At 41.0% G+C, this 72,089-nt stretch overlaps 2 protein-coding genes across 13 annotated transcripts in view; both read left to right on the top strand.

Annotated features, from left to right (window-relative positions):
• PDE10A (phosphodiesterase 10A) overlaps window positions 1-20,343 on the top strand; it is a 333,920-nt gene extending 313,577 nt beyond the window's left edge. For 11 of the 12 annotated variants that reach the window (XM_023223598.2, XM_023223597.2, XM_023223602.1 and 8 more), the window contains 4 exons: window positions 4,454-4,565; window positions 8,744-8,824; window positions 11,576-11,664; window positions 14,523-20,343. In XM_023223598.2, the coding sequence (XP_023079366.1) occupies window positions 4,454-4,565; window positions 8,744-8,824; window positions 11,576-11,664; window positions 14,523-14,625 (385 nt within the window). In that variant the 3' untranslated portion in view covers window positions 14,626-20,343. The remainder of the gene's footprint in view (window positions 1-4,453; window positions 4,566-8,743; window positions 8,825-11,575; window positions 11,665-14,522) is intronic. The other variant, XM_023223608.1, reaches the window with a different exon arrangement.
• Window positions 20,344-37,731: 17,388 nt separating this feature from the next.
• On the top strand, window positions 37,732-64,671 carry C5H6orf118 (chromosome 5 C6orf118 homolog). The gene is made up of 10 exons (XM_023223635.2): window positions 37,732-37,785; window positions 39,837-40,522; window positions 41,581-41,703; window positions 42,841-42,900; window positions 44,205-44,329; window positions 49,076-49,134; window positions 52,475-52,656; window positions 62,636-62,689; window positions 62,794-62,849; window positions 64,224-64,671. Exons 1-10 carry the CDS (start codon window positions 37,761-37,763, stop codon window positions 64,315-64,317), a joined length of 1,464 nt encoding a protein of 487 aa, XP_023079403.2. The 5' UTR covers window positions 37,732-37,760; the 3' UTR covers window positions 64,318-64,671.
• Window positions 64,672-72,089: the final 7,418 nt, after the last annotated feature.

Genomic DNA, 72,089 nt, shown 5'->3' with positions numbered 1-72,089 from the left:
TGCACGTCAAAGAAAGGGTACAGTATTAAACACTTAAACAATTCTTTGTTAATTCTTCAAATAATTCAGAAATAAAACTTGAAAAGTTCTATATTTTTACATAGCTATTGCTGTGTGCTTTGAAGAACAAATGTGTCTATGTGATGTGTGATCTGTTTTATATATATATATGCTGTAATGTGATTTCTTTAGCATTTCCCAAATGCGGCAGCAGCCTCCAGCCTTTACCTGCTATAGGACTGTAAGTGCATAAAGGACTTCCTCTGTCAGGAATGTTTGATGTTTCAACTGAAGAACCTGAAATGTGGGGAAGCAAAGTTCTAAAGCAAGATCACTGATGTTCCCATTTGATTTAAAGTTACAAACGTATGGTACTCTGTGAGACCATGTAAAGGTTGTTAACTCTAGGAATCATACAAGAATTCTGGTGTTAACTTGAATAACAGCAGTTTCCTCTGTGGCAGTCATTTACCTAAGATTCATTTTCCATTCGTTTATAATTTCTTTCTCTCTCTGTAATGGAGAAAAATGTATTTTTAAAAGAAGCAACATATTTAGGGTTTTATTAAGATTTTAGAACTTAAATTTAAAGTATATTTTAGTGAGATAATTACTATATCATGTTTATACTTATGTGAAAGTTATTTATGACATTGGAAACAGTAAGATTCTAAAATGTTTTCTATGATTTTGAGTATGCAGCTGTTCAAATAATACTTTTAGAAAAACTGTATTATCCTTAGGCTAGCTTAATGTTTAATAAATTAGTCAAAATAGGTCACATTTTGATGAAAGTATAGTGGTTATTACAGATGTGATTTAAATTACTCAACCCAATGATTTAAAACCCCTTGAAAATGAGTTTGAAAGCAAGATAAAAAAAGCTTTAAGATGATCGTTTAGAGAAAAAAAGAATTGAACCTAGTTTCTTTTCAAATTCTATGTGTGACTTTCTTTTAAAGTAAAATAATTAAAATGAGGCTAGATGGCAGCTTCTAAACAAAACATCCACTGTACATCCCCCACATGTTTGCTGTCTAGTTAACCACCTGATAACACTTAACCACTCTTGACAGTTATAATTGAAACTACCTCAGAACAGAATTCTGGTCTTTGCTTATACATCAGTATACTTTTGAATACAGAAATTCAAAAGAAATTTCAAATAATCATTGTAAAATTAGAGAATGTGTGTTTTTTCTTCTTTTCCAACAAAATAGTATATCCTTGGCTGGCCAGGTTTACAGAGTGTGTGGCATGGGATTGGGGGCAGTGTGGGAGGGCTGGGCTTCCTTCTTGCCCATCGGTAACTCATCTGAAGTACTGCAGGCTATGTGGTCTATTTTGCCTTCCTTTGGTAAAGTTCTGTGATTCCATGATCTTCTGATGTGGGAAGAAAATCTTGAAATAGGATGATACTGAGAAGGCAAAACTGCACACTGGGGGGAGGTGCCCACCTCTTTCAGGTTGGAATATCTGCACACCTGTGATAGAGCCTGTGCTCTTTATCTACTCCACTTGATCTGGAATAATTAATATATGAGAGTCGGGGAGAAAGGGGGGAAAAGGAAAGGAAGATGGGAGAGAGAAATGCCTTGTCTTTATAACTCTTACAGGTGTTAATCATTTGCATTTGGCTCTGCCTCTACTGTCTGGATTCCTCCTACTCGCCCATCCCACTACTGTCACCATAATTCAAGCTGTCCTCACCTCTCATCTGAACTAGTGTAGTGTTCTCCTGAGTGATCACTCCGAACCTGCCCTTGCCCCTTCACAGGTCTGTAAGTCATCTCCACCCAGCAGACCTGAGTGATCCTCTTTAATACCTGTATCAGGCCACTCCTCTGGGAAAAGCTGCCAAGATTTTACTGTCAAACTTGGAATAAAAGTTAAACTCCTATCTTGTCTCCAGCCTGTTTCTCCAAACTTAACTACATTCCGTGTTTCATCTCACTCAGTGTGTCGCAGCTAGAATGGCATTTCTTTTTGTTCTTCAAACCGGCCTTGCTTGTTTCCACATTAGGACTTCACATGCACTTCTCTCTGCTGGACCTTCCAGATCTTCACGTGGTAGCCTTTCTTTATGTATTTATGTATTGATTTATTGATTGATTTTTTACCCAGCACTTGCTTTATGAAAGTTTTGACCTGTTGATTGTCTGCCTTGCCCTACTAGAACATTATTACTCTGAGAATAGGGTCTATTTGATTCTTTGCTGTAACTGCCTGATACATGCAGGCATTCAAAACTTTTGTGGATAAATGAATGTAGTTAAACCTTCTGATATTATGTGACTAAGAATCGTTTTATAGGAGTTGTGTTGGGCTCTTCCTTCATTGTTTTTAATGACTAGGTTATATGAACTCACACCAAGAGTAGGCTTAGCATGGACATGATCCCTTTCACAAATGGTTATTAAAGCACATTTGGAGTTAAGGATCTATCCCAGTTAGCAGTCAGTTCTACATTCCATTCATGCGTAGAAATAAAATGTTGATCCCAATGGCATTTCTGTACAGCCATGGCCATCTAACTGGTTTGGAATTGGGAGTAAAAAATGAGTAATTATATTTATTAAAGACGTTTGATGCCAAATTTCTAATCAGTTTTATTTTTTGTGCTTTGTCTAAGTAATTTTGACAGTGAAATCTAAATAACTATTTTATAATCCTTTCAATCCTTATGTTGGCAACCTTATGTTGGGAATAATTTCTAGCAAGAAAATTGCTTTCATGTATTTTATAATGCCCAGTTCTATTGACATTTCTTTTGTTTTACAGATTTATGGAAGTGTTTTTGAAATAAACCTTATTAGATTATTTACCATGATAAACTGATTATTTTGGCAAATATAAATTAATGAGATTGAATTATTTTAAATCTATGAAATACTTGTAAATGGTAGTTTTTCACATTCTATTTGTGTAAATGAATTTACCTGTTGAAAAAAAAGTCATATATTCATTACTTTAGAAGTGCAAATCCAAAAATATTCTTGAAGCCACAAAGTTCTTGGAAACTACCTCATTAAGAAAATCTTACAGTTCCCTGATCACTGTAAGGGATTTGAATCTTCACATGGCATCTGTTTGGGGTTACAGGAAGGGTATGCATAAATCTCACCAATGTTTGTAAAGTGATTTAGTCTAACCTGTAAGAGACCTGATACCCTCTTGAAATGTGCCCTTACAAAAAGTAAGGTGGTAAAGCTGATGATTACTTAAATGGGCTAAAGGAAGCGAGCTGATGGAAAATAAAGAACTCTGTGATTGATGGTATCGTAAGAATCAGGGTATTCCAGGTATCCAAACATCTTAGCTTGAGCTAAGATGTGCTAAGAGCACTACTAGAGCAGAGTCTCTGCCAAATTGACAGAGAGATGCTCCTAATGTGCTGTCTGCCTGGGTCAAGACAGGCTCTGGAGCTAGGGCAGGACTGTGCCTACAGATGGAGAATGTGGACCTAGAAGAGGTAAGGCAGTGGTTAACAGCAGGGGATTGCTTATACTCATTAGAATTGAGATAGGAGCTAGAAATAAGAGCATCATCTCACTCATTACACACTTTTATATCCTTGTTGATCATTTGTCTTTTAAAATTATGTAATTTGCTTTATAAAAGCTAAAGTTGTACATTACACTTTCTTAATTACTACACTTAATTATTCTGTCAAGTATAGACTTCACTTAGGGTAGCCACATGTCACTAGACCAAATCTATTCAAATTGTAGGGGATATGTCTTTGATTTTTTTAAAGGTGATTATTGTTCTTCAAGAGGAAAGATTAAACCAAGCCGTATTTGGAAAATAAAGTCAGACATGCAGTACATAGTTATGAATGCAAGCAGCTGAAAAGGGAAAAGTCATTTTGGTTGAAAGACTGGTGTTGAAAAGAAATATCTGCTAATGAGAAGCACAGTGTTTGGAGGCTGTACCCAGCTCACACACTCGCACGGGGAGAGCGAGGAACAAAGTTACACAGCTACCTCCTCCTCTGGCCTTGCCACAAATTCCTGTCCCTTTGGAAAAGTCATTTCATTTCTGTGCACCCTAGACTTTGCTAATATAAAATGAAAGGATTGGGATAGATTTTCTCTTAAGACATCTTCCCACTCTAAATTTCCAGAATTCAATGAGAATGAAAGCCTGGTCCATAGCCATAAAAGTGGGGATTTAGATGACAGCCTAGCCAAAGCCTGTACTGTATTTGATTTCTTCAGTAGCATTGAGGCAACAGGAACATATGGGACTTGTGATAGAAATGACTCCCGTTCTTACGATTAAAATGACACTAATTTTTCATTCCATTTTACTGTCCTGGCTGTCACTTCTATGTGCTGTTTAATGAAGTAATACGTACTTAAACTTCATTCCTGAAATACAGAAGTCTTTCTAGTCCTTATTATAAATGTGCAAATGCTATGCTGACCAGTCTTATATTGTTGTGTTCTAGAGACCGTGTAATTGGTTTGATGATGACTGCCTGTGACCTTTGTTCTGTGACAAAACTGTGGCCCGTTACAAAATTGACGGCAAATGATATATATGCAGAATTCTGGGCTGAGGTATGTTCTTGATTTTTATATTGACATAGATAGTGAGGATAAATTAAATGTATGGACAAATTGCTAAGAATACTGCAGTTGTTCATGTTGATGGTTATTTCAGAAGGTTCTGGTGAATCAGATACTGAAGGATCTAGCAGATACAAAGAGAGAATGATTGTTCTTTTACATATTACTTGCATATGTGTCTAATTCTCTGAGCTCAACTGAAAGAGTTTAGGAACTTATTCACTGAACAGTGGTATAGTATAACAGTATTATATAAGTCGTATTCTTAACAGTAAAGTACTTAACAGCTGATCTTTCCTTTATTCATTCAGTAACCATTACTGGCCATCTACTTTGGACAAAGTACTCAGAGGGTCCCATAATATGGGATACGTCCGCCTGCAGCTAAAAATTCAGGAGAATAATTGTTTTGCACCATAGACATTGAGAATATGTAAATATAATCAATAACTCAGCTGCAAATTATGTGTTCTGCAGAATGTGTGGAATGTTCACTCATAATACTCCTGAAACAACACAAAAATGGACTTTTATTAGCACCTTTTCTTGATTTATCTAATTTATCACTAATGTGCATTGTACTGCTCAATTTGCTCATGGAATTGTATGTAAGTAAGTAGAATATAATTCTCCGATCCAAATGAGTCACGAATACCTAGGCCTTTGCATATTCAAAAATTACTTTATGAAGAAAGCTATAAATCTTTTGAGTACCTCTTCTGGTTTGAAGAAATAAAAGTAAATTTGGAGGACAAAGCAGCTGATAATTCCATCGTATATCTCATTCATACCGAAGCATGTATGTAAAACATAAACAGCAAATCATTCAGCCACGAGTTTAGTGGGAAGAGTTTATCATGTTGAATTATTTCATAATAATAAAGCCAAAGTGTGTTTACTGTACGAGGATCACAGACCTTGAGTTGATTATACTCCTGACATGATTTCTCCAGAATGCCTTATACATCGCGTATGCGTGGTCTCGCGTGAGCTTTTTCTTTATTTTATTGTGTATGTGTCAGAACCTAGTTACCATCAGACTGAAGTAGGAAGATTGATTGTGATGCACAGTTGACCCTTGAACAACACGGGTTTGAACTGTGTGGATCCACTTATATGTAGATATCCACTTATATGTAAATATATTGGAAGATGTTTTGGAGATTTATGACAAAAATACAGAACAACCTACCCTAGAAATATTTTTAAAAATTTAATTTAGGTATGCCATAAGTGCATAAAATATATGTAGATACTAGTCAATTTTATCATTTACTACCATAAAATACACAAAAGTGTATGATAAGTTAAAGTTTATCAAAACTTATATACACACTTAGAGACTGTGGAGAGAAATGTAAACAGATGCCGTGTTAAATCATAACTGTAAAGTTAACTGTAGTGCATACATACGGCAGTACTGTAATAATTTTGCAGCAACCTCCTTTTGCTATTATGGTGAGCTCAAGTGTTACGAGTATCCACTTAAAATGCTGTGTTTAAAACACTCTGATGCTAATCATCTCTGAGGAGTTTGTCTCTCCAGTAAATTGTGTATCACAGTAAAAAGTGATCTCTGGTGGTTCTTGCATGTTTTTCTTTTTTTCCTTTTTTTTTTTTTCTTTTTGAAACGGAGTCTTGCTCAGTCGCCCAGGCTGGAGTGCAGTGGCACGATCTCGGCTCACTGCAGGCTCCGCCTCCCGGATTCACACCATTCTCCTGCCTCAGCCTCCCAAGTAGCTGGGACTACAGGCACCCGCCACCATGCCCGGCTGATTTTTTGTATTTTTAGTAGAGACGGGGTGCATGTTTTTCATTGTGTTTAGTGCAATACCGTAAGTCCTCCATAACATCATAGCACCTATACAGAGTTACACTAGGATGCTGGAAGTGCTCCCAAGAAGCAGAGAAAAGTCATGACATGACCAGAAAAAGTTGAGTCGCTTGATAGGTTCCCTAGATTGAAGTCTGCAGCTGTGGTTGCTGACGTTTTAACATAAATGAATCCCGTGTAAGGATCACTGCAAAAAAAGAAAAATTCATGAAGCCATCACTGCAACTATGCCAGCAGGAGCGAAAACCTTGCACTGTTTGTGGAATATCTTTTTATCTCATACTAAAAATGCACGTTTTGTGTAGGTACAGGATTGCTATGAGAAAGGCATAACCATAGACTGTAATGTGATTTCTGTATTCTAGATGAATGTAGAAAACGTGCAGTCATAAAATGACAACTTAAAGCAAAAGGAAGGTGCAAGATTAAAAGCTGGAGAATTTAATGCCAAAATGTGACCAATTTGTAATGGAGATGTTTTTCCTTTCTATTATTCCCTGGTTATTCAGTCCACAGATAATGATTCAGCTCTCTGCGTGCTCTTAGGTGCACGCAGGTTGAAGCCTTTCACCAACCTCACTAGTCCACAGGAAGAAGCAGGAATACATTCACCAAGTCCTGACAGTTGATCTCAGTATCTATAAAGTCCTGTCTCTTCTCTCCATCCTCACGATCATTCCCCTCTTCAGATCATCACCAACTCATGCCTTGAGTACTGCAACTTTCTAACTGAATTCCTTGCCATTACCTTTTAGAATTTGTGCAGAAATAATTAATAATGTGGTCTTTGGTGCCAGGTTGCTTGAGATTAAAATTCTGCTTTGGCACTTGGTATTTAAAACCTCAGGCCAGTTTATGAGATAGGGATGATGATAATTTGGATTCCATCCGTACCGTGCTTCTGATCCCCTTGTTGTAATACAGACCAAAATCATGACCTCCGTGTGGAGAGCCCCACGTGGCTGGCCCGCTACCCACTGCTGTGCAGGCATATTCCCTGTCTCAGCCCCTGGCTGCCATTTAGGTCTTTGTTCCCTGCAGTCTCTGCCTGGGGCACGCTCCTGCCCTCTGCATTCTGTGAAAGCCTCAGATTGGCTCCGCCCTCCATTACAGGCATGGTCCGTAGCACTGGGTTCTTTCCCTTTTTAGCATTTTTGTTTTGAGGACACATTCCAATCATTGTTTGTTTAAAAAGCTGTTTCCTTGTTGGACTTGTCAAGTCTTTGAGAGCAAGGGACTTAGTATGTCTCACTCACTTTGAATAGAGAAGCAAAAAGTTTGAGACCACTGATTTTAAACGTAAAGTGGTAACAATGGAACTGCAGCTATGTTTGAAGTGGCTTTGCTTTGTCAGGACACGTGCTTTGGTCCTGTACATAAAAATACTCAATTATGGTTATAGTAATTTGTTTGTAGACCCTATTTTAGCAAGTCTGGGAAGTTTCTAGGCTGTACTTCTGATTTCTAAAAACATGACTAACGTTACTAAAATAATAAAGAATATGAGGGAAGAGTGGGAAGTTAGGAAAAATATTAGGAAATCTTCAGAAAGAAGATTGTAACAAGTGTTAACTTTAACAAATAAATAAAAAGCAAGATAATTTCTAAAATCTTTAAAATGGGAACAATGTATCCTAGAGTACTTCATGAGGATTAAATGAAGTAATATTTATAAATTACTTAGCTCAGTGCCTGCATCATAGTGAATCTTTAGTAACTATTACCTGTAACTGTAAGTGAATCTTTAGTAACTAACATAGTGAATCTTTAGTAACTATTACCTGTAACTGTAAGTGAATCTTTAGTAACTAACATAGTGAATCTTTAGTAACTATTCCTATAATTGTAAATTAAATGAGATATGTAGTTTGTTGTACTGCGTCTTCACTAGCACATTTTAGCAGACTGTTGTTGTTTATTCTTCCTCTGTAAATATTCCTCTGGAAAGCCAAATGTCACTGAGTTCCATGCACTTGGAAGATCATTTGAAAGAGAGAAGGGCCTGGAGGTTATTACATATCTTGTTACTGTCATTTCTCCTCACTGTTTACTGTATCTCCTCTTATTATAACATTTATTTACTAACTTCTGCAAAATGAAACCAGTAATGATGCCTGGGGTTCTGGTAATTCAGTAGTGGAGAAAATCAAGATGAAGTACAAAATAATGATACATGAAGTTTTTCATTATTTGGATTGTTTTTTCTTGAGTTAACAACAACAAACATTATTTGTTTTGAAGAAAATTAATGAATAAAGGGAATATTTCAATAATATCAAAATTGTATAACAATTTGAAATTTGAGAAAGCATGATTTTCCCCCTATTCATCTTAGGGTGATGAAATGAAGAAATTGGGAATACAGCCTATTCCTATGATGGACAGAGACAAGAAGGATGAAGTCCCCCAAGGCCAGGTATGAATTATTAAAGTAAATTGTAATTGCTGAAGTCAAATAATTTAAGATGGGCATAAAATCATACATGAATGGAAAGCATATGTCATCGTGTAATATGTTAAGGGAATGGGTTATTGCAGGCAGATCTGGTGATTAATATGGAAACTTGAGAAATTTATCTTACAGGATTGAGAACTAGAAAAAGAACAGCTGTTTACACTGAATAATCACCTACTCAAATGAGCCTTCACTTCCTAAGACACTCAGGAAAGTAGATGCTAAAAGAGTTTATACTCTTAATCTGGGTTTGATGGCCAACTCCAACCACTGATTTTGGTCGCAAGGCTAAAAGCCACAGTGAGGAATCCTGAAGGCCTGGCTGCCTTGTGAACTGAAAAGACTTAGTGCTCCGGGGACAGAAGCCAGGACCACGTGAAACCTTCTCCATTTAGATGGAGTTTGGGGACAGTAAGACCAAGGTTAGGAAATCTCTGTGGATTGAAAGAATTCATACTACCTTTGCCATGACTCCTTTCTTCAGCTGCCATTGCTGTAAATAGGCTTTCTTTTCTGACTTGAAATAGAGGGGGTGGAAGATTTTGAATTGTTTTATTTTTAACAAGCAGAAAATATTTTGTCATTGGCTAAACAAATATATTTTTGGAGAGTTACATTATAGATTTTGATTCAGGTTCATTTTCTCTGACAAATAATGCTTAGTACTTTAGTGCATTTTGTGTTTTGTTTCAACATAAATTGACATGAATTATCCTCTTTTCAGGTCATACTACATAATTTATGTTTGTTTTCCAGTGTTTTGAGAGGTCTGTGCCTTGCTAGTTTTGCATGCATGTATGTGTAGTGTAATGTATTTCTGAGAGTATGGTTTTCGTTAAGTAATCTTCTAATGGCATAACAAGGAAGTTAGTTGTGGGCAAATAATTATGATACACATAAGTTTAGAAAATGTTTCAGAAAATCCACAGGATGGTGGTTTTTGATAACTTCTCAAATTTCCCTACTTTATTTAAAATTGATTTATATACAATTTAGGCAAGTCCACAGCTCACAGGGGGCACCAGCACGACAAAGAGGCTGAACGAATGGCCATCGCCTCCATTCATGCCCCTGGCTAGGTTTTCTGATGGCGTGGTCACTTTTCCCTCTGGATTTGAAACAGATCCTGAATACCTATCATGTTTGCTGCGGGTGTATTTTGCAGTTTTTGTCGCATTTTGCCACTGTTCATGGAATTTTCCCATATATGGAGTCACAGCTGTCAGTCATTCCTGTTCGGTGTCTGCTTTTCGTAATGTGTTTGAGAAGTTCTTTTCCACCTTGAGAGTAAATCTATTTGCCTATATTTTCTTTAGTTTCTTCTTTATTACTTTGCATTTGATTGATTAACTTGTTTGGAATGTGTCTTCTTGTATTATTTAAGATAGGGATCTAAAGGTTTTTCTTTCCCAGTAGTTAACTGTCATCCCAACAGAAGGCATGGCATAGCTTGGAATTTCTCATTCATGCTGTCAGCATATGGTTTTGCTGTTGTGTTTTTAATTAAGATAATAGTTTGTTTTAGAATAGTTTGATTTTCATTTACAGCCTAATAAAGGTTTAAAGAAAAAAGTTCTATGATCAATTAATATTCTACCAACCATATCGCTTCTAAATAGTTGATGACTGTGAAATTATTATTTGCCATAATAATGAAATACTCTAATTTCTGGTAATTAGTATCTTTTCTGGGACCTTCTGCCCCGTGACATCTGCTAAATATTAGAATAAGAAAGTCTCAGCATGAGCCATAAAGTTAAAAATGGAAATAACGCAGACGCTATTCTAGTAAGAGTACTATGACGATAGACTCTGTAACAGGAGAAAGCAAAAAGGAACCACATAAATTTGATCTTCCTGTATGCTTCAGTGCATATCACTGAAGCTCAGTACTTAGAGAAATTGGTAAGCTGTGATTTGGGGTCACCTCATCTAGAGAGCTATTTATCCTGTACATGATGCAGCCACTTGGCCGGTGACTTATGTCTGGACAAGCTGTGTTATCTGGCTAGTAGTCACATATCTTTTACATCTGGCCTTTAGTAGGCCAGTCTGACTTGCACAGTGACCCAGAATTCCTAATAAAATATTCTTTGTGTATTGTTTAAAGTACGACAGATTTTTAAACTTTGAAATGTGATCTATTGAAAGAACAGTAAATGGGAAGAGCTATGATAAAACCAATGACATTTATTTTAGTTTAAATAAGAGGGCTGGGAGGATGAGGAAAATATTGGGCCACCACACAGGGCACCAAAGCCAAGAGTAGCAGACAGGCAGAAAGTACTGCTGCAAACCTGAGCACGAGGCCGGGAAGAGCTGTATGTGTGGAAGAATCACAGGCTTTACGTTGAAGTGTCTGCAGGAAAGCGCTAAAGGTGACTGGAGATAACACCGTACTTGAATGATCAACTGACTGATCTATTAGCGGAATATCATTTAATGTACTTGGGTCTTAGATTTCAGTAGGTATTAACCTTTGTAATATGTTTTGAATCTTCATATGTTTTATTTCTAGAGTCCATTTTAATGCATTTTAAAATACAGTCTATAATAGTAGTCACGGAACCCAAATATCACATACAGCAAAACTAGAACATGTAATTTTATAATGAGGCCTCAGAAACAGAACATTCACTGAAGAAATATAAGTATCACTAGAATTGCTAATATGCACTTTTGTTTCTTGTCCGTGGTTTCGCACGGAGGCAGCTTGGGTTCTACAATGCCGTAGCCATTCCCTGCTACACAACCCTTACCCAGATCCTCCCTCCCACGGAGCCTCTCCTTAAAGCATGCAGGTATGTACTATGGTTCAAGCTGTAACAATATTGTTTCTAAAAACACTGAGATCTGTGTAGGATTTTTTTACTTGGCTCGTGTGTTGCGGTCTGTGCATCTGTCTAGGTATCGAGTCGTCGTGCTCAGGGGCTCGAGGCCTCCTTGCCTGGCTTCCCCAGGGGCGCCACTTCTCCCCTTTGGTTCAATTCTCCTGAAGGACGAGCCTCAGGCACCTTGGGTGTTCGGGCAGCTTCTTCTGGCCGCACACTGAAGAGAGGGACGGTGGGAACAGGCTGGGGGCTGGAGCCAGACAGTCAGGGCCCAGATGACCCAGTGACTGGGAGAGTCTCTGTCTCGGTGTGGGAGACCCTTCCTGCTTTCTTACGCCCACGTTCAGTCTGGGTGGGGTACCCGGTGTTTCTTTCAGAACAGGCGTGTGTGTGGTTCTTGCAGGACCAGCTTGGTTTCAAGCCTTATGAGAGCTGCATCTGTGCTGAGGGGACCTTGTCCCTGGGGGTCCTCAGGCCTGGGATAGAAAGCCCTTGACCAGGCTGCCTCATTCTGCTAAGTGACACGTGGAGTCGGTCCTGCAAGAGGGGCCCCTGGCTCTCATTACTCGTACAGCCACAATATGTCCCTAAGTAGTACGCTATGTATATGTGAAGAGAGTCTATTCATATCAAGTCCTTCATACACCAAAAAGGAGGAAGAAGTTTTTATTATTATTGTTACTTTGCAGAGGACCTGCCCAATGCTGTTTTTAAAAAAGACAAGGCAATGGTGTCTATTGAGGATGCCTGAGCAGGAAGAGACTGATGAGATCACACAGTTTGTTGTTTAAATGGAAGAAGGGGACCTTAAATTTTGGATAACCGCTTCGTCTTTAAGTCTTTTTCTCCTTCCAACAAGATATTTAAGCATCATTATCTCTTCTAGATTCATATTTCTCCCTATTCCTTTCTTATCCTTTTTAAAGAGTGAACTCAGTTAAGAACCTTGGGTATTTTTAAAGATTTTCATTTTACTTTATAAATTCCCTCTGAGGAAGTCAAAGGGTTATAGCCAGCAGCTGTGCGTGTGAGTCTTTTCACGGCTCTGGGCCATGTTTTAACTACTTAGCCATAGCTCTGCCTGGGGTGGGTTGAGTGGACGCCCTGTGGGAGGACGGAGGACAGACACAGGCCAGAGAGTTTTACACAAAACCAGAAACTTAATATACTCTTACCTTCTGCTGTTCAAATTTTTTTTCTACTTTTTTTCAAGGAAAACAAGACCAATAGGCAATATTTAAAAATTTGTATATATAGTGTTTAAGAGATGGTTTCTCCTTCCTCCCTGCTCCTGTGGAGACAAACGTAGCGTCCCACCTTGTTTTGCTGAGCCTTAATTGACCTTACTCCCTGGTTAGTTTATTAAAATCTTACCTTATTACAAAAGCCTGAGTCCTAACGGGCACTATGGAGTGTGAGGCCAGATCATTCTTGAGGGAATTAGGTTATAAAAGTTTATGCAAAATTAGAAAGTGGAATATCAATGTAAATTCAAAGCTGTTGTTTAAATAAATACTAAGCAATCTTCAAAAGTCCTTTCCTGTCCAGAAATCCTGTGTGTTTTATGCCAGGTACTTGGAAGCCAGGGCATGAGTGCTGACTGCGTGTGCCCAGCACTGTAGGGAGCTGTGGAGGTGCCTTCCTTGTGGAACTCTGAGAACACAGTGCCCACTGTGTGGGCAGCTCTGCCTCATTCATGCTTCAGTATACTTGGCTGGACCACATAACCTCTTAAAGGCCATTTTAATCTTATTAACGCTTAAAAAGTTTATGATGTATCCTCAGTGTTCAAGGAAACATACCAAAATTAGTTTATGGCTTTTTCCAATATATCGGAAGTCTCTAGGGTCTAGAAAAATAATACCTCATGATATGTTACAAAAGTTAAAAGGGCCACACTTTTCAGTTATATTTTAGGGTTTTGTCTGTCTGAATGTGTCTTAGAATGTTTGCTAAAAGAAATTGGAGAGAATCATAAAACTGTGTCTTGTAGGAGTTTTGTATTTCCCAATGCCAAGATTGCCGTGTGACTTTACACAGGAATGTGGCCAAGAGTTCTTCCGGGGTAGCCGTGTAGAGGAAGATGGTTTTGCAGCAGTTTGGCTAAGAGCTCTGCCGGGGTAACTGTGGGGAGTAAGATGATGGTTTTGCAGTGGTTGTGATCACACAGTGAGAGAAGATTACGATGCCTGTGACACTTGAATTACAGACACTGAGAGAGAAAGATTAGAGGACTCGAGAAATGAGACTGCCTCAGGTGAGGACTTACCAGAGCACTAACACGGTTTTACTACAACAAGAAAATTTCAGAAGTTTGTGCCAGGTGTAACTTAGGATGATTTTGTACATGTGACACACTGCTCAGAGTAAGAGCAAGTGCAAGATGGTGAGGTTTAGGCCTCCTGGGAGACGCTCTGTCGACACTTCTCAGTAGGAAGATCCCTGTTGTCACCGAGTGTTCCTACTGCTCTGGGACCTCCTCCTTTCCGTGATCCTGCATATTCCTCAGTAGTAAAACCTAGAGCTCTTTCCCTGTTCAAGTTAATCCTTTCTAAGAAAGGACGTATGCTGAGCCCTAGCATTTCTGCTGCGTTCGCGGTCCAGAGCGGGTGGACCAAGGTGCCCCGACCCTCTGGTGCCTCTGAATCTCTTTCCTGAGCAGCCATCACAGGAGCCTGCCTGGCCACGTCATGCTGGTAACCGTGTCGGAGGGCCCCACACAATGCCGTTGTGCAGAGCTATGCCACAGGACTGTTTGGTTAGTTTTCAAGACAAAGTCCAGAAATCCTTTATTCAGCTTCCCCTGAAACTGCATCTTTTATCCCTAGGGATAATCTCAATCAGTGGGAGAAGGTGATTCGAGGAGAGGAGACTGCAACCTGGATTTCATCCCCATCCGTGGCTCAGAAGGCAGCTGCATCTGAAGATTGAGCACTGGTCACCCCGACACGCTGTCCCACCTACAGATCCTCATCTTGCTTCTTTGACATTTTTTTCCTTTTTTGGGGGGTGGGGGCGAGGGGAATCTATACCTGGTAACTGGGGTGCAAACCTCTTCAGGAAGGTAACATCAAGTAAATAAGTCAAGCAGAGGACTTCCTGCCAGTCTCTTCTGTGAGGCATCGTAGACACTGAGTAACCAGGACCACCCCTGTGTTCAGAAATCAGCTGGCCAAGTGACTCCATTTGACTTGCAAACCAGCCTTTTCTAATAGGCTAATATTGCTGAGGCCTTAAAGGAAGTGGACAAAAATTCTTCAGAAGGGGTACTTTTCCATTGTATCTTTCTAATAAGGGTTTAACATGGTACTATTATGGTATTGTACTTGGGCTTTAACATCAATGTTGCTTTGATGTTGTTGGTTATAAATAGGAATTTTTACACATTACTATTGTGAATGGTGAATGTTCACGTACGACCTACTTGTAATTAACTTGAGTTGTAGTCCACAGCCTCAGGACAGATGTCATTGAGGTTACAGAGTAAGAAATGATGGCAAAAAGTCAGACTCTTATTTCAGAGCTTCATGAATTTAGTTAGACTAAACATAAGTCTTTAAGTTAAAACTAAAGGGCTGAGATGAATAAATTTAACACTGAAACACGTAGACTTCCTGTCCTTTTGAGAAGAGATGAGGTATACCTTACAATAAATCTCAGAACTTCAAGTAGCAATTCAGAAGATGTCAGTTTTTAAAATTGTTTTTGTTGTTGTCTTGGCAGTTTTACTGAACCCTTTGCGTAAAGAACAAAATAAAAGCAAGGCATCATGATTTTTTGAATGGACAAGTCTTATGGACATAAAGGGTGCATTTTTCATAATGATTCCTTTATAGTGTCACTTTGTGTCGTTGCAGAATTTTAGACTCATTCACAATGAAAGATTTATTCTAAACATTGTTTAATTAAAGTACCATACATTTCTCTTTTAAACATCAAACCATAAAATGTGTCCTTTGTAATTTTACTCTGACCTGCTGCAGTCACCTCTCATTTATCTCTTTCCACATGCTGCACGGTCATATTTCATGAGCTTTCTGTCCATAACACAGAAACAGAAGCAGAAAGTAGTACCATGATGTTGGACCTTCTTTCTGTTCTCTTTACTCGTCTCACAGATCAAATCACTCCATAGAAGCCTGTGGGTTTCAATGGTTTCTACTATACAGCATTTTGGTTGACTAGTATTACTATACAATGTAAGTGTTTTCAAAAATACAAAAGTAATACTCTGCACCTCTTCCTACAAAGATTGTAAAGCAGTCACTTCTGGTGCATATTAATACTTTAAAGATTTTCAGCACAATGGCACAGTAATCTCCAAACCTGAATTAGACAGATACTCACTCAGGAAGTGACAGGCCAATCATAACAACATATTCACTTTTCATGTGGCAGGAAACTGGAATATCAATTTTAATAAAATGGAAAAATATGCTTCTACATATTTAGTACCATAGGCATTTTGTTCATATGAGCCTGGTTTGTGCAAAATTAAATCAGAGGCTTCTACAACATGGTTTATTTATGTTGTGGCAGAGTTGGCTCTACATAAGCACTGTTCTTATTTTAAAATTAACACTATATGTTCAGTTTTCTTGTGGGCTTCTGAAAGTTGCCATCTTCCCTACGTGGAGCTCCATTTGCTATTTTCATTATACACTATGAGGTAAAAGGTAATAACGAAAGAGATAGAAATACCACTGTGGCTAGATATATACACACACACATATATATATGGATGGATGTAATATATGTAGAACACACATAGATGTATATAGGATGCACACTCATGTATGTAAACATACATATACATATGTGTATATATGATACATACACATACACGCACGAGAGACAGAAGGAAAGAGGAAGAGAGAAGCAAACATGTAGGAAAAAATATAAATCAACCCCATTCTCCCGTTCTTTAAGAACAATGATTTTTCTTGACGGAAAATGCATATTACTTGACAGTTGACCAGAAAGTGTCATTTTTGTGTTAGTGTATTCATATAACTGCATTTGAACAAGATACATATTTTTCTGCATACAAATTTATGAAGCTGGATTCTACCAAATACAACTTTAGTCACAAAAGTTAATTTAGTTATCTAATTTAACTTGGAGACTGAATTTCAGGAAGGGATATATTATGTAAGATTATTGTTTAATTACAAGAATTTTTTTAAAATGTATGAATTCTGTTTTTTAATATAGAAAATAATTATGGCAGTAGGAATCTCATGGCTACATTTACATTTTTAGGTTATTACAGAAATTTCTCTTAATTTATTATGGTCAAGTGTATTATGTAATCTCTATTTAGAACAGTTTCCCAAAGGAATGTGATTGGATTTACTGGTTAGTTAATTTCTTGTGAAATATTGTCATCATAGAAGCACAGCATGAACAAAAGACTGTATTCTGATATAAACTGTCAATACTGCTTTTACCATGTGTCAGATTTACTTAGTAATCACAGATTTACCTAAAATAAAAGGACTCGGGATGCAGTGATATTTAGTTAATAATTTGTTTTGGAAAACACGCAGTTAGGAGTATTTTTGTATTTTGTCAGATGTTTTAGGAGACAGACTTTTGGGTTCTGTTTCTTGTCTTTTTCCCAGACCTTTTCTTAAAAGAACAATGTGACACCAGAAGCCAAGAGATGGTTTTTACTAACAACAGCTTTGATGAGTTCCTATTAAGGTCGTGTTGTGTATTGTGCCAAATTTTCCATCCAGTATAAATTTAGTAACCAGCTGTGAGCATATGTAGGATATTCAATTTGCAGACACTTATATTGGTTATGTTGGTTTATAATAGACAAGTTTTATGGTCATATGCAATTATTCCATTATCTTTTTGGACACAGTGAATGTGTTTTTTAGTTAAAAGTGTCTTTGGCAACATAAATGCCTGCCAATACCATGAAATATTGAATTCAGGCAATGTGAATTAATTAGAAAAGGGTCAAAGGAAATACAATGGATGTGGAGACGAATTCTGAAAAATTGCCCTATTAATAGGGCAGAGACTCTAGTCCATTTCCCAGCTGTACTTCTCTCTAAGAGGTGTATGAAAAACACATCTTGCAAAAAACACCAAAATATTAGACACAATCGTTCCCATTCCTGACTCTTCAATGGAAAAGGAAGGTACAGATGTTTCTAGTGGTGCCCCAGGTGACTCGTTCTCACCGCAACAAAAACAACTAATTGGAAACTACATTTGTTCAATATAGGTTTCCTCTTTCTTGGCATGCTTTTTAGATTTTTTTCATTTTGTAAAATCTCAGTTAATTTTTCTTTATTGGTATGTTTGTGTATATGAGACATGTTTGTACAGGATATAAATAGATGCGTAAATCCTTAGATACCTGGGTTTTTTTAATAGGTTTAGGTTTGGGTATTGTGTTTCTTGTCTTTTAACTCAAAATTAAGGTTTGAGCTTTAATAGGACTAAATTATTCACCTGCCTTGGCCTGTGCCTTTATTTTAAATACTGCAATTTTACTTCTTCATTCATGTATTTATTATTTTGCTTTTCTTGCTTAACTATAATTGAAAATATTTACAGCAACTCACAGTTCATTTTATCAAGTTGAATGAATAGGATTATCCTCTCCTCATCAGATTTCTGTCCTTTATTTGACTTCATTGACATATACCCTGGTGACTATAAGCGAACTGTTCAGATTCAGTCTTTTCGGCAAGAACTTCAGAGAACTGTGACATTGGTTATGATATGATTTTTTGGGGTTTCAGGTACCTAAGCATGATTTTTAAAATCACTTCTGTCTTTACATATTTCAAACATATGTTTGCTTTTGACACTTTGCAGATTTTATTTAGGATTTAATTCTTTAAAGACTCTATTCATTTAGTCACTATAGTGATCTCTTCTATTGCAAGTATTGAGCTGATTTTTAAATGATGTAAAATGTAGATCAGCCAAGTATGTCATCTGTTACAGTTACCCCATGCTTTCAGCGCATGGCCGTGAGATCTTGACATGTGCATAAGTATTTAGCCAATACACATTTTGCTGGCTTCTTTAACCATTTATATTGTTTAAATTAGTAATATCCAACGCAGTGCACACTTTTTTGTCTTTTTTCCAACGGAATATTTTGGTTGTCTGAAGCATTGGATGCATTTTATATGATAAAAATAGCAAGAAAAGTTTAAAATGTGTCAACGGTGTGCTGGTTCTAAATTAAGAAGATAGAACAAAGAGAAAGATATTAATGCTACCCAAGAAATACATTTAACATCCAAAGAAGCAATGCTGTCCTCACTTGATGTTTCTCTTCTCAACCCAGCAATGGAGAGCAGGGCTTGCAAAGCCGTAGAGAGCCCACCTGCCCTTTCCTGCAAGTGGGAGAAAAGGAATCAGTGGCACGCAGAGCCAGGTGTGGCCCTGTGAGGCAAAGGATAGTGTCACCTCAGGACCAAGGTGGAAACTTACAGCTGAATCCAGGGCTTACTAAGTAGGGAAGTCAGTTTACACATTTCCGTTTTCCTCTGATGTCTTTGAGGTACTGTGTATTTGCAGAAGTTTAAGTAGAAGGGTTTTGTTTCGCTTGTAAGTTAAGCTCTAAAAGTGTATTTAATACTCTAGCCCAACTGAAATATTATATCATGGGCGTTATAGCCTTTGTCTTTTTCTTTATTCACCTTAATACCCAGTCCTATGCTGTATCTCCAATAGCCTATATAAGTGATATATAGGAATATTATTTTCCATATGATCTGTCGTATGGTGTATATGCTATGTGCTCATTTCGTGTGCAAGTTGAGAGTGTAATAGATTTACCCAGAAAAGGTGTTTCTATACAATGCCCCTACCTATTTGAAATTACATGCTTGCCCAACACACTGTGAAATAGTTACCAAAATTTGTACAAATGCAGCATCTTCATTCTTCCTGAGAAGACAAGATGGCTTTCTTTACATGAACATATGAACAAAAGAGATCCTAGATCCATATGTAGCTAAGGCATCTGAGAGTTTGCTGTTGATAATCTTGCTGACCAAAAACTACTGGAGAGTAATACAGGTTATATGCTGTCAAAATTACAATGCTCATAAAGAACTGACTTGTAGAGTCAATGAACCTGTGTCCAGAATTTTAATAGGCTCTCTATTGGAAGGAGAAAGAATTTCAAGTTAACGGTATCTAACTTTATCATAGTTGATAAGTTAGTAAATTTTAAAAAATGATTTTATATGTATGACAAAAATCTTTGTAAAATGCGCAAGTGCAATAATTTAAAGAGGTCTTAACTTTGCATTTATAAATTATAAATATTGTACATGTGTGTAATTTTTTCATGTATTCATTTGCAGTCTTTGTATTTAAAAAACACTGTTATGTTTGTATAATAGAACAGTAATCATTTATTATAATCTAGGCAAGTTGTAAATAAATTCATAATTCAAACAGCCAGTATATATGCATATATGGGTGTTATATTGCAAAATCTTTGTTTTACTTACATGGTTAAAACAGCAAGAATTCTTTTGTTGATATGTAATTATACACATAAAATATATATATATGTATGATACATGAAATATATTTAGAAATGTTCATAATTTTAATGGATATCATTTGGTGTGAATAATTGAATACAGAGTTTTTAAAATATCTTTCACGTATATCACTTGCTCTCATTTGTGGGGAAGATAATAGACATTTCACAAAAGGTCATTTGAAAACACTCCAGGCCTTGTTTGCCTAGAAAACACCAAATTTACATTGAATTAACGTGTGTTGTTTGCTTTACCCATTTTCCACCAGACAGCACAAGACAATATAAAATGTTAAGTGTTATGATTTACTAACTCGGAGTCCATTCTGTAATTTTAAAGTTTCAGATAGTGTGTAGGGAGCCCGTGGTGCTGCAGTGATGGCTTCAGGTTACTGAGCCAGGAGCCCTGAGTGCCAACCCGCAGGCTCCCCCAGGAGCTTCCCTGGCCCTCGGAGTCTTTGCGTCAACAACGCAAATGCACACTCACTAAAAGCACACCCTCCTGAAAAGAGAGGTGCTAGGCAAAATACAGTGGTGCGTATGTGTTTGTGTGTACGTGTTGGGATTCTTTCTGCTATAGGAAAACACATTCAGGGCTAAAACCTCACATACTGTGTACACAGTGATAAGTATATTCATGATCTTTAAAACTCTGGGTAAAGAAATTATGTTTTTATTTTGACTATCTCTGCTTGCCATCAAATGAGTAGGCAAATGATAAATATGTAAGACCAAAAAGTTAAATTTTATCCTCTGATCCTCCCTAACCTTAAACATATTAGAGCTAAATGTGAGAGGCTTAAACATATGAGTGTCCATAGCCTTGTAAATTAGAAGGAAAAGGAATTCTTCTCCAACACCAAACTCTTACTAATGGAATGCCCTACGGATGCATAGCACTATACATATAGTAGACAGGATTTTTGTTAAATATTCACTTCCCGTGAAACAAAATGCTGTGCTAAAAATAAATTTCATGAGCTAATATATCCATAAAGTTACTTAGTAATTCAAGTTGCAGATTGGCACTCTGTAAAGCTGATCTGAATTTGAATCCTCATCTTAACTGTGCATACCTTTGATTTTTCCATCAACTGTAATGCAACAGTGTTGAGGAGAGTAAAATTTCTCCATCACATGTATTTCCTAATGCAAGAAGAATCCTCAAAAGCAACACTTATCAAACAAATATTTATTCAACAAGCATTTTATTGGGCACTTAGTTTGTGGAAGGAAAGAATGGAAGGAGAAGAGATTAGAAGCAGAGGACAGGATGTCATGTTTCTGTAGGGTTGGCCCTCACACTTTTCATCTTGCCAAAGACAAAGTCACTTAGCCATGGATTCCTGTGCACTTGTGCCTTTCCGTAAGGACTGTTTTCATGATCGTAGTTACACATTTAAATACCTGAAGATCTCAGATATTTAATTACAATTTTTAATTTCAAAAACCCGCAATTGATTCAATTCTCGTAAGAGGAAGCTGAGCTTAATGAGACAGAAACCAAACAGAAGCATGCTCCTGCATGTCTACAGCTTTTTCCTCTCCCACACCCTTCGCCCACTATCAGAAATAAAAAGAGCCTTCCACGGCAGATCTAGATGTTTCCTCGACAATGAAGAGCAAAGGATAGTGACTAGAAGAATCAAATCAGGAATTTATTTGAAATATCAACTTCAAAATTCTTAGCTAGTAGTTGTATATATTCAGATAATGTCCAGCTTTTTTGATGTCTATGTCACTAATTAGAACTCCTGCTCAAAAGGATGACCTTAGAGCATGGTAAGTAGTCACTAAAAAGAAAACAGATTCAAACATTTTAACATACAGAATGACTAAGGTATACAAACATATTCATATGCATTAAGAAAGCGTTTACCTGCTTTACTTTGCATCACCTAAAAAAGCAAAGTATCAGACCACCCTGTTTCCTAAGTCTCCTGCATAACAGGATTATGCCTGTGAAATCACGAATGTTAGGGATTGGACTGAGAGGTCATGGGTACAATCTCCCATCAGCCAATGCAAAATCCCTTACTTGCCATTTCTGATGGATACTCATTCAACAAACCACTCCTGAGTTGGAAAACATTCTACCATGAGGCAGAACTGACCACTGGTTGACAGCTGTAGTTGCCAGGAAGTTCTGTCCAAAGTTGGACTGAATCCTGTTGCTTTATGATTTTTGTTCCAACATGCTAGTTCTGAGCTTGCAGCCACACAGAGAAGTCCACTTCCTTTGTACCTGACAATCTTCCAGTTCATTGAAGAAGGCTATCATGCCTCCTCATGCTGAACCTCATCTTTTTTAATTGCTTTAAAATAGAAGTTGGCTAAGGTGCCTGCAGTATTCTTGACATTCTCCCTTCAGAAAAGTGCCAGCAGCCTGCTACTGGGCCCTTCCTTACTACAGAATAGCACATTGCTGAAGTGCCTCAGCTGGCGCTCAGGTGACCTCCTACCTGCCATGACCTGTGGCTCAGTCCTGGGGAAGTCACACCATTCCTTGTGCATCCTATGTCCTTTAGAGAATGTCACATACAATTCTCTCTACTGGGGTGACTTTACTCTGATTTCTGTTGGTTCAATTCATTCTTGAAAACATAAATTTGAGAATCTCCTCAAGAGCCTGTTTCTGCCAGTCAGTGATGTGTCCCCAGAATGTACTCCCTTGACCCCCCTGCATGATGAAATGGGGCTGTGATGTGCACCCTGCCCAGGTGGAATAATAGAGGTTAACATCTATTCAGCACTTCCTATTTGCAGGCACTCTTGCGTCCTACTCATCCGAACTCAATCTCACAGCAATTCTATGAATTACGTGTAAGAGGGCCCCTCTTTTAAAAATCTGAAAAATAAAATGCAGAGCGGTTCAGTAGCTGGTAAATGAGGATGTAGGGTTACGTACCTGAGCCCACCAAGGCTCTGAGACTCCATCTGTAAGCTCCATGATGTCCTGAAATGCTCCTTGCTTCAGTGCCTGTTGGTAAAGGTTGCATCTTGACTAAAGTAAGGCACATAAAACATTCAAGTTATCAGTCAAGATCCTTGTCCCAAAGCATTGAGTTCTTCATGAGCAATGCTCCTTCCTCTTCACTCCTTGCCTGGATGGGTGCAAGAGTGTCCAAGAGAAAGAAACAAACCGCATTCCACTTTTCTTTCTCAAAATACAATTTGGAAATTCACAGTAGATGAAGTATTGGGAGAAGTTTTCGTATTTACAAGCTAACAATCTGGCTTAAACAAGATGGGTTTTCTGGAGCCCCCAACAATGAGGGTTACCTGAACTGAGGAAGGAAGGAATGTGAGAAAGAAGGCAATTCACAACAGGCTGCCTCCAAAAAGAGGCCCAGCCCTGCTCTCCCCCAAGGTGGGAACCGTGGGCATAGAAAGGGCAGAAAACCCCCAGAGCAGGTGCACAGACTCTTAACTCCGAAGGTCCTTGTGCCTGATTTTGTTGTAGAGCTCAGAGCCTGTGGTACATCCCAAAGTTCCATGAACAGTCCTACATGGCAGAGGACAGAAATGACCAAGAGCAGAGGTGACCAGGTGCACCAAGTCTGACGGTCAGCTCTGTGCAGGCAGTGGCCCCAAAGGGAATCAACTCATGGTTGTGACATGGGTTCCAGTTCTTCATGGCCACAATGCCATGGGTTTGAGGTCCAATGGGGTCACACGGCCTCAGTGAACACTGGCCCAGATAAGCATAGGCTGACACAGAGTACATCAGTGAGGACAGGTGGCAGAGGCCAGAGCCAGCAAGGGCCTCGCAATGGCAGTCATATGGGCAACACAGCAAGGCAAGGGCCCTTAACTTACTCCTGCTCCAGAGTCCACATTCAACCTCCAACTTCCCCAAACTCACACCTAAAACTCAGGCAGGAGAAGAATGTGGGAAAAGGCTTTTAAATGATTTAAAAACCTAAATGAATTTAAGAAGCAGTGAGTTTAGAGAATTTTCCTGAACATGATGACTGTATTAAGTTTCTTGCATTAGATAAATTAGGAATTCAAATCAAATTTAATAGAGAAATTAGGAATTCAAGGCAAATTAAATAGTTCTAGAAGAGTAGTTATTTTTTTTTTACACTTGCATTTGAGACCAGTGATGTCTATATTTGCTATACAGGTGTAGCCAATCCTGCCTCTCCCATTCTTGGTTGTAGTAGCTTAGAGATTTCTTTAACTTGAAGCTGGTGACAGGTGACTATGCAATGGGAATGACACAGAATTTTCTGTAGAGTTAATATGTAAGTACATGCATTACAGTATTGAGTCATAGCAAGGTGCTATTATTCATGTATTATCAGTGGCTAATTTTTCCACAGTAAAGGAATTGCTAATTTTTTTTGTAAGAGTTGCTTTTCCTTCAGAAGAAAAGTGCTACACCTATCCAATGATTCAACAGCCTAGTAAATTTGCGTTAGTTTGTTTTCACACTGCTAATAAAGCCATACCCAAGACTGAGTAATTTATACACGAAAAAGGTATAATGGACTCACAGTTCCACATGCCTGAGGAGGCCTCATAATCGTGGCAGAAGGCAAGGAGGAGCAAGTCATGTCTTACATGGATGGTAACAGGCAAAGAGAGAGCTTGTCCAGGGGACTCCCGTTTTTAAAACCATCAGATCTTGTGAGACTCATTCACTATCACTAGAACAGCGCAGGAAACACCCGCCCTTATAATGCAATCACCTGCCACTGGGTTCCTCCCATGACACATGGGAATTGTGGGAATTACAACTCAAGATGAGATTTGTGTGGGGACACAGCCAAACCATATCAACCTTCATGGTCCATTTGAATCTAACCAGGTGTATTAGCTTTCTCTTACCCTCTCTCTCTCTCTACACACACACACACACACACATATGTATATATAACATACATATGTGTGTGTGTGTGTGTGTGTGTGTGTGTGTGTGTGTGTGTCTGTGTGTATATATATATATAGTCTGGGATCTCTGGAGAGGGAAAGAGAGAGAGAAAGAGAGTGAGATGTATTATAAAGAATTGGCTCACACAATCACAGAGGCTGAGGAGTCTCATGATCTGCCATCCATGAACTGGAGCCCCAGGAAAGCTGCTGGGAGAAGTTCTAATCTGAGTCCAAAGGCCTAAGAGTCAGAGAACACAACAGTGTGATTTCCAGTCCAAAAGCCAGAAAGGAGTGATGTCTGAGCTGCAGCAGAGAGCAGATTGTCTCCCGTTCCTCCTTTTGTTCTATTAAGGGCTACCAACAGACTGACTGGGGCCACCACATGCGATGGCAACCTGCTTTACTTGTTCTACCTGTTAGGGTCTGAGTGTGACCCCTTTGAAAAAGATTCATGTGCTGAGCTATCATCCCCAATGCAATAGTATTTGGAGGAGAAGCATTAGGATGGTAATTATGTCATGATAATAGAGCTCATAAGACCAGGCCAGAGAGCTAGCTCACTCTATGTCTGTCATGTGAGGATACAGGGAGAGGTCAGATGTCTGCAGTCCAGAAGTGGACGCTCCCTGGCACTGGACCATGATGGCATGGTGGTATCCTGACCTCTGGCTTCCAGCCCATGGAGCCGTGAGAAATGTATTTCTGTAACTGATGAGCCACACTGTTTATGGTATTTTTGTTACAGCAGTCCGAGCTGATAAAGACATTACTCATTCAAACATTAATCTCATCAAGAGGCACCCTCACAGGCACACCCAGAATAATATTTAACCAAATATCTGGGCACCATGTAGTCCAGTCAAGTTGATGTGTGAAATTCACCACCACACCAGGGATGCTGCTCTCTTCTGCCAGGATACTTACTGTTATCTGTAAAATAATTTTCAATTCACAAAGTCTTCCTTGGACACATGGTCTTTAATAATGATGTCTGTTTTGTCTTTGGGGTTTTTTTATTATTATTATTATTATTATTATTGCTTCTTTTGCATTCCTCCAATGTGTTTAGCAGAAACCCAGCTGCCCAATTTCCTTGCTTCATAGGACATGGCATTTTGTGCTTCAGCTCTGCTAGTGGGCCAGTTGCCTTGTCTTTTGTCTGCCTATAAGTTCCTCAGCTGTAGGGAATATATAACAAGCCTCACTCTATTCCAGACACCAGGCATCCAGCCATGCACAACAGGAATTAAAACTCTGCTGTCAAAGAGTGTGTGTTCTTGAGTAGAATGACAGATGACGAACATGCAATAATTATGTAAAGTATCAGGTGATGGCAACAGCAATGAAAAAAAATAGGGCAAGGGAAGGGACAGAGGCTGATGGACAGTGGTAGACACCTCTGATGGATGAGATGGCATTTTAGCAGAAACCTGGCCCAAGTGACCGTGGGGTCTGCAACTACTTCTTAGCTATGACAACAATGTTACAAGCAACAAAAGAATAAATAAGACAGAGTTCACTAAAATTAAAATCCTTTGTGAGTTAAAGGAGCCTATCAAAAAGTAAAAAGCCAACTCATAGACAGGGAGGAAATATCTGCAAATCCTATATGTGATAAAGGACTCATATTCAAAATATATACAGAGCTCTCACGGACATATAACCCCATTAAAAAAAATGGACAAAGGGTTTGAATAGACCTTTCTCCAAAGAAGATACATTAATGGCCAGTACATTCATGAAAAGGTGTTCAACATCATTAGTTATTGGAAAAATGCAAATCAAAACCACAGTGACATACCACTTCACAGCCACTGGGATGGGTAAAATAAACAAGGTAGACAATAACAAATGTTGGTGAGGAAGTGAAGTAATTACAACCCTTATACATCGTGGGGTTGCAAAATGATGCAGTCACTTTGGAAAACAGTTTTTAAGCTTTCCATAAAATGTTAAAAATTGAGTTTCCACATAACCCAGCTATTCCACTCTGGGAATATACCAAAGATAAATAAAAACATATGTTCACACGTCCACACCAAAACATTACTCATGTAAAAAATGGAAAGAATCTAAGTGACCATCAGCTGAGTAAATGGACACTCAGAAGTGGCCTAGCCATACAGTTGAATGCGATTTAGTAAAAACTGAATAATGAATACATGCCACAATATGGATGAATGTTGAAAACATTCTGTTCAGTGAAAGAAACCAGTCATGAAAGGCCACATTTATGTAAAATGTCCAGAATAGGCAAATTCATAGAGACACACAAGTAGATGAATGGTTCCCAGGGCTGGGGCTGGGGGTGATTGCGCATGTGGAGGGGTTTTTTCTGGGGTGATGAGAATGTCCTAAAATTAGATAGTGGTGATGGCTACAAATCTCTGTGAATGGATCAGAAACTGCAAATTTTAAAAGGGTGAATTTACACACTTTTAAAAGGGTGAATTTTATGATATGTTGAATACATTCTCAACAAACCTATGAAGAAGAAGGACTGTGATTGTTTATATTACATTAAAAAAGAAAATTCATGTCTCTAATAATGTTCAAAATAAAAAGAAGGAATAAATTCATTAGGTGGTTTTAGAGGTGACTACTACACCAATTCCTTACTTCAAAAGCAGTAATTATAGAATAAAATATTCCCCAATTCAGGAGATTACGTACCAGATTGATGAAGAAAAACTGTTTTTCAGAATGACATTATGAGATCTCAACAATAGGGAAGAAATGATAACCACCAATGTGGAAGAAATGGACATTTACAAACTCCCTTGACTTAAGGATTCAGGCAAGGAGCATGAACAGAGGTAGCAGGTGCTCAGGGATCTGCGGAGTTTCGAGTCATGTGTCACCCTGCAGCATCCCTGCTAATTGCAAAGGGGAAAGCTTACTGTACCTGTAACAGGACGTGCTGGCCACCTACCCCCTCAGGGGTGAGCTGATTTAATTTTGCATCACTGATATGTTACCAGTGCCGAGTGTCCAGGTTCTTGCCTTCTTGAACAAAGAATTGATCAAAACGCACAAACAAAGCGAGGAAAGAATGAGGCAACAAAAGTAGAGATTTATTGAAAATGATAGAACTCTCCACAGGGTGGGATTGGGCCTGAGCACAGGGGCTCAGGAGCCCCGTTACAGAATTGTTTGGGGTTTACTTTCTAGAGGTTTCCATTGGTTACCTGGTATACACCTTATGTAAATGAAGAGGATGAGGTAAAGTTACAAAGTCATTTGTTTGGTATACCGCCTGTGGAGAGGGTATTTCCCGTCACAGTTAACCAGGGTGAACTGGCCTTGTGTTCCCTGCCTCCAGACCCCATTCTCCTGCCTCAACAGTGGGAATCACAGATCATCACCCGTGAAGTGTTAGCAAACTATTCAACTTAATTATAACCATTTAAACCTCAGACCAAACTTCCATTTTATTGATTTAGAATCAATCAATATAATTTGAACCACAACACAGAATGAAATAATCAGACAAATCCCAAAAGTAGACAGGGTATAAGACAACCAGCCTGGTCTTTTAAAAATGTCAATATAATTTTTTTTAAGAGTGACTGTTCTAGGTGAAAAGAGCAGGACTCTGTGACTATCGTGAAAACCAGTGCATCATGCAATGTAGATGGCTGGATTGTATGTATATAAAGAAAGTTGTTAAAAAGGGGATAGACTGGATAAAGAAAATGTGGCACATATACTTTGTGGAATACTACACAGCCATGAAAAAGAATGAAGTCATGTCCTTTGCAGGGACATGGTTGAAGCTGGAAACTATTGTTCTCAGCAAACTAACACAGGAACAGAAAACCAAACACTGCATGTTCCCGCTCATAAGTGGGAGCTGAACAATGAGAACACTTGGACACAGGGAGGGGAACATCACACACTGGGGCCTGTCGGGGGTTGGGGGAAAGGGGAGGGAGAGACTTAGGACAAATACCTAATGCATGTGGGGCTTAAAGCCTGGCTGACGGGTTGATGGGTGCAGCCAACCATCATGGCACATGTGTATCTATGTAACAAACCTGCATGTTCTGCACATGTATCCCAGAACTTAAAGTGAAATTTTAAAAAATAAATAAATAAATAAATAAATAAATAAAAGGGGGTCATAACCAAATATATGGATTCTTATTTGAAAACACAGCTCTAGAAGAAATTTTGTGGAAAAGGGGGAAATGTGAATACTTGCTAGGTGTCTGCAGACAGGAAGTCATGACTTGATTTTCTTAAGTAACCATGGCCTGTGGTTTTAAAAGAGAATGTCTTTATTTTAGTAGACATGCTGAATGCTGAATTATTTAGGGGAAAAGACTCATAACTTTCCTACCGACTCAAAGACATCAGCACAAAATGTGGTCGGAGGGACAGATAAGGAAGTCAGAGTACTAATTTTTGTCACCTCGGTGGCAGGCATACGGTCAGTCACTCTACCGCTCTTATTTGGAAGAATAGTACATGGGTGTGTAGTGGGCATCTGCAATACTCCACAGTCCAGGTGGAAGAAAAATGTCCAATTCATTTTCAGATCTCAAGTCTGATGACTCCCTTTTTGCTAGGTGGAGGGAATTTTTATCCCACTCCTCTCCAGGGACGTCCTTCGGTTCCTGGGAGACTCTCAGATTTGTTCCAAGCGCTCAAGGAAGGCCTCTCTGCATTCCTGAGAAGCTGCTCCTGGCCTGGGTCCTGATGACAGACCCCCCATGGAGGGCAGGCCAGGGCAGCACCATCGCGGGGGCAGGGGTCCCCGTCCACCGTCCACGCTGGTGTCCTCTTTCCAGGCTGGAATCCCCTCCCCTCCTCCCCTTATGGAAGGCCACCGTCTCTCCTTTTCCCTCAGCGTAAATCCTTCAATACAGTCAATGACATTCGGTTACCAAAACAAACACCAAGAATGAGAAAGGAGAATCATTCCAAATGCCTGCTTTCTGCCTGTGTCATAAACCCCTCTGGGATTCGGGAATGACAAGGGAAGCCCAGAGTGGACAAAGCAAAAATTACAATGGCTTTAAATTGTCCTGTGCCGGCCCCTTCCCCAAAAAACACCCAATGCGGGTGCCATTGTATTTGGGGGAAAAGAGGGTGGAGAGAATAAAAGCTAGTGTCTCCAGGCAAGCTGCCAACCAGTTCTGTGCCTCTGAGGGGGTGGGCTGAGGAGGAAGCTTGTGATTAGGTAAATGTGGGGAATGCTAGAAGGAATGAATTGACGGAACCCTCCAGGTGTTGAGTGCACTCTCCTCAGCACAGTGGTGGTGGCCAATGGAGGCTACTCTGGGTTGTGGTGCTGCTTTGAGAAGGGAGCAAAGGGCACAGAGAGATCAAGGAAACGCCCAAAGCCTCCCAGCGGCCACCCCTCCCCAGCCAGCCCCCAGGGTAGCCAGTAACCAGGACTTCAGGTCTCTGCCCTGACAGCTCACATTTCCTAACCTTAAGAATTTAAAAAGTCAGTCATGTTTGTTCTTATTTGGACAATTTCTGGCTTTATTTTTTATTAAAGTAGCGATGTTCCCCCACCCTGGGTTCTACACACAGAAAATCCTTCTGTCCGCCGTATTGCTGGGAAAACGCCTAGGGGAACCACAGGCCGTGGCCACCCATCTGCCCTGGAAGGGGAAGGTCTCCTATCAAGGGTGGGAACAACCCTCAGCCTCACTGGAAACGCTTGTGGAAGTGGGAAGGAGGCTCCAGTCATTCCTTTCTAGCCCTTGTATTCAGGAACCAATAGGCCTCCCATTATTTCATTTTTAGAAATGCGAGCAACTGCTTGTTACCAATGAAAATATCAGCAATATGAAACAAGGACCAGAAACAGTAAATAATCAGCAACTCCAAATATTTTGAAAAACAGTTGGTAGGAATCATGTCTTGTTTCTCCATAGATGCGGGTTTGATTGGAAAAGTACACAGACTCTGCAGCCAGACCATGCTGGGGTTCCCGCGTTTGCCCTGCGAGCTCGCAGACGTCTCCCTGTGTTTGCACTCGGCCAACTCCACTCCCTGGGGAAATTCAAAGGGCATAATATTAGGGCTTCTGGTTTCCACAAAGCCAGGCTGGAGAGGGCCGTGTGCCCCACATGCAGTGCCTCGACATCATGCCCCGGGAGCCACGTCAGTGTGCTTTCCTAAGAACTACATTAATATCGGGATGACTGGAAGACAGAACTGGATTACCCCACTTCTGGTTTGCTTTTCCCATCTCCAGCAACAGTGAATTTCTTTCCCCCTTGTCTATGGCAAGATTCCCTTGGAGCAGGTCACACACACCTTTTATTTATTTCTTTAGTTTTACATTTACTTATGTATGTATGTATATATGTATGTATGTATGTATGTATTGAGACAGGGTCTTGCTCTGTCACCCAGGCTGGAGTGAAGTGGTGTGATCTCAGCTCACTGCAACCTCTACCTCCCAGGCTCAAGCAATCTTCCTGCCTCAGCCTCCCAAGTAGTTGGGAACCACAGGCACACACCACCACACCTGGCTAATTTTTTTGTATTTTTGGTAGGGGCTTTGCCATGTTGCCCAGACTGGTTTTGAACTCCCAAGTTCAAGTGATCCGCCCGCCTTGGCCCCCCAAAATGCTGGGATTACAGGCGTGAGCCAAAGCACCCAGCCCAGACACACCTTTTAGGCATGTACCAAGTCATGAAATCAAATGTCCCCTGTTTCCCAGACTTTCAACATTTTTCAATCCATTGGCCCCGTTCCCTCAACATGGGATCCCTCAAATCTCTCTAATCGTAAACAAACCAGACCAATGAAACGCAAACAAAAAACAAACAGCGATTTGAACCATCTCCCCGATCCCTAGCCAATGCTCTACCTCCAGTGTCAGGCCACACACAAGTTTTGGAAAAGGGAGGTCAGGTCTGCACCACACTCTCTAGCTTGATGCCAAGAATTCTCTTCCTCTGGCTCTTTGTCACCTCATCTGAAGTCAAAGAGAGCCACACTCTAATCCCCAGAACTGGTGAAGATGTGAGGTCCCTGGGCAGAGAAGATACGGAGCTGCAGAGGGGATCAGGGCTGCTGAACGGCTGGGCTTAAAATAGGAAGATGAGCCTGCGCTACCTGGGCCAGTGCAGTGTCATCACAGGGCTCCTTTTACAGAGAACAGGCCAGGTGCAGTAGCTCATGCTTGTAATCCCAGCAGTTTGGGAGGCTGAGGCGGGCGGATCCCCCATGGTCAGGAGTTTGAGAGCAGCCTGGCCAACATGGCAAAAACCTAACTCCATTAAAAATATAAAAATTAGCCAGGCATGCTCATGGGTGCCTGTAATCCCAGCTACTTGGGAGCCTGAGGCAGGAGAACTGTTTGAACCTGGAAGGCAGAGGTTGCAGCAAGCCAAGATCATGCCACTGTACTCCAGCCTGGGTGACAGAGACTCCATCTCAAAAGAAAAGGAGAGAACAGAGAGGCAGGAGGGTGTCTGGGATGTGAGAAAGACTCTCCCAGCCTCGTCGGCTTTGCAGATGAAGGAAGGGCCCAGGAACCAGGAACCAGGTGGCCTCTAGATACTGAAAAAGGCAAGGAAGGGGACTCTCCCCAGTAGCCTCCAGGAGGAAGCAGCCCTGCCCACTGCCCACACCTGGATTTTAGCTAGTGAGAGTCATTTTAGACTTCAGACTTCCAGCAATGTGAGAAAATAAATCGATGTTTCTTTCAAGCTGCTAAGTCTATGGTTATTGATAATGGCAGCCACAAAAAACAAATAGAGGCCTTCCCTGGTCATCTTATGTAAAATAGTTTAAGACTCACCACTGCACTTATAATGTATTTTTATAACACCTTAGGGCTTTTTTTTTCCTTCACAGTTTCATTGTAGATTTTCCTTCTTTCTTGACATCTGGTCGGCAACCTTGTATTGGCAAAGATCAGATGGTGTGGTGACATTGTGCTTGAAAATGCCATCTGGTAATGAAGAGGTGGAGAAGCAGGCACTCTTAGTACTGCTGGGATTGAGAAAATTGTAGTAACCCTTCCGAGAACAATGTGATGCTCTTTCTCAATATCCCATGGGCACAAACTCGGCAACTCCACCCCAGGTGCTCAAGTTCTGTGTTTACCTACAGATTCGCACACACAGGAGGTGACTGGAGAACCAGCAGTGGGATTTAATGGCAGAAGAATGGAAACAGCGTGTGTGTCCATCGGTGGTCTGTGGATTGGAATAAAACACAGTAGACCCATACAATGGGACACTGCCCAGCCATGTAAAAAGTCAGGTATTCTTTACGCACTGGTACGGGATGATTTCCAAGAGAAAAAAGCCAGGTGGAGGAAGTGGGAGTGGCCTGCTGTCATCATGGAAGAGAGAGGACGGAGAGATGGTGTGAGTGAATTTTCTTGTCTACACGGGCTGTCTGCGGGAAGTCGTATAAGCATCTGGTCAGATGGGTGGTCTCTGAAGAGAGTCACCAGAGGGTATGGGATGTGCTGGGGGCATTTTCACGACCGACCCACGTACCTCTCGCTTAATGGGGGAATCATGGTGTCTCCTGTCCTGACCCTAGATGCCCAAATCACTTTCACAGTTGAAAAGATAATGGCGGTTTTGGAAACAGGTGTAGATGAGTGATAAACAACAGTTTGAAAATAAAGAAATGCAGCTTTTACATACCAACGTCATTGAATGAAGGTTTGTTTTACTCTCCAAAGGAGGAAAGGGACTTGCTGGGGAGGTGGGGGGTGGGGAAGGGATGTTAGGGAGCCCTTCAAGAGGTGTGTTCTGTCTGCACGATTTCTTCATCGACTTTTCAAACTTCCAGAGTCTTATAGTTATTTTGCCTTCAAATACCACTCAAAAATGAAGCTATATTGCAGAAAATTTGCCCCTTTAGGGCAAAATCCAGGCTCCACGGGAGAAGCTTTGGGATACGTGGAAATAGCCCACCTGTGCCACAGATAACAGTGCCGTAGGAGACTCCCTCACAGAGAACGCAGGAGGAGTGATAGCTTTGCGTTTCCTCCTCCTTGGCAGGCCGGCCAAGAGCTTCCTTGTGACAGACTCTGACCTGGATCTGTTGTGTGGAATACCTGCCTTAGAGAGGTGTAGAGTCAATGCAAAGGTCTTGTTTATATGTGCTTTTGAGATGAGAAAAAGGAGCATGTTCGTTTTCTGATAGAAATGCTCCTATAGGAAAGCAAAGATGAATGATGCAAGAGAGGGACAGCGAGAGAGGAGAGGAGAGGAGAGGAGGGGAGACGAGGGGAGGGGAGGGCAGGGGAGGGGAGAGGAGGGGAGAACAGAGGAAAAGAGAGACAGATGGAAAAACAGACCAGTGAACTGGGGCCCTTGAAAAAGCAAGAGGGCAAAAGAGCCCAGGAGCCAAGCACTTTGGCCTTGGATGGGTGAGAGGCTTTTCCCTGACACATCAAGAGGAGGGTAGAGAATTTGGAGTGTCACTGCCAGCCACCACTGCTTACGTGACTAGAGCTGGAGATGTCATTCTTGGCTCTTAGGACCGTTCCCTTCACTCTCTATGAAGTGTAGCAACAGTCATCTCTCTAGAATAGAAAGTGGTGATACCCCGCTCTGTAAAACATTTTTCAGTGACTCTTGATCACTCTTCAGCCGTCTTCAAGACCAAACTGAAACTCCCTCCTGACTCTGCCCCTGCCCCATCTCAGCATCCCAACCCCACATCCTCCTGCCAGGCCAGCATTTGCTTTGCAGTCTATCTAAAATTTCTTAAAAACATCATTCAGTTTCTCCAGAGCTTAGGAAGCACAAAGATGTTTTAAAAGTTATTGCAAGTCAGTTCGTTTTTGCACAGCAGATTCTAATAGCTGAAAAGCAGTAACTGGAATCACTTATTTGTGACTTCTTCCCTTTTGGAACCCATCAGTTCTTCTGACCGAGGCTCCCCTCCTCTCCCCCATGATTGACAAGGAACTCCCGCTCGCCCATCCTCCCCACCTGGAACAAGTGGTCTTCCTGGAAGCCTCCACAGCCCATGAGATGAGAATCCTTCACTCCTTCCTCTGCCGGTCCATGCCCATCTCCGCTGCTGCTCACATGCATTTCACTCCCCAGTGGTCTCCTCTCCACCGAGCATTTTTAAAGTAGGGAATTAATTGCGCATTTCTGCAGTGCTAGCAAAGAGACAATAGTAGACAATGCTTTTTTATTTTTATTTTTTTTCTGGAATGAGGGGTAGGATGAAAGGATGGGTGGATGCTTGGATTAGCTGGGATGGTAGAATGGTCTCACCATCGGGTTGCATTCAGTGTCCAAGTGTTTTAGGATGTGCTCAAGCGCTAACTATTGTGGATAAGCAAAACAGCAGCCACAGTCACTGAAATACGTGCAGGTGCAATTTGCCTGCTGAGCAGTTCTTGGCCATGTCTACATAGAAGTCTGGCCTCAAGGAAGATCCAGTGTGTGTCTGGCACATCAATTCATAATGTCGTGATTAAATGTGTTTCTGCCTCAAATGCTTTGATGAAATATTTAGCAATAGGAGAGCCACAAGTGGGCTTTTAAGGCCTGATATTGACTTGATCATTGACTTTCTGATCTTGATAGCATATAAATAAGGGGTAGATGAATTAATTTGACTGCATTTGTGTTCTGCCATAAGGGATGACTTGGGAGAAACTGAGGCCCTGAAAACAAATTATTTTCTTTAGATCAAAACCAATACTCAGAAGTTCTACGTAAAGTGAGTCAAATGTATGTCTGTGCCAAGGAGCAGGAGTGAGGGTAGCACAGGCTGAACCCCAGAGGTGAGGAGCTCTCGCAGTGGGACGCACCCCTCATCACTGTCCTTCCCAAGGTCTACAGAGGGGCCCTTTGTCCCCCTTTGTCCCTCCTGCCCATCTGTGAAAGAAAAGTGGAAAACACCTATTGCCACCTCTCTGCCTGACTGCGCAGTGTGGAAGCGACAGGCTGTTTTAGAACTTATGACATTGACTAGTTTACTAAGGGATTCTGAGCATAGAGGCTCATCTCTTCATCTCTAATTGTTGGTTATCTAAAAACCTGGGCTGCTGCCCATGTGAGCCTATTTCATAATGAGCTGCAGGTGAGGGGCATACAACGCTTACTCGCTGGTGCCCATGTGAGCCTACTTCATAATGAACTGCAGGCGAAGGCACACGGCGTTTCCTCGCCAGTACCCGTATCTAGACATCCTTACGCAGCTCAGGCATCTTCACGTCGACCTTTCTGTCATGATTAAGATGCCTAACTACCATGCACATTCCAGAGAGACAAGCAGTAAGCACTCCGGTGACCTTTTCACAGGAGGAATTCCCATGCACCTGGTGATGAAGCCACCTGAGCAGGTGAGGGTCCTGGCAGCTTCTTGGTTTCCAGAATGTTCATGTTTCAAGTATCTGTCCAGTGTTAGGTTTGGAAGGGAAGGTGAGGGTAAAAAAAAGAGAGAGAATTGGCAGCTCTCCAGCGATTCAGGTTCTATGTCCAGCCTAAGACCTGCAGAGATGGGGGACCAGGTTAATGTCAGTGCTGACCTCGGCTTACAGGCTGGGGTAATTATCGGCCTGGGCGGGAGGGGCCTGGTGGGTATGGCCTGCTTCCCAGGAAGATGTTGATAAGATGTTCCATGGCAAGGTGGTGTGGCCCTGTTTTTGGGGGGATGTGATAGAATGTTCCTTGGATCTTTGCTCAGCAGGATCTGATGAGGATGATCCTTCAGCTGGGGGCTTTGCTGAGCAGGGCTTTGCTCAGCAGGGGGTGATAAGAAAGTCAGGTGGTTGAGCAGGATGTTTCTCGTGGCCCGACGCCCGTGGGATATTTCTGTTTGACCAGGGTCTGCAAAATGGAGCGGGGCTCACAAAATGGTGTAGTTTGAGCTAATAAGCAGCATCAACAGAAACAAAGAAACAACAAACACTGCGTGCCCCGCCTCCTTCACAGCACTGTGTAATTCCATCCGCACAACCAGGAATGCCTACATCGCTGTCTTTCCCATTTCAGAGCGGTAAGCAGCGAGGGTTGGTGTCAAAGTTACTTCTAAGATCCAGTGGAATCGCCCTTCCAGTACTCTCTTTCTGGCTGCAAGACATATAAACCGAATTACAGTTTTCAAAGACAGAAGTTTTAGCTTTTCCCTCCCTTGACACATGGGATAGCCTGAGGAGAGAGGATGGACTTTGCAGTCACACAGATGTGCACTTACACATTACAAATTCCATTCTCTGCTAACTCACTTTGGGCAAATTACCCCACAGGACCTCAATTCCCCACTAGCAAATACATAGATAATAATAAAAAGCGACTAAATGATCACTAAGTGACTGGCACCTGCTGTGTGCTGGATCTCCAGGTACAGTTGGGTGGGTTACGCACTGTCCGATCTGCACATTTCTATAGCAGATGCCTGAAGACCAGTTATATTTTGCCCCCTGGGCTTTGGAGAGGAATTAGGGAATACGAGAATACTTTGATATTTTTCAGATCACGAAAAGTGTTTCACTTTAAAAAGTAAGCAAGCAAACACCAGTACTCCCTGTTCCAGAAACTCGCAGGCACAGAAGAGGGGAGGGGTTGGAGGGAGGTCCCACAGCAGAGGCTGTGCCTGGTTGCTCAGCAGTGAGGGAAACTAGGGAGGGCTTAGAATGTTTGTGGTTTCCACGGCAACAGCCCAGCCCAGGCAGCTGAAGGGAAGGAAGTCATGGCGGAGGAGCTGGAGCCTGAATGTAAGTGGCCTGGAGCGGCTCTTGCTGGCTTGTGAGATTTGCTTAATGTTCATTTGTGGAGGGGTGGGCTTCTGAAGCGATTTTGGTGCCTCAGCCTCCGAGTAGCTGCGATTACAGGCACCGCCACCATGCCTGATTTTTGTATTTTTAGTAGAGACAAGGTTTCGCGAGGTTGGCCAGGCTGGTCTCGAACTCCTGATTTCAAGTGATCCACCCGCCTCAGCCTCCCAAAGTGCTGGGATTACAGGCGTGAGTCACCGCACCCAGCCTGATTTGTAATAATTTTGACATTAAAGACCTATTGTCCTGTTCTGGGGTCAGTGGCGGGCAGGGGGAAGGATACATTTCCAAAGAAACAAACAAATAAAAAACCTCTGTTTAAAAATGTTTAATACTACATTTTGGCAATATGTATTAATCCAAATGTAGTCTAAAGACCTATTACTATTCAACCTATTACTATTCAAACCTCTGTTTAAAAATGTTTAATACTACATTTTGGCAATATATATTAATCCAAATGTAGTCTAAAGACCTATCCTATTCAATACACATTCAAAAGTTGGTTTGGTTTTACTGACAGCGAATTTGTTTTCAGATCATTTGTAAAAGAGTCATATTTTCCAATAAATTCTTAAAACTTTCATTTATTGTTTGTTTACTCTCTCAGGCAGAGACGGCAGGATACACACACACACACACACACACACACACACACACAATGTTTTCAGATAGGAAAATAAAATACTTATTGCCACGACGGGGATTCATGGCATATATTACAAGAACATGGCAGACAGAAGTTTCCACTTCTGGCTGGAGCAGATCTTACTACAATCAAAAGGAAAAGCATTTGAAGTGGGAAAATGATTGTGTCGATTGACTTGCTGGTGGCTTCAAATCCTTCTTGGAAGTAAAATAAACGAAGGATAACACAACAGCAATGAAGTTGCCTCCTTATTCCATCTTCCATAGAGCTGGTACAAGGTGCCTTTTAGAGCTTTAAGCGTTCATGCCTTTGATGAATTGCAATGATCGCTGTCTTGGAGAATTTGTTCTGTTAATCATTTAAGTGGTTGCTCTGAAGGACTAAGCTGATCAACAGGGGCGATTCTCTAGCAGCCCTCTGCTGAAAGTATTGCCTCCAGTATTCAGCCACCTCGGTGGACTCCAGGAAGGATGGTTTTCTTCGCAATGGACGGAGGAAATTTCTCTGAGGAGGGTATGGATGGGCCTGCTGCCCTTTGGGCATCGCAGTACACAACGTCACAGAAAGAAATTCTTCTTAGGTTAGAAAACAGCAAATAAAGGGGGCAAATCTGGGCTCCTCCTGTTCTATCTGTAGTGTTCAGTAACGTGTTGCCTACACTCTAGACCTGCAGCTAAAATGGGTAGAATTTACGGAGTATCTCTTCTAGGCCATGTGCCTCTTTGCCAAAAGTAATTCCATCTGCGTGTCAACCAACCATTTTGTTTGAGATGATGATTCTAATGTTGCAGAGGAGGCAACTGCAGTTCAACAGCCCTAGGGGTTGGCTCTGTGGGCATGGTGCAGGAAGGGGTGAGCGAGCCACTGGTCACTGAGGGGTTTAGTCAGGGACTCCTGAGACATTTTAGCATTAACTGAGGGTTTTAACCAAAACCCTTTCTGTGTTCCCCTGTATGTGAAATACATTAAAGAAGACATCTTTAAGCATCATCATTAAGAATTATAATTAAGATTGTACACTTTTCTTTCAGAGCCTTTGCTAATATTGTAAGAAATACTCTGCCAAATTCAGATATTCTGTCTTTTTCTGATTGGCTTTGAGGGCCCAGAGCTCTGGGGCTGGCTTGCACATCCTGGGGGCCTGCCTGCTTCTCATCTGCAGCAACACACTAGATCCACCACGGGTGTCTCTGACTTTTAAGGGCCGGGTCATATATTCTGTTCGTCTGTTTCTCTGTATACCCTCTTTTGGTCAGGGGCTACGCCCCTCAGCCAGAGCACCAGCTGACTTACTGTGGAACTAAGAGCGATCCCTAAGCGTCTCCTTTTCTTTTCTGACCAGTGTACCTGAAGTGGAAGCACTGCGAGACGCCAGGCGTGAAGACCCTGTGTAATCTGAAGACACTTCTGAACCGGCTTCAGAAAGACCACCGGGAGGACGTCAACCTCTACGTCTCTGGACACCTGAACCCCAACAAGCTCTACCAGCCTCCTGAGACAGTCTTAGAGCACTGGCCCAATGCCCACCGGCCCAAGAGAGAGCGTTCCTCTGAGGTGGGAGAGCTGCCCCCAGGGAAGGTGGTGAGGATGAAGGAGGCCCTGGCCCACTTCACCATCCATACGGCGCTGGTCCCCAGTGAGGCCCAGAACACCCCGCTGTTCAAGTACCTGAACCCCCAGGCCTCTCTTTCCCACACTTCAGAGGAGGATCTCTTTCCAGTGGAGGCTCTCCGAGAGGGGAGGGAAGAAAAGAAAGGAGGCCCTCCCGGACGGGGCCCTCCTGGATGGCGCAGGAGGGAAGAACTCCAGCTGCCCGACGTGAAGGTGCTGCGGTACCAGGAAGCCGGGCCCAGAGGCGCCAGGGACCGGCACCACTATGTCAGCTCCTACCTGGCGGGGGCCACCAACGCAGACAGGTACAGGATGTTCCTGCGTTTCCAGAAAGAAGTGCTCGTCAAGCAAGATCTCCTGAAGAATGACTTCGCTGGGAGCAAGGTGGCCGCGGGCCACGAAAGAAAGCTGCAGCGGGTGAGGAGGGCGGCCCTGCGGTGCTCTCCGGAAAGAGCTCTCGGGGCAAAGCTCTCGGGGCAAAGCTCTCGGGGCAGTGTTCTCGGTGCAGACCTCGCGGTGCAGTGCTCTTGGCGCAGTGCTCTCTGTGCGGTGCTCTCGGGTCAGTGCACTTGGTGCAGTGCTCTCGGGTCAGTGCTCTCCGCGCAGTGCTCTCGGGTCAGTGCTCTCTGCGCAGTGCTCTCGGGTCAGTGCTCTCCGTGCAGTGCTCTCGGGTCAGTGCTCTGGGTCAGAGACAGCCACGACTGTGAATTGAGGTTCGTCCTCTGAGGCTTCCCTGATACGTCCAGGCAGAATGCAGTACTGTACCAGGTGCGGAGAGCTTTAGCACTTTCAGTGGGGACAGTTTGGGTGAAATGAAGGAGGGCGCCTTCCGGGAACTGGTCAGCTGGGGGAGGCCCATCGCAGACACATTGGAGGCCATGTGGCTGCAACAGTAAATCAGATGTTTGTAGGTCAGCAGAGGGGTCTGAGAGAGGGCTGGCCTGCCTGACGCTGGAAGAACGGTGAGGGCAGAGGGAGAGCTGATGGGGACTGTCACGCCCTGAGGTATGCCCAGGCAGCACGTGTGTACAGAAAGTGCTGGTGTGAGGGGAAGATCTACGGTGGGCTGCCAACTCAGAGGAGAACAGCTGACTGGAGGCATCATCTCCAAACGGGGACGGTGCACGAAAGAGAAGAAAATAGCAGGCCCCTAGGAAGCAGCCAGGCCTTGGGGTTGGAAGAGAGAAAGGGCCTTGGGGGACCGCGGAGGCGGAGAGTGAATCCTTGAGTACCGGGAGCAAGGGAGTCAATAAAGAAGAAAATATTTTTTTCAAAATCCCGAATCTTGTGTAACCAGGGAGACAAAGAAACTCAGCAAATGGTGGGAGGGATCAGAACCCCCGGGACCGGCCCCTTGTGCCACCCGCCCACTCGCCAGGGTGATGACAGCTGTGTCCTCCCTGGCTCCTGAGAAATTCGGTTCTGGAAGAAAAATGAAGCCACTCTGAAAGGGGCTGACTCTGTTTTTCCTCCAGGAGCTCCAGAAAATTTGCACCTGCAGCCCTCAGCAGTTCAACAGACTGCACGTCTTTGGAAAAGTCTTTGAAGATATTTGTAACAGTTCTTTGATATTTGGTGATCTCTTGAAAAAAGTTAAGGTAAGAAACATCCATCTTCAGCATAACAGTTGAGAAACTTGCATGAGGTTCTGTGTACATGAATGATCTCAAGCCTCACTGAAATTCTGCCAGGGATCACAGGGCCCCCTTCTACAGACAGGGACCATCACTCACAGAGACTGGAGGTTATCTGCCTGCAGGGACGTAAATTATAAAGGGGCCATGTGGAATCAACACCCAGTCAGTTCATTCCTTAAGCCCACATTTTCCCACTAAAGCTTCCTAATTATACATAACCTTTTATAAATTGTACGTAACTTAATTATCATTCAAATAAATGAATAATTAATGTAACATTATATGTGTAATTTTATATGAATCCTTATGGAATTACAGATTTGTTGTAATTTCATGATGAAAGTGATTTTTGGGTGCTGTGGCTTATGCCTGTAACCCCAGCACTTTCAGAGACTGATGCAGGCAGATCACTTGAGGTCAGGAGTTCAAGACCAGCCTGGCCAACATGGTGAAACCCCATCTCTACTAAAAATACAAAAATTAGCTGGGCATGGTGGCACGTGCCTGTAATCCCAGCTACTCAGAGGCTGAGGCAGGAGAATCGCTTGAACTCGGAGGCAGAGGTTGCAAAAAAAAAAAAAAAAAAAAAAAAGAGACAATGTCCTTCATATGGAACCTGAGTTGAGATTATGTTGCTTAAAGACCATGCGATCTTTAATTTCCCTAATGACAAGGAGTGCCTAACAGTGGAGACCTGATGGCCTGTTTTCCAGCGATGCCTCATCACTGGGAGGCTCATCCTGGCAGGCCAGTAGGACCTGAGTCCACAGAGCTTCTGCATGGCAGGAGATAATTTGTTGTATTTGTGTCAAAGTGTTTTATGACATTCTGAAGTGATCAATATTTTATATTTTATCCCATGGCATTTTATGATATTCTGAGGTAATCAATACTTAATGCTCAAATATGCTTCAAAGATGGTGTGATTTTATCAATGTGAGCATGTATACCGTTTAATGCATTGTAGGAACATTTTATGTTTTTCTGAAATGATCTAAATGAACATTCTTGACTTCCGTGTGATTGATACACATGAAACAGCTGTTCCTGTGGCCTCCTCATGCACGGCCAGTGGCCTTTGTGTTTGTTTCTGTACAGGATGAATATGAACTCTACATGGCGACGCTCCTGGAGTCCCAGCCCGCAGCACAGTACGAGGTGATGATCGATCGCGAAAAGCCTGAATAGAGCCTGCCTATTCCTAGCTTCGTATTTCATGAGCAGTGGAAAACTTTCTGAATCCAAGAAGCCCCATGTGTGCCCCATAATTTAGAATAGCTGATATTTTTTATTATAGATAAGCTTTATACTGCCTTAATAACATTATTGATAAATAAATTTCCTTTAGATTGGCATAACATTGTTTATACTGCCAAACGAGCAACATAACTATGTATAAATTGGAAATATAAATGGTTCTCTGCCAGTAGTTTCCAGCTGGCGAAAACACTGAGAATGTGTTGTGATGGCTAGTGTGCTGTAAGCTGACTCAAACGCCATGATTTCTTCGTTTAACGGGTGACGGTGTGCCAGGTGTTCCCTCTAGGGTTGGGTTAAACATGTGATTGGTCAAATAAGAAAATATACTGCCGGAATAACTAAATCACCTATAAAACCTAAGGACATCTAACACTGTAGCCAAGATAACTTTGGTATTTTGAATTCAATACACTTTAAAGATTAATTTTACTTCATAAATTAGGAAAGATAGTTGCTTCTTTTGTATATGAGCAAACAATCACAGCATTGCAAGAAGATCAGTTCTAGTTTGCTTCTTCATTTAAAATAAGATGTGAGCACCATTTTCTTTGTGCTGAGCCTTTTCATAACGCAGAAGCAGCCTTTGTCTTTATAAGAATGAGCAACGGCTCCAGTGGGGAATCTACCTTGTTCCTTACGTTTTGAGATTGAGTCAAAAAGTGGCATACCTCCCTATCTCGGTCAAACGTGAGCATGAAGAAATTCCCAGGCCAGCAGGGCCCTGGATGCCTCTTTCTGTGTCTGTAACCCTGACAGCGCTTCCCCTAAGAGGCAGAGATCTCTGTTGCTCCTCATTTGAGCACAGCACTGCTTTACATCTGCAGATGGCAAGCGCATTCACATGACTTCTCATTCAAGTAGAAGAAACGATTGCAGTGCCACTAACAATGTGCCTCCAGGGCTTTATCCAGCATGTCCTTCCCCCGACACAGGCCAACAGGGAAATTCCCTACCATCTTTCTATTTCTTAGAAAAATAAACTCTTAACATACTGAAAAAAGTATTTTAACAGAAACTTCACTGATTGGCCATTCCTCCTCCAACAGCCCTCCCTCCCTTAAATCCTCCCAATTTACCTGTTTTAACTAGAATGTATATGTTAACCCAGGGCACCTTGAAAACGCATTAATGACAAATAAAAAAGGGAGTCCTCCCGCCCTCCCTGTGTGCTTGTCTCACCTCTTGTGCCTGGTCCTGCCTAGGCTCTTCTGGCTCAACTCAAGGCGCTGGGGCAGAGGCCAGTGAAGACAGCAGACATGGATCTTGCCAGGGAAGAGCTGAGGACGCTTGTGAGAGCCACAAAAGCAGCCCTGGAGCAGAATGATAGGTGAGGCATGAGTGACTGATCTGATCTATGTTTAGATTCTCCTGTAACAAGATCTGAAACTGATGTGACAAGCCTATAGTTACATTGATTTCTGCTTTGCTGAAAACATGCTACTTTTGCTAATATCATGCCTGTCATCTGGCCACTTCTACAGGCCATCACCTATGTGACTAAGACATTCTGCTAAGTATGGTGTGTCCATGGGGGCAGTTTGGGCAGGTTTCTGAAGGAATCTCCTGTCTTTTTTGGTGGTCCCCTGAAGACTGACTGATAGGTGAGAGGGCTGTCGATCTAAGACACCTTATATGAATGCCCTTATTGTTTTTTAACTTACAAAACTCTTCTAATATAACCTCTCTGTGTCATTCTCCAGAGTCAAATCACAACTGGATAGGGCACACTGTTTGTATGATTTGAAAAGGATTAAAGGAAACTCACAACATCCAAAATATCTTCAAGAGCACAAAACAAGAAACAAAACCAAACAACAAAATTTGCCTTATAGTGTAACTAGAAGACAGAGAACTGTTGTATTTGTTGCTCCAATTTATTTATTTTTTTAATGGAGCCTTGCTCTGTTGCCCAGGCTGGAATGCAGTAGGGTGATCTCAGTTCATTGCAACTTCCATCTCCCGGGTTCAAGCCTCCCAAGTAGCTGGGATTAAAGGTGTGTACCACCACACCCAGCTAATTTTTGTATTTTTAGCTGAGTCAGGGTTTCACCATGTTGGCCAATCTGGTCTTGAACTCCTGACCTCAAGTGATCCACCCATCTCAGCCTCCCAAAGTGCTGGGATTACAGGCATGAGCTACCACACCTGGCCTCCAATTTGGTCTTGCGGTCTCTCTCACAAGGGTGGCTATGAACTCTAGCCCTCCCCTGATGGGGCTTCGGGGGCTCGTGGAGGATGTTCTCAGGGTACTCTTCATGGGATGTGTCTTCATCCTAGCCTTCAGGCTTAATGCCCAAGTGTCTGACCTATGACCAGATATTCCTCTCACAAGAAACTCAACTACACTGGCAGAAGCCCTCGTGGCCGTTGTCTGGTGTGTATCCAGGTTATTCCTACCAAGATAACCAGTCTTTAGGAGATCCCTGGCTGGTAAAAGGTGACGTTCAAGTGTGTCCATCAGGTGAGGCACAGAGAAGGCCACAGAACAAAGCACATTAAATAGCAGATTGTTACTTACAGATCCCAGAGAAAAGAGGGCAGCATGCCTCTCAGGGGTGGTAGGAAGTAGGGAGCTGCCTGAAACACACTTGCTCCATCAGCAGGTAGGGGAGCAAGAGAGAGAGTGAAGACCGATGGACCAAGGCTTTTGTTCGGGTCTAGAGTGTGACCCTAGCAGGTTTTCCGTGGGGAATTCTGATCAGTGGGTTTAGAGCAAGAAGGCATGAGGTCTGTGGGGTCACACACACTATGATGGAGAGTGGTTTCTGGGTCACTGCAGCATATTCTCATGGCCCATGCAGGGCGTGGGGGTCAGTGGGTTGAGGAAAGTAGGTTGTATTTAGCTGTCCCATAGTGGGTGATCACTGGGAGGTGGTTGTTTAAGGCAGATATCTGGACTGACCATTTTGAGGCACTGGAAGGAGGAGAAGCAAAAAAACTGTGTCAAGCAATGGTGACTGAGCCCTGCTTCTGGAGTGAAAAAATTAAACTTCTGTTCAATGTGAACGCCAAGGCAAAAAAGAAAAAAAAAAAAAAAAAAAAAAACTTAATTCATTGCAAATGCATCCAAAGTTTAAAAATGACTGAAAATAGAAAAGAAAACATTCAGTGGCAGTGAACCAGTTTCCATGTTCCTGCTGCAAAGCTTTGTGAGAGCAAGTGAGGTTTTGGGAAAAGTTCATGGAAGAGAGAACAGTGGAGCTAGAAGGAGGTCTAAAATTGTTCTAAAACCACTTCCAGGGAGAGAATCCATGTAAGTGAGAAAACCACACAGCTGTACTGCTGGGCTGATGGCAGCGTTGACTATGATGGCAGGGGTGTGGTGGGGTGGGGTGGGGTTACTTGGAAGAGGGTAGAAGTGAGAATACAACTTTGAAATGGTAATAATACATGTGAGAAGGGAGTTAAAGGAAAGGGAGCAGCATCCTTTAGGAATGTCCAATGAAGGCAAAAGGGAGCAAGACAGGAAAATGTAAAAACCCATAAAAAGAGGAAAATCAAGGTTCACACAACCCTTCCACATACGGTCCTTTTCCCCTCTAAACAAGCGACGTATCCAGGACTATCAAAGAAAATCAAAACAACACCAAAACAACAACAACAACAACAACAACAAAACAAAAACCAGCAACAACAATGAAATCACTAATAAAATAGCATAATTTGCTACACTGACAGAAAAGTATCCATTTGAATTAGCAATCTCACATACTACTCCAAATCACTAGTCCAGCCTGCAAAAATGCAGAGGTGTAAACAATCTTCGTCTATACAAACTACTATGAGAAAAGAAAAGAAAATGAGAATCCAAATGATTTACCTGATGAAAGTCCCTGCCTTACCAAGGAATAATAATAATAAAGTTGAACGAGAAGAAAACTGTAGCACAGCACTCCAAGCTAAATTAGATGTTCCCGAAAGAGCATTTCACCATATGAAAACAATCTTGAGTCACAAATTTAAAAACTAAGGAGAGAAATCAACAACAATAAAGAAGAAATAAAACAAGATAAAAACTGAGGGAAAAATAGTTGAAAAAGTCAGAATTATAACATAGGTCAAGACTAAATTCTGAAATACCCAAGGAAGAGTAGTTTCAAATGAAAATATAATAAAGGGCATTGGGAAAAAGTGGAAAAATATTTAAAAGAATGTAAATGAGATACAGAAATTAAAAGAGTCAGAAAAAGTAGGTGAAATAGACATAAGCAAAGAATGTCCAATTCATGTATAATTAAAGTCCCTGAAGAAGAAAAACAAAGCAATAGAACACAAACCTAAGTGATAGTTAAAACTATAATATGTAAAAATTTTCTGGAAATGAAACTTTCTTACTATACATATTGAAAAGACTTTCATCATTGTTATTAATCCATTGAATCCCCCGTTTCTTAATTTTTTTTTCTTTGCGACAGGGTCTTGCTCTGTTGCCCAGGCTGGAGTGTAGTGGCGTGATCATGGTTCACTGCAGCTCCAACCTCTCAGGCTCAAGGGATCCTCCCACTTCTGCCTCCCAAGTAGCTGGGACCACAGGCACCACACCTGACTAATTTTGTATTTTTTTTTAAGTAGAGATGGAGTTTCACCATGTTGCCCAAGCTGGTCTCCAATTCCTAGACTCAAGTGATCCACCTGCTTTGGTCCTTCAAAGTACTGGGATTACAGGCATGAGTCACTATGCCTGGCTCCAGTTTCTTAAAATTGAGGGTCATAATAACCACCCTATTTCTCTCTTAATCTGTGATGAAATGAACTAATATGTGTAAAAATCTTAAACTGTTAGGCCCTTTGTAGACATTTGACATTAAATTATTTGCATGTTGATGTTTTAAATTGAATCACAGTGTTGTCCTCAATATATGTAATACCTGCTAGACTCCTTTTTGTTTTCTCTTTGAATCTATAAAACATAAGATAGTTGATGTAGGTCACTCTGAACCAAGCAGAGGAAACAAAGAGGTTTTTCCCCTTTTCTTTTCTTTTTTGAGATGGAGTCTCGCTCTATCACCCAGGCTGGAGTGCAGTGGCACAATCTCGGCTCACTGCAACCTCCACCTCCCGGGTTCACACCATTCTCCTGCCTCAGCCTCCCAAGCAGCTGGGACTACAGGCCCTCGCTACCACACCCAGCTAATTTTTTGTACTTTTAGTGGAGACGGGGTTTCACCATGTTAGCCAGGATAGTCTCAATCTCCCCACCTCGTGATCTGCCTGCCTTGGCTTCTCAAACTGCTGGGATTACAGGCGTGGGCCACCATGCCCAGCCTCTTGTATTTTATTTTTAATTCAAACATAGTGAAATTTGTAAATTGTATCTTTTGCACAGAATAAAAATACACAGGAAATATGCAGTGTATTTCAGCATCAGCAAGGTCTTTCCATAGCCCTTGACATGTTGTTTGACTTTCAGTGTAAAATGCTACTTTTTTTTTTTTTAGTTTTTTTAAATTTTTTTTTTTTTTTTTTTTTTTTTGAGACGGAGTCTTGCTCTGTCGCCCAGGCTGGAGTGCAGTGGCCGGATCTCAGCTCACTGCAAACTCCGCCTCCCGGGTTCACGCCATTCTCCTGCCTCAGCCTCCGGAGTAGCTGGGACTACAGGCGCCCGCCACCTCGCCCGGCTAGTTTTTTGTATTTTTAGTAGAGATGGGGTTTCACCGTGTTAGCCAGGATGGTCTCGATCTCCTGACCTCGTGATCCGCCCCTCTCGGCCTCCCAAAGTGCTGGGATTACAGGCTTGAGCCACTAGTTTTTTTAAATTTTTTTTTGCGTTCTTACTTCTTAGCAATTCCATTAACAAAAAATATCAATAAACTCTATAGGAAATCATTTATTTTAAATTAACTAACTCTTTAAAAGCTTATGCAATCTTGGTAAGAAAGTATTATTTTGTTTGTTTAACTTGACTGATTTAGGCTGTCATTTAATAAATATCTTCAGAGTATCTGTTGTATTAGAAAGTAAGCAGGTCTATTTTAATTTCTCAACTATAAGAGACTTGTGGTGTAACATAGACAAAAGAAAAAAGATATAATGAGGATCTAATATTTCCCTATTGTTCATCCACACATTGTAGACTCAGAAGTGAACTGGAGATGGAGCTGGCATTGCTGCGGTCTGCGAAGGAACGATCAGGCAGGTGTCTGTGTGATGTCCTCTTGATGGGTGCTTTGCTGTGACCTTCATTATTTCAGCTGCCGCAGCCTTGGCTGCCTGTCTGTCAACACGGGAGATGCTGATGCTCCCTCTGAGTTTTGCTGTGAGAATTCAACGTGTTCACCCACATCGCCCAAGATCACAGGGCCTGGCACGTGGTGGTCACTGCCTGTTTGTTCTTCATCTTTTTATTATTACTTGTGAGGAAGAATATGCATTTCATGGGAAATTATTACATTTTATGAATATTTTATGAAATAGATATTAACATTTTATGAAATAGATAATAAAATTATTTTGAATGTATACAATTTAGAAAGCAATTACATGATAAAAATAAGTTTAAGTATCTTGCTCATTAACCTTGTCTGTTTCCCAACTGTTAAATGAAATGCCGTTTTCCCCCTGAGTTTGTTAAACACTCACTCATACTCTGTTTTTAGATACTTTTTCTCAGCGTCTGGTAGGATATGCTCACAGGCCTATCCTGTTTTAAGTTCTTAGTAGAGCTTGGCCTCAAAGATCCTTGTCAGAGTGCTTTTACCACCTTTTCCCCCCTTCTGCCTGTTTCCTCTTTTCTACCTATGAGTAGCACGGGTGCTGTTAACCCTGCTGGATGTCTTTGCACAGGTTTCTTGTCACCTAATTTACATCCCCTGGTCCTGCCTGTTCTCTGTCCCAGGCTGACTCTGCTTCTCCTTCCCTCCCTTCTCAGGGCTCAGAGGTCACCTGCTTCGCTCCTTCTTCCACCATGTTGTTTGTTCTTTGTAGGGTTCCTCTCACAGATGTGAAATAGGACCCAGGCTTGGTGTTTTCTGTTTCCTTGCTTTCTCTTAAAACAGGCCCACGATTTAAAAACAAAACAAAAAGGCAGAAACTTAAGGGCTTTACTGCTAGCCGTTGATTAAAAAAAAAAGGGCAAAGATTAATAAAAATAAGATGGAGTGACTAACTTTCTAGAACTCTAGTAACCTTTCTTCATGTTTGATCCTAGTCCACTGTTCCCATCACTCTTTCATTGTGATGGAACAAACCTGGTGTCCCTGGTTCTTCCTGCTTTATTCTTTTCCCAAAGTGTTCTATCGCAGGAGCCTGTTCCTCCAATCACACACATTTGCTGTGGAATGTCCCCATTTTCATACCTCAGTCTTTCCCTATAGTTATGTCTTGAGGGTAGAAAAGAGGTGAGGACGGAGGTCACTCCCTTGACTTGACACTCCTTTTTGCCTCTTTGAATTCAGCTGATGGTTTTGGGCTGAAACCTTCAGCTTAGGTGAAGGTGGAGAACACATACTTTATTTTGTAGTTTCTTTCAGTTTGTGTAGAAGCTTAACTATGACCATTTCTATCCCCTCAGCTAGCTCATCATGTGTCTACTTAATTCCCCCAAATTTCAAAATTTAATGTCAAAGTTTCTCCTTCTTCCAAATTTGGCAAAGTAGAATGATGGCAGTGGCTTCCTTCTTGTTTACTATCTACGAGGAAGGGTAATTAATATTTCTAACTGTTTTGTTCCCATTGAAAAGTAGTAATTGTTTTTTTCTCAAAAAATGAAGTCTCACCACTCTAATTAGTATATAACTGTGCTGATTGACGACAAATTGGCCTTAGCAGTGGATCACTTGATGTCTCCATTTCCTTTCTGTACTCCTTAAATGTTGATATTCTTTGGAGTCCAGCATCTCTTTGGAAGAGTTTTCTTTTAAATTCCAAATCTATTTTACCTGGTAAAAACCTTTCTTTTTTTGCTTGAGATCTGTATATCCAAGTGCCTGTTAGACACGGCCTCTTGAGTGTCCCATAGGTATTTCAACATGTCCGAGATTAAACTCATCATCTCCTTCTCTAAATGGGCATCTCCCTGACTATTTCAATCGATGGTATCACCAAATACATGGAGATGAAAGTCATAAAATATGTGCCAGGCAACTTTCACTCTCCTACCCCTCAACCTCTTCCAACATAGCTTGAAATAAGTGGCCAAGTTGGGACTGAAACCAAGCTCGTTCTTTCCTCCATGCTTCATCGAACTCATTGTTTTCTTTCTAGCTACAACTGAGCTAAAACCTAGGGCTTATTTTTGACATTGCCTTCTTCTCTACATTGCCAGATCTAGTCAATTACTAAGGTCTATTTTCTTTTTCTATTTCCTAAATAGTTTATTGTTTTTATTTTTTTCACTTCTCTTCATGTTGGGAGTGCTATTCTGATATGCTTTGGCTCTGTGTCCCCACCCAAATCTCATCTTGAATTGTAGCTCCCATAATTCCTATGTGTTGTGGGAGGGACCTGGTGGGAGATTATTGAATCATGGGGACAGTTTCCCCATACTGATCTCATGCTAGTGAATAAGTTTCATGAGATCTGATGGTTTTATTAGGGGTTTCCCCTTTTGCATCTTCCTCATTCTGTCATCGGCTGCTGCCATCCATGTAAGAGGGAACTTCCTCCCCCTTGCCTTCTGCTGTGATTGTGAGGCTTCCCCAGCCACGTGGAACTGTAAGTCCAATTAAACCTCTTTTGTTTGTACATTGCCCAGTCTCCCATATGTCTTTATTAGTGGCGTGAAACAGACTAATACATGTCCTGACCCAATCAACCTGTGTCAATGATTGCCATAGCTTCCCAACAGGTCTCTCTGAGTCTAGTCTTGTGCTGTCTGATCCACTTTCAGGGCACAATTTCACTGGAGACAGTGATCATTATCTGATTGTGTCTCTTCCCATATTAAAAGCTCTCAACAGCTTTGACTGATTTCTTAACATAGGTCACAAGTCTTCTCAGATCTGCCCCCCGTTTCCCTCCTAGCATTGTCCCTCAATGTCTAAATTCTGTCTTCTGCTCCCTCCCAAAACTCTTCTGTTTGTCTAACTTCTCTTTATCCTTTGTGTTTCAACCTAATCACACTTCTCTGGCAAAGTCATCCTTGAGCCTTCCTCATGCTGTGTCTGATGTTCTTGCCTTTGTCTTACCATAATTGCACCTTCTACTCTGCCACCATCACTCTCTTGTTGTTTCTTGTTGGTCTGCACTGCTTAATCACACACTCTGGAAAAGGCTAATTCACCATTGAACCTTTCTACCTAACCCAGTGTCTGCATAAAAATGTGTTCAACAAATATGTACTGATTAGAGGAATGAATTAAAGGAGGAATACCCTCATTCTTGGCTCAGATTATTTTTATTGACATGCTTTGAGTTTGAATTATATTTTATAGTTATATATACTATAGCATACATAATATTATTAATAATACATAATGCTATTAATAATGAGATATTAAACACAGTAATACTTTGTTTTTAAAAATATTTCCAGAATCATCTGAGAAACATATAATTGATGAGAACCAACTTACTCTTATTGAGAAGGTTGAAAAGAAGAGGTGTGAAATACTCAGTAAGTGGGATGAGATACAAGCTCTAGAAAAAGAAATTAAAACAACTTTGGTTCATACTGGAATTTCAGATATCACTGAGAATAGGATTAAAAGCATAGAGGTATGCAACTTATTTATTTAAATATTTACATTATTCTTTTGCCTAAAAACCTCGGCAAACACTTGAAGTAATGTGATTTGGTCATAGGGCAACAAAATCATAAAATTTGGTCCAAATATGCTTTTTATTTCAAAATGTTTATAGCAAATAATCATAATAATTAAGAGATCTATCTAAAATAAGAAAAAGGGAAAGTGATAAAAATTCTATTGATTTCTGTTAATAGCCAAAACCTAATTTTTTGAGTAACATGGACATATAGAGTGGCATAATAGCCATTGAAGACTCCAGAATGTGGGAGTGTGGAAGGGGGTAAGGGATGAGATACTATCTACTGGGTACACTGTACTCTATTTGGGTGGTGGTATACTAAAGCCCACCATTACATATCTATCCATGTAATACAACTGCACTCGTACCCCTAAATCCATAAAAGTTAAAACATTTAAAAACATGATTTTAAATTGTGCAGGATATAACTCAATGTAACCTCCAGTTATAGAGTATGTAAGAAATACGTGATTTTTTTTATTGTGATTCTATAGGTAAGCATATTTTTCCAGCACTACTTTTATTCTTTTTAGCAGAATTATAGAGCATATAGAAAGGTGTTGGTGGTCCAACATTTTTTTATGAAAAAATTATCTCTTTCTGTTTTACAATGATATGTTCAGATGTTCTTTTTCCTTTTTTTCTTTTTTCTTTTTTTTTTTGGAGGGGGGACATGGCTGTGTGCCAACAAAACTTTATTTACAGAAACAGGTGCAGACTGGATTAGTTTGTTGACCCCTGTTTTAGAAGAAATTATTTAAATATAGAGGCAATGCTATGGTTCACTGTTATAAGAATGAAATATTAATGGATAAAATAATTGTACTGATTCTAGCCTTATTTTAACAGGTGAAGTTTTTACATTTATTTATTTTTTTCTATTTTAAGTAACAGGGTATACATGTGCAGATGTGCAGATTTGTTACACAGGTAAATGTATGCCATGGTGATTTGTTGCACCTATCATCCCATCACCTAGGGATTAAGCCCAACATGCATTAGCTATTTTTCCTGATGTTTTACCTGCTTTCACCCCCCTGACAGCCCCCAGTGTGTGTTGTTCCCCTCCCTGTGTCCATGTGTTCTCATTGTTCAGCTCCCACTTATAAGTGAGAACATGTGGTGTTTGGTTTTCTGTTCCTGCATTAGTTAGCTGAGGATAATGGCTTCCAGTTCCATCCATGTCCCTGCAAAGGACATGCTCTCATTCCTTTTTATGGCTGCATAGCATTCCATGGTGTATATGTACCACATTTTAAAAATCTAGTTTATCATTGGTGGGCATTTGGGTTCATTCCATGTCTTTGCTATTGTGAATCATTCTGCAATGAACATATATGTGCATGCATCTTTATAATAGAATGATTTATATTCCTTTGGCTATATACAAAAGGGATTTGGGTTTGCTGGGTCAAATGGTATTTTGAGTTCTAAATCTTTGAGGAATTGCCACACTGTCTTCCACTATCATTGAATTAATTGACATTCCTACCAACAGTGTAAAAGCATTCCTGTTTCTCCACAACTTTGCCAGCATCTGTTGTTTCTTGACTTTTTAATAATTGCCATTCTGACTGGGGTGAGATGGTATCTCATTGTGGTTTTGATTTGTATTTCTCTGATGATCAGTGATGTTGAGCTTTTTTTATATGCTTGTTTGCCACATGTATGTCTTCTTTTGAGAAGTGTCTGTTCGTGTCCTTTACCCACTTTTTAATGGGGTTGTTTGTTTTTTCTTGTAAATTTGTTTAAGTTCCTTGTAGATTGTGAATAGTAGACATTTGCCAGATAAATAGATTTTTGTACATTAATTTTGTATCCTGAGACTTTGCCGAAGTTTCTCATCAGCTTAAGGAGATTTTGGGCTGAGACAATGGGCTTTTCTAAATATACAATCATGGCATCTGCAAACAGGGATAATTTGACTTCTTCTTTTCCTAACTGAATACCTTTATTTCTTTCTCTTGCCTGATTGCACTAGCCAGAACTTCCAACACTATGTTGAATAGGAGTGGTGAGAGAGGGCATCCCTGTCTTGTGCCAGTTTTCAAAGGGAATTTTTCCAGTTTTTGCCCATTTAGTATGATATTGGCTGTGGGTTTGTCATAAACAGCTCTTATTATTTTGAGATACGTTCCATCAATACCGAATTTATTGAGCGTTTTTAGCATGAAGGGCTGTTGAATTTTGTCAAAGGCCTTTTCTGCATCTATTGAGATAATCATGTGGTTTTTGTCTTTGGTTCTGTTTATATGCTGGATTATGTTTATTGATTTGCATATGTCGAACCAGCCTTGCATCCCAGGGATGAAGCCCACTTGATCATGGTGGATAAGCTTTTTGATGTGCTGCTGGATCCGGGTTGCCAGTATTTTATTGAGGATTTTTGCATCAATGTTCATCAGGGATATTGGTCTAAAATTCTCTTTTTTTGTTGTGTCTCTGCCACGCTTTGGTATCAGGACGATGTTGGCCTCATAAAATGAGTTATAGAGGATTCCCTCTTTTTCTATTGATTGGAATAGTTTCAGAAGGAATGGTACCAGCTCCTCCTTGTACCTCTGGTAGAATTCAGCTGTGAATCCATCTGGTCCTGGACTTTTTTTGGTTGGTAGGCGATTAATTATTGCCTCAATTTCAGAGCCTGCTCTTGGTCTATTCAGGGATTCAACTTCTCCCTGGTTTAGTCTTGGGAGAGTGTAAGTGTCCAGGAATTTATCCATTTCTTCTAGGTTTTCTAGTTTATTTGTGTAGAGGTGTTTATAGTATTCTCTGATGGTAGTTTGTATTTCTGTGGGGTCGGTGGTGATATCCCCTTTATCATTTTTTATTGCGTCTATTTGATTCTTCTCTCTTTTCTTCTTTATTAGTCTTGCTAGCGGTCTATCAATTTTGTTGATCTTTTCAAAAACCAGCTCCTGGATTCATTGATTTTTTGGAGGGTTTTTTGTGTCTCTCTCTCCTTCAGTTCTGCTCTGATCTTAGTTATTTCTTGCCTTCTGCTAGCTTTTTAATGTGTTTGCTCTTGTTTCTCTAGTTCTTTTAATTGTGATGTTACGGTGTCAATTTTAGATCTTTCCAGCTTTCTCTTGTGGGCATTTAGTGCTATAAATTTCCCTGTACACACTGCTTTACATGTGTCCCAGAGATTCTGGTATGTTGTATCTTTGTTCTCATTGGTTTCAAAGAACATCTTTATTTCTGCATTCATTTCGTTATGTACCCAGTAGTCATTCAGGAGCAGGTTATTCAGTTTCCATGTAGTTGAGCGGTTTTGATTGAGTTTCTTAGTCCTGAGTTCTAGTTTGATTGCACTGTGGTCTGAGAGACAGTTTGTTATAATTTCTGTTCTCGTACATTTGCTGAGGAGTGCTTTACTTCCAATTATGTGGCCAATTTTGGAATAAGTGTGATGTGGTGCTGAGAAGAATGTATATTCTGTTGATTTGGGGTGGAGAGTTCTGTAGATGACTATTAGATCTGCTTGCTGCAGAGATGAGTTCAATTCCTGGATATCCTTGTTAACTTTCTGTCTCGTTGATCTGTCTAATGTTGACAGTGGGGTGTTGAAGTCTCCCATTATTATTGTATGGGAGTCTAAGTCTCTTCATAAGTCTCTAAGGACTTGCTTTATGAATCTGGGTGCTCCCGTATTGGGTGCATATATATTTAGGATAGTTAGCTCTTCTTGTTGAATTGATCCCTTTACCATTATGTAATGGTCTTCTTCGTCTCTTTTGATCTTTGATGGTTTAAAGTCTGTTTTATCAGAGACTAGGATTGCAACCCCTGCTTTTTTTTGTTCTCCATTTGCTTGGTAGATCTTCCTCCATCCCTTTATTTTGAGCCTATGTATGTCTCTGCATGTGAGATGGGTCTCCTGAATACAGCAAACTGATGGGTCTTGACTCTTTATCCAGTTTGCCAATCTGTGTCTTTTAATTGGAGCATTTAGTCCATTTACATTTAAGGCTAATATTGTTATGTGTGAACTTGATCCTGCCATTATGATATTAACTGGTTATTTTGCTCGTTAGTTGATGCAGTTTCTTCCTAGCCTTGATGGTCTTTACATTTTGGCATGTTTTTGCAATGGCTGGTACTGATTGTTCCTTTCCACGTTTAGTGCTTCCTTCAGGGTCTCTTGTATGGCAGGTCTGGTGGTGACAAAATCTCTAAGCATTTGCTTATCTATAAAGGATTTTATTTCTCCTTCACTTATGAAACTTAGTTTGGCTGGATACAAAACTCTGGGTTTAAAATTCTTTTCTTTAAGAATGTTGTGTATTGGCCCCCACTCTCTTCTGGCTTGTAGAGTTTCTGCCGAGAGATCTGCTGTTAGTCTGATGGGCTTCCCTTTGTGGGTAACCTGACCTTTCTCTCTGGCTGCCCTTAAGATTTTTTCCTTCATTTCAACTTTGGTGAATCTGGCAATTATGTGTCTTGGAGTTGCTCTTCTCGAGGAGTATCTTTGTGGCGTTCTCTGTATTTCCTGAATTTGAATGTTGGCCTGCCCTACTAGGTTGGGGAAGTTCTCCTGGATGATATCCTGAAGAGTGTTTTCCAACTTGTTTCCATTTTCCCCCTCACTTTCAGGCACCCCAATCAGACATAGATTTGGTCTTTTTACATAATCCCATACTTCTTGCAGGCTTTGTTCATTTCTTTTTCTTCTTTTTTCTTTAGATTTCTCTTCTCGTTTCATTTCATTCATTTGATTCTCAATCGCTGATACTCTTTCTTCCAGTTGATTGCGTCGGTTACTGAAGCTCGTGCATCTGTCACATATTTCTTGTGTCATGGTTTTCATCTCTGTCAGTTCATTTATGGCCTTCTCTGCATTAATTATTCTAGTTGTCAATTCTTCCACTCTTTTTTCAAGATTTTTAGTTTTTTTGCGCTGGGTACGTAATTCCTCCTTTAGCTCTGAGAAGTTTGATGGACTGAAGCCTTCTTCTCTCATCTCGTCAAAGTCATTCTTCGTCCAGCTTTGATCCATTGCTGGTGATGAGCTGCGTTCCTTTGGATGGGGAGATGTGCTCTTATTTTTTGAATTTCCAGCTTTTCTGCCCTGCTTTTTCCCCATCTTTGTGGTTTTATCTGCCTCTGGTCTTTGATGATGGTGACGTACTGATGGAGTTTTGGTGTGGGTGTCCTTCCTGTTTGTTAGTTTTCCTTCTAACAGTCAGGACTCTCAGCTGTAGGTCTGCTGGCGATTGCTTAAGGTCCACTGCAGACCCTGTTTGCCTGGGTATCAGCAGCAGAGGCTGCAGAAGATAGAATATTGCTGAACAGCGAGCGTACCTGTCTGATTCTTGCTTTGGAAGCTTCCTCTCAGGGGTGTACTCCACTGTGTGAGGTGTGGGGTGTCCGTCTGCCCCTAGTCGGGGATGTCTCCCAGTTAGGCTACTCAGGGGTCAGGTACCCACTTGAGTAGGCAGTCTCTCCATTCTCAGATCTCAACGTCTGTGTTGGGAGATCCACTGCTCTCTTCAAAGCTGTCAGACAGAGTCGTTTGCGTCTGCAGAGGTTTCTCCTGCTTTTTTTTTTGTTGTTGTTGTTGTTTAGCTGTGCCCTGTCCACAGAGGTGGAGTATACAGAGACAGGCAGGGCTCCTTGAGCTGCTATGAGCTCCACCCAGTTCGAGCTTCCTAGTGGCTTTTTTTACCTACTTAAGCTTCAGCAATGGCGGGCGCCCCTCCCCCAGCCTCACTGCTGCATTGCCCATTAGATCGCAGACTGCTGTGCTAGCAATGAGGTAGGCTCTGTGGTTGGAACCCTCCTGGCCAGGTGTGGGATATAATCTCCTGGTGTGCCCGTTTGTAAGACCCTCAGTAAAGCGCAGTATTGGGTTGGGAGTTACCCGATTTTCCGGGTGTTGTATGTCTCAGTTCACCTGGCTAGGAAAAGGGATTCCCTTCCCCCTTGCGCTTCCCAGGTGAGGCGATGCCTGGCCCTGCTTCAGCTCTCACCGGTCAGGCTGCAGCAGCTGACCAGCACTGATTGTCCGGCACTCCCTAGTGAGATGAACCCAATACCTCAGTTGAAAATGCGGAAATCACCTGTCTTCTGTATTGCTCACACTGGGAGCTGGAGACTGGAGCTCTTCCTATTTGGCCATTTTGCTCCACCCCCCCTTTTTTTTTTTTTAATTTGTAAACTATTTATTACTGCTTCAATTTCAGAACTCATTACTTCCTGGTTCAGTCTTGGGAGGGTGCATGTGTCCAGAAATTTATCCATTTAATCTTTAGATTTTCTGGTTTATTTGCATAGAGGTGTTTTAGCATTCTCTGATGGTTGTATTTCTGTGGGGGGTCAGTGGTGATATTCCCTTTATCATTTTTTATTTTGTCTATTTGATTCTTCTCTCTTTTCTTCTGTGTTAATCTAGCTAGTGGTCTATTTATTTTATTAAGTTTTTCAAAACACTGTCTCCTAGATTCACTGATATTTTGAAGGGTTTTTCGTGTCTCTATTTTCTTCGGTTCTGCCCTGATCTTGGTTATTTGTCTTCTGCTTGCTTTGGGGTTTGTTTGCACTTGGTTTTCTAGTTCTTTTAGTTGTGATGTTATGTATTGATTTGAGATCTTTCTAGCTTTCTGATGTGGGCTATTAGTGCTATAAATTTCCCTCTCAACACTGCTTTAGTTGCATCCCAGAGATTCTGGTATGTTGTCTGTTCTTATTAGTTTCAAAGAGCTTCTTGATTTCTGCCTCAATTTTTTTATTTACCCAGAAGTCATTCAGGAGCAGGTTGATCAATTTCCATGTAGTTGTGTGGTTTTGAGTGAGTTTCTTAATCTTGAGTTCTAATTTGATTGCATGTGGTCTGGGAGACTGTTTGTTATGATTTCAGTTCTTTTGCATTTGCTGAGGAGTGTTTTACTTCCAATTATGTGACTGATTTTAGAGTAAGTGCCACGTGGTTAGGTATTGAGCCTCAATTTCTTCTGGCTTGTAAGGTTTCCACTGAGAGGCATGCTGTTAGTCTGATGGGTTTTGCTTTGTAGGTGACCTGGCACTTTTCTCTGACTATCCTTAACATTTTTTTCCTTCATTTCAACCTTGAAGAATCTGATGATTATGTATATTGGGGTTAATCTTCTCATGGAGTATTTGACTGCAGTTCTCTGGATTTCCTGTATTTGAATTTTGGCCTGTCTTGCTAGGTTGGGGAAGTTCTCCTGGATGAAATACTGAAGTATGTTTTCAAACTTGGTTTTATTCTCCCCATCTCTTTCAAGTACCCCACTCAGTGGTAGTTTCAGTATTTTTACATAATTCCATTGTTCTCAGAGGGTTTTTTAATTCCTTTCATTCTTTTTTCTTTACTCTTGTCTGCCTGTCTTTTTTCAGCAAGATATTCTTCAAGCTCTGAGATTATTTCCTCTACTTGGTCTATTTGGCTATTGATACTGGTGTTGCATTGTGAAGTTCTTGAGTTGTGTTTTTTGACTCCATCAGGTCATTTATGTTTCTCTCTAAACTGGTTATTCTGGATAACAGCTCCTATAATGTTTTATCATGGTTCTTAGTTTCTTTGCATTGGATTAGAACATACTCCTTTAGCTCAGTGAATTTTGTTATTACCCACCATCTGAAATCTACTTCTGTCAGTTCATCCATCTCAGCCTCAGCCTAGTTCTATGCCCTTGCTGAAGAGGTGTTGAGATCATTTGGAGGAGAAGAGGCACTCTGGTTTTTTGAGTTTTGAGCAATTTTGCATTAATTCTTTCTCATCTTCATATACTTATCTGTCTTTGATCTTTGAGACTACTGACCTTTGGATGGGGTTTTGGTGAGGTCTCATTTGTTGATGTTGTTATTGTTGCTTTCTGTTTGTTTGCTTTTTTAACAGGCCCCTCTTCCATAGGGTTGCTGCAGTTTGCTGGGGGTCCACTTCAGACTCTATTCACTTTGGTCCCTCTAGCACCTGGAGGTGTCAGAAGTGGAGGCTGTGGAACAGCAAAGATTGCTGCTGACTCCTTCCTCTGGGAGCTTTGTCCCAGAGGGGCTCCAACCTGATTACAATAGAAACGCTTTTGTGTAAGGTGTCTAGCAATCCCTGTTGGGAGGTCTCACCCAGTCAGGAGTGCTTAACGAAGCACTCTGGCTGCTCCTTGGTGGAGCAGGTGCACTGTGCTAGGGGGAATCCCCCTTATCCAGACTGACTAGAATCTTCAGAGCCAGCAGACATTCTGTTCATAAGTCCCTGCTTGGGACCCAAGACCCTGATGGTGTGGGCTCATGAAGGGATCTTCTGATCTGCAAGTTGCACAGACCTGTGGAAAAAGCATGGTTCCCCGGGCAGGGTAACACTATCACTCACCACCTCCCTTGTCTGGGAATGGAAGGTCCCCTTGCTGCTCCCAGGTGGGCCACCTCTTCACCCTGCTTTTTCTTGCTCTCTGTGGGTCGTGCCAACCACCTAGTCAGTCCCAATGAGAGAACCTGGATACTTCAGCTGAAGGGGTAGGATTCACTTGCCATTTTCATTCCTCTCTGTGGGAGCTGCTGACAGCAGCTGCTTCTAGTTGGCATCTTGGCCCCTCCCTGCAGATTTTCTTCTGTGTTTTTTGTTTAGGGTTTGATCTCCTTTATTTCTTTCAGAAAATAAATGTTCTCAGAACAAGCATCAATTTATAATTGCATTTTTAAACAGTAATGGGTTCGAAATTTAAATATTGAAGCATGATATATCAGAATCATGTAAACTATTCTTTCATAATTAAAACCTCTTTAGATAAATCAAATCTAAGAAATAGAAAACTCCCTATGAAGATTCCATATCACTAATTTATGTTACTTTAATTACTTCTTATTTATATTTGGCTGCTTAATTCAAATACTGGAAAATACAATAGAGTTGCTATTGTTATTCTGTCATGTAATTGGTATCTGGTTCTACATTTGAAATAGACCATTTCCAACCAGGTGAAAAAAAAGAGCTGAATGTATTGAGGATTTACAATGTATCAGATACTTTTATCAACATTAAATAATATAGTTTAATTTAATTTGCAGCAACCTTAACAGGTGGCTGCTATTATTAATCATCTTTTTGAAATACAGAAATGAGGCACAAATATGCTAAGTAACTTGATTGAGGTCACAGTTAGCAAGCAGTAGACTTAGCATTAAAACTCAGCCTTGGTTCTTAATGATACCCCATTCAGCCTAGCTGTTACACTTGCTAATACTCTTCAACATATCTAATATCTGAAAGAGCAAGTCTTTATACCCTCTGCCCATCATTATTTTGTTCACAATTAACCTGAATATTCTCATTAACACTATTGACTAATTTTTGAAGTTCTGATAATAATACTTTTGGTATTTTGATTGTGCTTACAATGAATTTATAAATGCATTTGGATATTTATATTGACAGTGACAGCTTTACAATATTACTACTCTTATTTGGGATTATTTTATACTTATTTAGTTTATTTTTATAACAGTGCAAGATAATTATGTTATGTTTGTTCTTATGAGTTTATGGGAGGTATTACTATTCTAACTGATAATTTAAAAAATTCCCCTTACAGTTTATAATCAGTTATTGCTGATATGTGTGTGATTTATTGATATTTGTATTTTTATATTTTTCCAGCCCCCTTAACAAATTCTATCATTAGTTCTGAAAAGTGAAGAGCTCTTCACTTCTGGAATTTCTCTAACATTTTCTGATATTTTGAAACACCAATTTCCTCCTCTCCTAGTTTGTTATCCAGAGAACCAGGGTCTTTCCTTCTCATTAATTGTCCTTCATTTTATGCTTTGTTTCTTAATCTGTTTTTAAGTAGTGTGCTATTGAGTACTCTTGAAATTATAACATCATTCACATCATCTTGTTAAATAGAGAAAAATAGTTAACAAATATTTTTAACCAAGTATATTGCATTTAAAACAACCTGTCTTCCAGCATGAAGCTATACAATTGGAAACAGAAAATATGATTTTAAAGAAGAAAATAAAAGTAAGTTTTTTTGTGTGAATCAATGTTTATCAATAAAAATATTTCCTCTAGTGCCTGCTTGTCCTGTGTAATAAGCATGACCAACTGATCGTAATTCTTTGTAGGTTACTGAAAACCATGTGAAGCAGATCATAGGAAAGATCAGTGAAGAGGGGCAGGAGTAAGTATTGACATCATGATAAAACAACTAGAGCTGTATCATGCTGCTCTCACGATCAGTTATTCAAAACTAGATTAGACTAGACAGACCTTTGAAGGGTTTATACTCATGAATGCTTACATTAAATACACATGTTACATCCTTTTCTGTACTTTGGAACGCTCAGTCTAAGATTTAGACCTCAATCTGTACACACTTTATTTAGTCATATATAAATGAATGTATTGGATAAAGCTGGAGGTGAGGGTGAGTTCACCTGGGCAGGAATCAGGAACGTGGGAAGGCATGGCTTTATTTTCTCCAATCGTATGGTTTTTAGTGATGTTAAATCTTTGAAAACGCCTATGCAAATATTGCTCTGAAAATTCTAGTTTAAAAAGTAAATGGCTGATTTATATCATTTGTTTATAACTAAATGTATAATATTGGTATAAATTTATTATTATTTACATTATAAGCTTATACTTCACACAGTTACTTTTCTTTGAGTTGGTACTATAGTTTGAATCTCAGAATTTGGTATTATTAAGAGCAATGGAAAACCATCTGATGATTTAAATAGGGAAAGACTTATTTGTAGCAACAGGAAAAAGACTTTCAGGTGTAGGTCGCTTGGGCTTAATGACATAATTAAGGAACTAGGGCTCCTCACCTTTCTTCCCTGCTTTCCTTTGAGTGTGGCTGCCGCCTCTTCAGAGTCTCAATATGGCTGTCTTCAGGCATTAACTGGGTCTGCTTTCCATGAATTAAGAAAGGGAAAGGTGAATGACAGATGGCAAAGAGCTTCTCGTTTTGAGGCTTTCCATTTTATTCAGGAAGGACAGTTCTTTACAGATGCTTCCACCCACATCTCATTGGCCAGCACCGTGGGCCAAGGCCAGTCTCTGCTGTAAGAGAGGCCAGAACATAGAGCACCCTACTCTCCAGCTTATGGGGCAGAAAAAGCCATGGAAGAAAGGAATTGGATAGAGTGCTAAGCGAGCCATACAGATGGATCTAGATTTTGTGGTTCCTTATATCATGTTGGGTGTTTTTAAAAAGATGGAATAGAGTTACAAATACAAAACTGGGGAAGCACGTCCCATGGCCTTGCAATGAGAGTGAATGGACTAAAGTATATCATTATGTTCATGGTACAACTACTTCCCATGCCACACTATATGCGACAGGGGAAAACATCTATTTAGAGAATCTGTTACATCCAAGGCCAAAACTCCCTCAGAACATCTGTTTTAAAAAAGGAAATTATTACAAAGTCTCATCTTGTCTGTTTTTGTGTAAATGTGTCTAGAGTAGATGCTTACTTTGAAATTTTCTTTCATGCTTAATGTATTTTTCCCTAACCTATGGTATTCATTTCTTGTGTATTTTAAGGGGCCTTTGGAAATTTATCAAGGAATTTGTAAAATCAGAGGACACAGAAGATAACGCTCAAGCAACTGAACAAATGGCCAATGAAAATTCTTAACTTCCATGTATATAGCATGGATATTTGCAGATGTATATACATTTGTAAAGATACATTTTGTTTCATCAGCTTTAATCTCTGGTAAAATTAATGTGGTATATGTATCTTACTCAGGATACTGAAATACACACAAGCATACACATGATTAGTTTCTACTGTTACATATATATTTACAGCAATACTAGTTCTTAACGTATATTTTACTTTCATTTAATAATGTTCTACTGTGGAAAATACTTTTGATTATTTGCTAAGAATGAGGAATTCAGCACTGCTTGAATACAACTCAAATTTGTTTATTTGCCAACTCAAGTTTATATGTATGCATTTAATAAAATTGGATAGTGATTTAATTAATATCCCTTTAATTAAATAATCTTTACTGATTGGAAATGATATAGTGCTCCAGAAACGTTATACTAGCATAGTGTTTTGTACTACATCTATCTTGGCTGATGGTGATCCTGATGACAACGTTGTAACTTGAGATTTTCATTTATTCCTACTTTGCCTATGAACTAGTCTAAAAATCTAGAGTAAACGCAAGCTTGAATTCTTTGGACAATCATATATAGTGTGATTTTTTGTTTCTTTGAGACAGTCTTACTCTGTCACCCAGGCTGGGGTGCAATGGCACGATCTCGGCTCATTGCAACCTCTACTTCCTTGGTTCAAGCAGTCCTCCTGCCTCACTCAGCCTCCTGAGTAGCTGGGATCACAGGTGTGCGCCACCACACCCGATAATTTTTGTATGTTTAGTAGAGACAGGGTTTCACCATGTTGGCCAGGCTGGTCTTGAACTCCTGACCTCAAGTGACCCTCCCACCTTGGCCTCCCAAAGTGCTGGGATTATAGGGGTAAGCCACCACGCCCTGCCTATAGGGCGATTTTGAAGATCAAATGTAAGTGGTAAAGTACACATATGAGGGATTTGATTCTAATTTGGAATAGTAGAGCTTGAGGTGAGAGAGATGAGAAAGAGAGAGAGAGAGAGAGAGAAATAAGAGAGAGAGAGAGACTGGCTTTCTACAGATCAGGAAGTCACTGTCAGGGAGGTGTGCTCCTCAGATTCTCTTTAAGATCCATTAGTTCTTTCTCCCCTCACTCTGCTTTTAGAAGTAAAATTGTGGCAGCTATTGAAAATGTTTCCCATATATGGAAATCAACTGGACTTTATTAGCATACGTTGAGTTCTCTGTGTTCCAGTTGCTTTCTTTTGGTTATTGATGTCCATTGGGTACCATCTCTCTCATTACACAGGGGAGAGAACTGAAATATGAAGTGCTGAATTGATTTGCTTCAACTACCTTGTAAATGATGGAGCTGGGATCTGAATCCAAGTTTGGCTGACCCAGTTACTAAACTCTTATCACCAAATCATGCTGCATCATTTACATATATGACCAGGAGAGATACAGGAAAATGAATGTATGCATTGCCAAACAGTGGCATAAAGACCACTGGAACTAAAATCAAACAAACAGTGCTGAATTTATTAGCTTGACAAACAGGAGAGAACCGTATACCCAAGAGGTTCACGGAGTCTGCAGTTTGAAAGAAAAGAGCAGGATATAGGGGCAAAAGGGGTGCCTTATTCCATATGAACAGGACTTTAGGCAAAGGGAGTACATTATTCCATATTAACAGGACTTTGGGCAAAAGGGGTGCCTTATTCCATATTAATGGAACTTTAGGCATTAAATTTGGAATGGATTCGTAGTGGAGGTGAGGGGGCTGGAAATTACTTTTTTGGATTGGCTACTATTCTGGCTAAAGTCACAAAAGCACAGTTTTCCAAGTGATCTGAGGAAGATTATAGTAAAGCTTTGTCAAGATCAAAGTCTTGTGGCAGGTGCTTTGATACATGCATTCTGGGAACTCATAAAATTTTCCTTTAAAAACGGATGTGAAATCCTACCATTTATTTATATACATTCATTATATCAACATTCAAGTATATTTCAGATTGCCAGTAGTTGGATGTATAGAAATTAAGAAGACATGGTTCTAATCCTTAGGGAGCTTAAAGTTTATTGCACAGACCTGTGAGAAAAACAACAGCAAAAAAGAAAGTCTGATAAAGCCAAATGCTTGAAGAACATAGATAGGCAAACTCTTACCTACTGCTGGAAGAAGTGTGAATTGATGAGGACATTTAGCAAAGTAATTTGACAACAAGCTGCGTGGATCACTGAGTATGTGTGTGGGTTCCCAATATAGCCCAGCCCTTCTTGCACTTAAGCAGGACGATGTAGCTTGTTTGGGTCAATATGGGTTCGTTGTGATATATTATAAGAAAGATGGTGAGCTTATATAGACAGATCAGTTTATTTGTAAAATGAAATAAAAAATAGAGTCAGAAATTTGGATCTCTCAGTGTGAAAAAAACTGACTACTTTTAGCCCATAGATTTAAGGGTTGAGATTTTTAAATACCTGTGATCTGATTAAATGTCTGAAAGAGTAGATTACAGGTGGGGCCTTTCCATCAAAGCTCTTCAGCCTAGGGAGGGCATCTTTGACTTAAAAATGAGAGACGAGGGCCCGGTGCAGTGGCTCATGCCTGTAATCCCAGCACTCTGGGAGGCCAAAGCAGATGGATCACAAGGTCAGGAGTTTTGAGACCAGCCTGGCCAACATGGTGAAACCCTGTCTCCACTAAAAATACAAAAACAAAAAAAATTAGCTCAGTGTGGTGGCAGGTGCCTGTAATCCCAGCTACTTGAGAGGCTGAGGCAAGGAGAATCACTTGAACCTGGGAGGTGGAGGTTGCAGTGAGCTGAGATTGCACGACTGCACTCCAGCCCAGGAGACACTGTGAGACTGTCTCAAACAAACAAACAAACAAACACACAAACAAGAGTGAGAGATGAGAAATAAGAATGAGAAAGCAAAGAAAAAGATCTGAGAGCTTCACTAAAGGAGCTGTGGACACACGGAACGGCTTGTAAACAGACTGGAAGGCTACCGAGTTTTCAAAGGAGTTCTACTGCCAAGGAAATCAAGGTAAGAAAAGCCCATTACTATTCACAACCTAAAACAATCCTTGGTCCCCGACCTTCCATGAGGACGAGGAGGAAGGAAGTTGAGGAATCTGTATGTCTCCCGGGCGGGGAGGGGGCGCATTCCCCAAGGCCCATTTCCATGTCAGATGTGTCTGGGGGAGACCCAAGAAGCCCAGCCCAGGGACAAGGACAGTGGAGAGGGGGCTTCGTCCAGGGCCACATCAGGGCTTAATAACCAAGGAGCACTGACTGCTTCTTGGTAGGGGACCCCAACAGTGTCTTTTCAACAGGACTTTAGAAATTTTACAGGCCAAGAACTGCTGTGTGGTGGGGATGGGGGTAGTGGTGGTGGAGACAGAGGTTATGGTGATGGTGCTGGTGTGTGTTTCTGTGTGTGGGTGTGTGTGTGTCTTATGGTGCTGGTGGAGATTACAGGTAGGGAGAGCAGGAGTTGAAGGTAGAGATCAGGTGGAGAAGAGAAGCAGCTGGTGGTACTGATTGTAAGTGGAGAGGAACAGAAATGAAAGATAGAGATAGAAGCTGGAAGGGTTCTGGGTGTGGTGGCTCATGCCTGTAATCCCAGCACTTTTGGAGGCCGAGGTGGGTAGATCACTTGAGCCCAGGAGTTTGAGACCAGCCTGGCCAACATGGTGAAACACTGTCTTTACTAAAAATACAAAAATTAGCTGGGCGTGGTGGCAGACACCTGTCATCCCAGCTACTTGGGAGGCTGAGGCAGGAGAATCACTTGAACCTGAGTGGCAGAGATTGCAGTGAGCCAAGATCGCACCATTACACGCCAGCCTGGATAACAGAGTAAGACTCTGTCTCAAAAAAAAAAGAATCTGCAAGAGAGAAGTTGATGAGTGAGATAGTAATTGTGGGGAGCAGGAGTTGAAGGTGGAGAAGGAGTAGAAGGCAGAGTGAGCCAGACTCACTGCTGGCTAGGGTCTGAAGTGTGAGTGAAAGCATAAAATCAAGGGTGCCTGGGGGCTTTGTGTCTGAACACTGAATTGGAGCTGACTTTGGGAGGTGCTGATTTTAGGAGATGCTGGAGAGCATGGAGTGGGAGGGAATCATGAGCTTTTAGTTAATTTGTAGAGACCCTTAATGGTGCTTTAAAATGAAATGTTATCTCACCATTTTAATTCAATATCTTTGCTTATTACCGATACTGATTGTCTTAAAATATGAGGCCAAGCCCAATTAACTCAAATCACACTTTAAATGTAAATGTACTATACCAAGGAAATAATCCATAACTCACTTAAAAATGACATACTAGTAATGTTAACACTCGCCTTTAGGGTTGATCTCTTTGACGTTCACACTTTAAAATAATGTTCTGCCTGTTTATGTGTGCAATGGGACTCAGCATCTAATGCCATTTATATTCTCATGAAAGGATCAGTTTGTTAAAACTACAGATTAACTTCTCTCAAACTACTAAAAGTGTTTCAGTGTCATAGAAATGCAAATACTGTGTTCAATGGATTTAAATTTTTCTTCAAAACTGAGCAACTTAAAATATGTTAGCTATTTTTTCTTTCTTCGATGAATTTTCTGGCACATAGCAGATACAGTGCTTGATAACTGTTGTTAATTGACTGCCCATATGTGTCATAACATTTGTTTTATGGGTATTTCGTTTTAATTCTATGTAGCTTGGCACGTTTACATTGTGTAGCATTCAGCAAATACAAATAATTGAATTCTATGTGGAATAAGAGCAATTTAAACAATTGGATTTAAGTTTCTTAAGTAATCATAAATCTGCTTACCTGTGAGTCATATATCAGATGTGCAGTATTAGTTGCTATTTTATTTCTTTAAAACAACAAGAAAGATGAAATTTGTTCTGTTTATGATTTTAAAAGAAAGCTCAATTTTTTTTTCTGAGGTGCATGCCTGCTTAGTGGGGCTGTGATGTATTTATGGATATGAGGGTTTTCACTCTACTGGATCAGGCTAATTGCCCAGCTTAGCTGACTGGAGTACAACTGATGATATGTGTAATTCTGACCAGCCAGCTGGTGAGTGGGCGGCAGCACTCGTCAGGAGGAATAGGAGAGCTGTAATATGTTCCTAGGTCTCAGAACTATTAGAACCTCTTGGATGCATCTGGCTGGCCTTTCCCTCAGAAGAATCATGTCCTCATTTTACAGAGGAGAAGGTTTTGGCCCAGCCATGGGGGGCTGAAGCCCCAGGGATCAAAGGTGGCCCAGCAAGGTTGACCCAAGTCCTTACTACTACTGGACATAAATCACGTTTCCCCCATGAGGGTCACGGGTGAAGAGGGTCATGGACAAAGGATGTCAGCGGAGGCCAGTGATGCAAACGAGAGGTCTTTTCACGTGTCCTTCGCTGTAGGGACACCTCCGTGGCCCCATCTCAACCCTGCAGCCTCACTCTCCCCTACCGAGCTTGATGCTTACTTTGCGGAAGGCAGTACTGAGGCCGTCTGAGAAGAGTGCTCTTCTTTTGGTGCCTTCTCTTCCACTCTCAATAATCCGTCCCCATATTCACAGGGCCCCCTGCCTTGCACTTTCCAAGTAACATGATCATAATCGCGCAGTGCCATGCTCACCGCTCTAAAGACACTGACAAGGTGCTATTATTATTCCAGTTCCACACACAAGGAAACCGAGGCCCAGGGCGGTGAAGAACTTGCCTCAGGTTGTGGAACTTGGAGAGGCTGAGGCCAGCGCTCTGGTTCCAGGCAGCTGCTCTTAAGGACATCCTGTGTGGCCTCTGGAGCCCTCAGCCTCCTACCAAGGCAAATCTCTTCCCTAAATTCCTCCTCCTATTGTCTCCTGTTCCAAATCCTCCGCTTGGCAGTATTTCCCTAAATCATGAGATTCTGCTTTTTCATTCATTCCTTCCCATTAGGGTAACGATATCTAAATTTCTCCTATTAAAAATAAAAAGAGGCACAGAACATCTTTACCGTATCTTGACCTCTAGGGACAGATCTTCCTTGCAGAGCTAACCTTCTTTCGTGGGTCTTCGCTTTGGCAGTCTGTCAACAGAGAGCCGTGCACTGCAGCCTGGGACTGAGCGGAGACTGCAGGCACCGTGGGGGGCGGAACAGTGTGGGGTCCTCAGCTGGAGCTCATGCAGCTCGGCAGTCTACTGCGGAAGAGAAGCATGAAAATTGTCGTTAGTATTATTTGCTCCACAAAACACAAGAAATGCCACGTTGCTGTTTTTAAGTCAAATTAAATTGGGTTCTGAGTCCCACTCATATCCATCTGGTGGAAGGATATCTCAGTTATTACTAGAGCTCCTCTCATAGATATACAAATCTTGAAAGTGACTTTTTTGTTTCTAGAGATTGACAAAATAATTTTAAAATTCATTTGGAAAGGTAAAAAAACAAGAATCAAGTATACACCATACCCAACTTCAAAATGTACCATAAAGTTAATCAATAGAGTGTGTTATTGGCAAAAATGATAGATTCTCGAAACAGTAGAAAGTCCAGAAACAGATTCATTCACATGTGACTAACCATTTTTTGAAAACACTGCTAAAGAATTTCATGGGGCAAGAAAAATATTTTCTTCAACAAATGGTCCTATAACTGCTACATATACGTAGGAAAAGAGCCCCGCTTCAAGCCCTCCCCTTGTTCTCCCTCCTCCCCTGACACTTCGGTCCTTCTCTGTGTTCTTCCTTTCCTCTCTCCTTCCCAGTTTTAATACCTGTTTGTGCAAAGCATGCTCTTGGCTTTCCTCCTATTATTTTTATTTGTGTCTTTTCCTAGTCTTCTCCTTTCTGAAAGAGAGGAGAGAAAGAAACACAGAGAAATGAGAGACAGAGCGATGAGAGAAAAAGAGAGGGAGCACCCTTATTTGCACCCTTGAGGCCATAATCCATGAACCATGGACTCTTTCTCCAAGAAGTCCAGCATCCAGCAGTGAGGAACAGATGCATATGGAAATTAGCAGAGCGGGCGTGGCAAGTGGAGTAAGTAAGAGAGTGCAGCATCGTTGGGAGGGTTCAGCTCTACTGGACGGGACAAGAGAGGCTCCCAGAGAGACTGAAGCTCCTTCTGATACCTTCTCCACCACCTTCATAGGTCCTCAAGAATATTCTCCAGGCTTCTCCTCTGTCTCCATATGATTCCTTGCACTAAAACCAATGATTTAAAATCCCCACAGTCAGGGATAGTTTATATTTGTAAATACAGTTATTTACTTTTAAAAGTAAATGATTTTTTTAGAGGAGTTTTGGGTTCACAGAGAAATTTACTGGAAAGTACAGAGAATTCTTATATATTCTCTACCCCCAGGTAAGCACAGCCTTCCTGTCTATGTCCCCCAGCAGAGTGGTACATTTCTTACAACTGATTAACCTACTGACATCGACACATTATCATCAACCAAACTCCATAGTTTACATTGAGGTTCACTCTTGGTGTTGTACATTCTGTGGGTTTGAACAAATGTATAATGTAGTGTATCCTTCATGTTAGCATCAAACAGAAGAGTTTCATTGCCCTAGAAATCCTCTGTGCCACACCTACTCACCCCTTCCTTTCTGCTTACCACTAGTAACCACTGCTCTTTTCGTTGTTTTACCTCTTCAAGAATGTCATAGTTGGAATCATACAATATGTGGCCTTTTCAGATTGGCTTTTTTTCGCTTAACTGCATGCACTTATGCAGTTTCGCTTAACTGCATGCACTTTTCCTCCACATGTTTTTATAGTATAATAACTCATTTCTTTTTTATTGCTGAATAATATTCCATCATCTGGATGTGC

This window comes from Piliocolobus tephrosceles, chromosome 5 (genome assembly GCF_002776525.5).
Source record: "Piliocolobus tephrosceles isolate RC106 chromosome 5, ASM277652v3, whole genome shotgun sequence".
NCBI classification, from domain to species: Eukaryota; Metazoa; Chordata; class Mammalia; order Primates; family Cercopithecidae; genus Piliocolobus; species Piliocolobus tephrosceles.
This window is presented reverse-complemented; position numbering and strand designations above follow the sequence as displayed.

Coding starts and splice junctions, on each gene's coding strand:
- C5H6orf118 (XM_023223635.2), top strand. CDS start 37,761: ATGGCGGAGGAGCTGGAGCCTGAAT. Junction 37,786..39,836: donor GGAGGAGCTGGAGCCTGAAT/GTAAGTGGCCTG, acceptor TTTTCTGACCAG/TGTACCTGAAGTGGAAGCAC. Junction 62,690..62,793: donor TTTTAAAGAAGAAAATAAAA/GTAAGTTTTTTT, acceptor AATTCTTTGTAG/GTTACTGAAAACCATGTGAA.